Source organism: Oenanthe melanoleuca, chromosome 6 (genome assembly GCF_029582105.1).
Source record: "Oenanthe melanoleuca isolate GR-GAL-2019-014 chromosome 6, OMel1.0, whole genome shotgun sequence".
In the NCBI taxonomy this organism is placed as follows: Eukaryota; Metazoa; Chordata; class Aves; order Passeriformes; family Muscicapidae; genus Oenanthe; species Oenanthe melanoleuca.
The window spans coordinates 16,655,378-16,707,600 of NC_079340.1; the positions used below are offsets into that span (position 1 = coordinate 16,655,378).

A 52,223-nucleotide genomic window follows, 5' to 3' on the forward strand; every position below is an offset into this window, starting at 1 on the left:
TACTGGTTTTCATCATGGGGAAAGCATAATGGGTTGGGCAGATATGGCTCAGAAATCCTAAAAAATGGCGTTTGTAATGTAGGCAAATTTTTTCTTAAAGCAGGAGAGATGAAAGGGAAGAAGGCCTGGGTCCTTCTGCATATTTTTTCCTGGAAATTAAAATACTTTTAGAAAAATGCATTCATTTCCCTTCTGCACGCCCTCAGGATGCATTAATTTTGTAGCTAAGGCAAAGTTCTGAGGGGGGTCATGGCAGCCGCAGCTGAACCCGGCTCCTGCAGTGGTGTCCTTGGCCTCCGGCGTGAGCCATCCGGGGGCAACGGACGGAGCCGGTTCAGGGATCTCAGAGGGTGAGGCCGGCCGGGAGCGCGGGGCCGGGCCGGGCCGGGCCGGGCGGCGGAGCAGGGCCGGGTTCCGGGGCCCAGGGCCGGAGCCGGTTCAGCTATCCCAGAGGGTGAGGCTGGCCGGGCGGCGGAGCAGGGCCGGGCTCCGCAGCCGAGGGCCGGAGCCGGTTCAGCTATCCCAGAGGGTGAGGCTGGCCGGGCGGCGGAGCAGGGCCGGGCTCCGCAGCCGAGGGCCGGAGCCGGTTCAGCTATCCCAGAGGGTGAGGCTGGCCGGGCGGCGGAGCAGGGCCGGGCTCCGCAGCCGAGGGCCGGAGCCGGTTCAGCTATCCCAGAGGGTGAGGCTGGCCGGGCGGCGGAGCAGGGCCGGGCTCCGCAGCCGAGGGCCGGAGCCGGTTCAGCTATCCCAGAGGGTGAGGCTGGCCGGGCCGGGCGGCGGGGCGGGGTTCCGGGGCCGGGCCGCGCAGGCGCAGCGCGGCGGGCGGGCGGCGCTCCGGGCTCCCCGCGGCCACCGTCGGAGCGCCGGGCTGCGGGAGCGAGCGGCGCGGGAGGCACGGCAGCCAGCCGGTAAGGGCAGCCCGCCCCCAGACCCGGCCCGGCCCGGCCCCGCCGCGCCCCTCGGACACCGAGCCGGGGCAGGGCCCGGGGCTGGCCCCGCCCTGGCCCCCAGCCCAGCGCTGCGGTGCTGCCCTGCCCGTCTCGCTGTCGGGACTCCGCTCCCAGGTCCCGCGGCCCCGTCCTTGCCCCGGGAGCTGCGGGCCCGCTCTCCCGTCTGTGCTCGGCCGGCGGGCTGGCGGCGGGCGGGGAGCTGCCGGGGGATCTCCGCTGTGTGACCTGGGCCGCGGAGAGGCCTCTGTCGTAGCCCAGAGCCCCGCCTGACACCCGGTGTCCGAGGTCAATGCTTCCCTCCTGGACCCTTGCTCTTTCTCACCATCCCACGGGGTAATGCTGTTGTGCAGACAAGCACACTTGAGACGTGTGTGTGTGTGCACTGCCATCTGAGCAGCGCTGTGCGATGGGCAACAGCTTCTGAAACTGCGCAGAGCACAAGAAGTTTCTTATATACCACTGGAGCTGTCATGGAGGAATGTGCTGAGCCCTGCCCTGCAACAACCCCACCTTGCACACACCAGTGATTAGCCGAGATTAGCTGAGTGTCTCTCTGCCTGCTCTAATCGGGGTTTATAATAAGCACATACGAGAACAGCCTGGCTATGGGGTGTTGGGGAGCTGCGGAAGGAGGGTGTCAGAACAGAGCAAATGGATGGGGCAGCACAGAGATCAACGCTGGGATGTGCAAACTGTAGGGACAGTTTGTGTCTTAACCATTGTGTCATAGCTAGGGGATGTTTTTCAGGTCTTTGGGTGTCTGCTTGTCACCCGGGTGACCTTGGACAAATCTTTTTTGTTCTGCCCAAGTTTCACTTTTAGCTAAGTGTGGGGAGGTCAGCCTGTCAGGTCCTTTGTGTGCAGTGCTGGATGTCCAGTATCAGTAGGAACTGTTCAGAGGGGAATGTTTGGGTATCCAGTTGCAGGAGGAGGACTGAGAAATTCAGTGGGAGGGGATTTCTGATTGACAGTATTTGGGTGGTGCAAGAGAGGGAAGGCCTCACTGGAGTGCTGTCTGGGATAATTATTATGACAGCTTTGAGGGTCAATTAGCTGATACAATAACCATGGTCTTATTATAACATACTGTGAAGCTGTAATTATTAAGGTTAGAAAAGGTGAGGAATTTTTGTCTCTGACAGCATTATTTGCATGGTCTAATGTAATTTGGGAATTTTCACTGTTTAGCTGCATGCTCTCCTCAGTGGTGAGGTGTGCTCTGACCTATCAGGTTTTCCTTTGCAGGCATCATTACCTTTTAAGGTCAGTATAGGAAGCCATGTCTGGGGAGAGCTGTGGGGAATTGATGCTTCTGTCCACTCCCTTTGGGGCTGAGATTCATTAATATATCAGATCTGTAATCGGATGGATGTCTGTAGAAGAAAGGTGAGGAATTGTCATGATTAATTAATTAGAAGTCCTGAGAAAAGCATGAGCTTTCTTTGAAGTCTTGGCTGCTATTTTGAGGGATTGACAGCAGATGGCAACCTCTCCCTAAAAATTCTATTGTGGAAGAGTTCAGTACTTGCAAATTTTTCTAAGGCAGCCAGAAGAGTTTGCTAAACTAGGACTTTTTGCTTTAAGGACTGTGAATCCTCTCCTGGATACAGATATACATAGTGTACAGAAGGATCACTTCTCTAAGGCTGAAATCAGGTTTCTTATTTTTCCCCTTTCAAACTCAGAGCTCACTGCCTTGAGGAGGAGGTGCTGCTGTATCTCTGCAGATCCTTGGCTGCAGTGGAGCTGAACTGCTTGGACATTCTTAAGAGATAGTGTGGTACTGTGATCTTTTAGCTTATGCACCCTCTGTGGCCTTCTCAAGTCGGTTGGGACCACTGCTGGTTTGCCTTTAGGGCCAGGGACACAGTGAACCTGTTCAATGCCTCTACAGCTGTTCTGTTGACATTGAGCCACTCGAAATGGAGTGTTGTTTGCTTTCCTCCATTTGGGTGGGTTACCATGACCAAGACATTTCACATTCTGCCCTGACTTAAGTTTGTGAAAAGAGAACAGTAATGATGCAGTAATTGACTTTCTTATGTAAAATGCTCTATTGACAAGAAAAGACAAACAATTGATCAATACTGTTCCACACAGGTTTTGCAGCTTATCTTTATTTGCGCATTAAATGTAAATTATTTCAGCCATGCAGTCAGTCCAGCACAGAGGTGAGGAGGGGGAGCTTGTACATTTACCCAACTGAGTTTGTGATAGTTGCACTGATTCCTTACCATTTAATTTCCTGTAAGGAAGAGGTCTCTTGGGGCCGTTGTTCACAGGGAAGTTGCCCGCCCAAGAGCCAAGGAGCAGTGAGGCCTGAGTGTACAGCCAGCTCCTACAACTGATAGATTGTAACTGGAGGGGGAAGAGGCAAGAAAAGGACTTGTAAGGAACATACCAGCTGTTCTGCTTCCCACGGTGGTGGAACCCGCTAGAGCATTGTGGAATGGACTGTTGCTAGAAGATTCACCTGACTTCTGGGGAAATTTTCACTCCCCTCTGCCAGTGAAGGGAGAAGACCTGGACAGGGTTTCTGAAGCAGTATGTGAGGCATGAGTAGGTGCTAGAACATCTTGAGAGTGTGTTGGACCCTCAATGGGTACCCCACAAAGTATGTACTGGAAGATTGGAAAGTGAGCTTTAGAGATTTGTTATGGTGATGAGGAGACAACCTTTCCACCTGCATTTGAAGGGGGCATGAAGAAATAGTTGCACTTTTTAAAATTGTACAGGAGTTCTGCTCAGATTCTTTTGGGCCTTAACTAAGTTGTGATAAGCTTAATGTGGGAATAGCAGTTGGCAGTTTGAGCTTCGGGAGATATAGCTGCAGACTAATGCTAAAAAGCATTAAATAGATTCTAGTCAATCAGCATATCCTAATAGTGCATGGGGGAGAGAGAGAGGGGATGGCCTTAACTTCTGACTGCTGAGGCAGAAGAAACCCTAAAAAAGGTGTAGAATTATTAGCTGGGAGGTCCAAGCCCAAGAAGTAATGCTGACCAAACTTTCCCTTGTGTGGACTCAGGAGGCCACAGTTTGTTATAAGCCCTGCATCTGAACAGAGGGCCACATGATGCAGGTTGTGGTTTACACAAACAGTGTCAAGTAACCAGGAGAGGTTAATCACAGCAAACTGACAAGATGCAGAGGGTTTTGCTGTACTGCCTGTGACAGTTTTACTTTATTCAGCATAATATCATCTGAGCATACAGTTCTGTTTAACTAGAGTTAAAAGACTGCAGGGCAGCCAAGCTCGAAAAGTTTAGGCACTGCTCATGAGAGTGACCCCGCTAGCCTATGAATATCCACACAGCATTTATGACGTTTAGAATTCCTGTTTGTGGTCAGGAGTGAGCACTGGGTACTTTCTCCTTAATAAGAACAGCTGCCTACTGTTGATATTTGATTTTCAATCAAACTAATCTCTCTCCAGAGGCATGGCGAAGTTTTGTTCCCATCTTACAGGTGTTACTCGATCTATCCTGAGTAAATAAAGAGTTGCTGTGAGTGCTGAGATTGAAATCCAGTAGTAGTGACTTGTGGATTACTTCTTCTCACCCTCTGCCATTTTCTGGCTCAAAGACAAAGTCAAATGATTTTTTTTTCCTTTCATTTTTCAGAGGAGCAAGAACAAAGTACATTAACTGAATTGGCATACAATAGCATTGCACTTTGTTTTCTGCTGCCACGTCACTTTTCTGCTTGGAATTTAGCCTGCCCTGAGATTCCTTCTGCTCTCTTTTTGCTTATGTATATACTGACATTCGCTTGTTTGCAAAGAGCATCTAGTGCTAGATCAAAATAAGTTCGTTTAAATTAATTTCTATAGCTGATTTAAGCCAGCCTGCAGTGAAGACTTGAGTATGTTAATTTAGATCCCTTTCTTTATTTTTTCTGAAACTCTCCTGTAATTGGGACGTATGAAAAAGAGAGCTATATATGAAAGAAAATGTGGGGTCAGACAGTGGGATTGGGGGGTGGAGTGTTAATGAATTCTTAAATATCCTGATTCATTCTAGTAAAACTGTATTTGCTGCCTCAGGAAGTGGAAATTAACTTCACTCTTTTGAGAGCAATGTGTTCTCATCATGTTTCTGATGTGAATATTTTCAGGTCAACTGTATGTGTCTGTTCTAAACTCTTTGTGAAATTTCTTTCACAGTCTGGAAAATGAAGCTGAAAGAAATTGAGCGAACAGCTGTGCAGGCATGGAGTCCGGCAAACAACCACCCTATTTACCTAGCAACAGGTGAGGTTCTTCATAATTTGTGACTATTTGAGTATGAATCACAGAAAAAATTTATGTAGAGTTGTATGGGTTTTAGTCAACACTTTCCATCTTGGTAGTCTCTGGAAAACTTACAAGCAATATACCAAAACCATTACTTTTATGTTTTTTTAAGGTAACTGGTAGAGAATTACTTCTATGCCCAACTTTGACATTTTAAACGTGAGTGATTTTTCAAAGGTTGAATACAGGATTTTTTTATTTATAATTAGGACTGTATGGACTCCAACACTTCTTGCTATTCTGGATTGCACATTTCCTGTGCCTGTGGGGGAATAAAAGTTAATACAAGTAATGTTCATTTAAGGTCACTTCTACTTGTCTTTTAGTCAAAATCATGTAGCTTGACAATCAAATACTGTAAACCTCTTCTCCCTAAAATTGCCTGTTTTGGTTAACATTCCATTTCCAGTACTTTTGAAAAACTTTAAATTTTATCTTGTTGATTTTATTAATTAATCACTATTCTTATTGTAATTTTATTTTCTGAAGCAAAAAGTGAGCCCATTGACTGAGTTGGCAGCAGGCAAGTTTGTCTGTGTGGAGCTGACAGCTCAGTGGTTTTGTTGGGTTTGCACAGTAAGGCTCTGGTAACTGGTGGCTTCTGTAAGAAGCTGCTAGAAGCTCCCTCTGTGTCCACTGGAGCCAATGCCTGGTGGCTTCCAGGTGGATCAGCACTGTCTGAGGCTGAGCCTGGCAGTGGGAGCACCTCTGGGATAGCACAGTTTATACGAGGGATGAAAAATGCCCTGTGTAACTGAAGCACAAGAGAGGAGTGAGAATATGTGAGAGAAACAATGCTGCAGTCACCAGGGTCCATGCAGAATGATGGGCTGGAGCCGCTTCAGGTGCCAGAGAAGAGCTTTCTCTGCAGCTTAGTGAGGCAGCCTGTCACCCCAACAGCCCATGGAGGTCCATGGTGGAACTGATACCCAGCTACAATCCACCCTGCTGCAGCAGGTGCATGCCAAAGGGTGCTGTGGAAAGCTGGAGCAGGCTCTTGGTAGGGCCTGTGGCCACATGGAGAGAGGACTCCATGCTGGAACAGGTTTGCTGGCAGGACTTGTCACCCTATGGGGGACTGAGGTTGGAGCAATCTGTTCTGAAAGACCACCCCATGGAGGGGACCCACGCTGGATCAGTTTGTGAAGAACTGCAGACTCTGGGAAAGATTTGCATTGGGGAAATTTGCAGTGAACAAGGCCAGAGTTTTGGTTGAACCAAAGGTCTTGGCTTCAGTTTGCTTTACATCAGAAGCTGTGTAGTTTCATAATTTGTACTGCTTTTAATAGTCCTGTGGGCGCTTTCCATGCTGTAAGCATCCCTGTGGTAACTGGGGGACAGTTTGCCTGGCAGTGTCCCACTAGGTAATGTTAAATCAACTTGTAACTTTTCTTCCCTAAGAATAAAGAGAAAGAAGGAAGCTACCAATCTGTGACTGCTAGGTGTCTGTGGGTTGTTGAGGCATGTTTAGTTGGTTACAGTTGAAGAACTTATGCTGTAGAGAAGATTTACAAAGTCTGATTTAGACATGTCATGATTGAGAAGCAGTATGCGGAAGTACTTGATGTCATAATTGTAGCTGGATTTCATGATGTCAGTACATTTGTGATTTAGAGAAGAACTTAATATCAAAAGCCACAGTTGCTTGGAGGAGGGTGCATGAGTTGCACCTATCCCAAGAAAGAAAGTTATCTGTGTAAGAGACTAGAATTTCTTGAAGAACTTTTAATTTCTTTCAAAGTCTTTGTTGTAATTGTTGATTCCTTTCTCTGAGGTGTTCAGATGTCCTCTTTTGAACTGTTACAACACCAAGGTTGTGTTGACTATGAAGAATAGGTTTTCAGTGCCTTACTCATTTTGCATCTTGTGCTTTTGATAAAAATGCCCACTTGTGTCGCCCTTGTACTTCTGCTAGGAACATCTGCCCAACAACTGGATGCATCCTTCAGTACAAATGCCAACTTGGAAATATTTGAGGTTGACTTCAGGGATCCCTCCCTGGACATGAAGCAGAAAGGAGCACTTCCTGCCTCAAACAGGTACTAGAAGCTCATACTGATGTATCAATCAGTGAAACTGAAAGGGTTTTCTGGTACAAGAAAGGAGAGGAGGAGATAATGTTTACAGCATATAAAGTGATCTTTTGAATCAATTGACCTCTCTTCAAAATTGGAACATTTTTGTTGATACAGATCATATTGGGTACAAAAGTAGAGCAGTCAGACTATTAGAGAAATCTGAAACAACTTGTATGGTAGTCAGTCAGTAGAGACATTTTGTATAATGCTGGGGCTAACAATTTGCACTGAAGTGACCATATAGAGTGTGAAACTTAATTTTCAGCTTGTTTTAAAACCAGGTGATTTCTTAGGCTCATCAGTGTGGGTGACATCTGTATCCAGTGTAAAACACAGCCTGGATTTCTAACTAGTGGATTTTAAAGAGTGTGAACATATTTTTCAGATAACAGCTGTGAAAATGAAGGCATGTAGATCTCTTAATTAATTTTCAATAAAGTGTAGGCTAGAGGATTTCACCCAAAAAATCCCATGTGAGGTCCTTAAAGTTTTAAACAAACAACAAAACAGCCCAAAAAATAGAGACAAGCTCTTCCTTTTTAAATTCCCTTGAAAAGTCATGGGAAGGAAGCTTATTTCTTTTTTTGCATGCAAGAGCCACAGTCCTCTTAAAAATGATTGTTTAAAGTGCAGATTGATGGATCTGTTTGATAGGTTGAAAAGTGGATGTGAGTTTTGGTAATAAAGGGTGTCTTGATTTCCACCAAACATCATGGCCTATGTCAGCCTTATTTTCTTTTTTCAGGTTTCATAAGCTGATCTGGGGGAGCTTTGGAAATGGGTCTGCAGAGCCCTCTGGAGTGCTGATTGGTGGGGGGGATAATGGAGTGCTGACAATGTACAGTGTGCAGCGCATCTTGGCTTCCAAGGGTGACCCTGTCATTGCCCAGACTGAGAAGCATTCAGGTCCTGTTCGAGCCCTTGACTTCAACCCTTTTCAGGTGTGTAACATTAACATACCAAAGGAAAGATAATCTTCCTTTGTGTTTAGATTTATACAGTGAAGGGACAAATTTTAACTTAAGAGGTGCAGTAGTTGTGACACAAGGCTAGTTTGAGACTCATATTTGGGTTCTCTTACAGGTGACCTTGGTCAAATCACTTACCTCTCTATAAAAACATGTCTTAATATAAAAACATGTAATATTGTTACCATGTCAAACTACTGTCCTTTCGAAATTAGAACTACTTTTTTTTTTTTATTTGTTCAGTTGGTGTTTAATTCAGTGGGGCTCTAATCACATTTGAAAGGACTGCAACATAAATGAGGAGTAAACAGAATATGGTTCTTGTGGTAGCACAAAGGCAAATGGAAAATTGTCTGCAGTCAGTTGTGAGAAACTTGCATCCTCTTGGAAGAAATGTCCTTGGCACCAGGATGCAGGGCAAAGGCTCAGCTGGCCAGAGATGGTGGCATCCAGGCCTGTGGCAGAATTTCATTATGATTAACAGCAACCACCTGCCAAAAACAGACAAATTTTAAATGTATCTGTACTATGCCACAGTGGATGGCATGCAGGCCAGAGATGTGGCTGGTTTATAATTCAGTCAGTATCTTTATGGATGCCAGTGGCTATGAAATACAGCTCTCACCTCACTTTATTTTTGGGGTTTTTGTTTCCAGTTATTTTTAAGAAATCTGTAAGCAGGAATCTCAGCTGAGCTTTTCCTCTTTTTTTTTTTTTTTTTTTTTTTTTTTTTTTTTTTTTTTTTTTTCCTCTCTACAGAATAATCTCTTGGCTTCAGGAGCCAATGATTCTGAAATTTTCATCTGGGACTTGAATAATTTCAGTGTGCCTATGACTCCAGGGACTAAATCACAGGTAAATGAGTTTTCCTGTGGGCAATAATCCTGCAGTTTTGTATCTCAGTAGGCAAGACAAAAAGATGTGTGTGGAGACATCCTAGCCTAGTCAGTCTGTGAAAGGGGAATGACTTTGAAGTCTGTCAGGAGAGAGATGAATCAGAAGAGACTGATTTGTTTCATTCTTGGAGGTGGAAGAAGTGTTGTAAAGGGAGGGGAGATAGACTGGCAGGCTCTGGAAGGATGCACTTTGCATGGATTGGTAAGCTCTTTGTGGATTTGAATCAAGTAACTGACCAGTTTATCTTGTGATCCAGCTGGGGCATGTGTGATGGATTAAGAAGGTTTATTGGACCTTCTCTGAGGAATGAATTTATTTCAGGCTTCAGCTGAGGCTTTTCATATCTCATGAAAGTCATATCCCTAGCAGAGCCAGTGATCCATTAAATGCATCTTGGCTATTGCTCCCAGATAATGTTTCCCAAGTTTTAAGAGGAAGAAGTTTCTGATCTTCTGATGCTTATTATATTATTCAGGGCAATCAACTCCTGGAAGTAGAGAATTCATAGTAAACTTCAGTAAAAGCAGGCCAGGTTTTTCCTGCAGTAAGTCTCCTGTTTGTTTCCTTGCCTATATCCTGCATTGCAGCAGATACAATAACAGCAATTAGCCATGAATACTTAATTGTTTTCCATCTCACTGCACTCCTGAAATGTTGCACAAGGTCATCTTTCCATTTAAGTTCATCTGAGAATTTGGAGGAGAAACATATATATGTGCTCAGCTGCAGTTCTCTCTGGAGTGATTTATAACACATTTGGCCAATCTAGAATCTAGTGCCTGCTCCTCAAATGCAAAAATACTTTTCCGGGTGACATTCCTCCATAAAATTTTACTGTCTGCTGTACTCTGAGTAAAGGGCTTTCCCTAGTCTTTCTGTTAGTGCTACTGGTATTTCTACTTAGTTGATCAGCAGTTGAAGAGAGGATGTATCATCAAATCCCTAATCCCTCAGTTAAACTATTGACAGACTCCTGTGGTTTGTGTTCCCTCAGCTTGGTAATAATGGATGTGTGGCCTTTCCTGTCTTGGCAGCCTCATGAAGACATCAGTGTGGTGTCCTGGAATCGGCAGGTGCAGCACATCCTGTCCTCTGCTCACCCCAGTGGCAAGGCTGTGGTTTGGGACCTCAGGAAGAACGAGCCCATCATCAAAGTCAGTGACCACAGCAACAGAGTGAGTGGAGAAAAGGCTGTGTTTCTAAGTAGCTTTCAGCATGCCACATTTGACTACAGAGCAGTGGCACAGACTCTTGGGACAAGTGGTTTTATTCTAGGAGCTGTTGGAATTAATTCTCTTGGGGGCGTAGCATCAAAGCACCTCTTTTTATTCTTTCCTGAATGAAATGGGGAAACAGGACCCCTTACTATTCTTACAATTCATGCACCCTTGCATTCAGTTTCTGTGTTCACAACTCATTTATGAGAAGTCTCCCAACTTCCTTCCTAGGTCAGCTTTGAACTTGGACTTCTATATGGTTAGTGGGTTTTTTTTTTTTGCTGTGAAGAGAAATACTTGCTGCCTGGAGTAAGACATTACTAGACTTGGTTTATGTCAAGCGTTCTAGGCGAGTTCAGTGCAGAATGACATGGCTTTGGCCCATTTGTGCTACTGCCAGCTTGCTTTGCTGAATTTTCAGCCTGTGCTATTTTTGTCCCTAGATGCATTGCTCTGGAATGGCCTGGCATCCAGAAGTTGCAACCCAGCTAGTCCTTTCCTCTGAGGATGATCGTTTGCCAGTGATCCAAATATGGGACTTACGCTTTGCTACCTCTCCTCTTAGCCAGCTGGAAGGGCACACGAGGTGAGGACTTGCATGTTGTGTTGCATCTTTTCAAGGCAGACACCTGGGAGACTGGACTTTGGGGAGCTATGATTTTCTCCTGGGTCTGCTTTCTTTCCTAGATGAATCTGGTTGAAGATGAGAACTAGCATTTCTGAGCCAAGGTGCTGGTGCATGGTGCTTTCTTAGTGACTGGGTGGCAGAATGGACTGTACAGCAAATATGACTGATTTCTTTCTGATGTATTTTAGGGGAGTTCTTGCTGTTTCTTGGTGCCAGGCTGACCCTGAGCTGCTGTTGAGTAGTGCCAAAGACAACCGGATCTTGTGCTGGAACCCAAGTATGGGGGAGGTATGTAACCACAACTATCAGTACCCATGGTCTGCTTTACATTGTGTGCTTTGCTCTGTCTGTGTCTTTCCCTGTATGCTTGTGGAGTGTCAATGTAATTCCCTCAAGCATGGACCAAAGAATATTTGTAAGAGAGGGTCACTGAGAAGGGAACAATGTAGTTAAACAATGTGTGTAAACTTTATTTATATTAAAATGGATTCACATGTATGTGCTTATCTAATCATGTATTTCAGAATTACCATATTTGGTATGTTATGTTATCACCTAAATTAAAGTGGGGCTGTTTAAATTTTTTTATGCACACCCATTCATTCAATGCTGAGGTCCTGGATAAAACTGAACTTTGGACAATGAAGTTGATCTTGATGATAGCATGGGGAAAGTGCTCTGACAATACTGACCAAAGTCCAGATAGGAGCCCCAGGCTAGATTAATTTCGTGGGACAATATCACTCAGCTGACCACTTTTGCCTTTTAGGCAAGGAAAAAAATGAATCAGGTTTCCTAAAATGTGTGAAATGCTGCTTTTGTAGTTTGAAGGGATTTGATGTTCATTTTGTCTAGCTCTCTAGTGGTTAGAAGACAATCAGACTCTGAAACATTCCAATGTCTAATTTTTACAAAAATATTTTCACTGTCTTTTAGTGGAAAGCTTAGAAAAAATTAGTATGGCTGACTTATCTTTATGCATGCTGCTGTAGATTTGCAGAGTCCACGTTTAAACTAAATTGACTTAAATTTAAATTCAATTGCAAATTTAAGTTGACTTGGTACCAATGAACAGTGAACTTTCAGGTGAAAAAGTTAGCAAGCTTTTCAGTATTAAGGATTAATACAGCTATACAGAATGGCTGATCTTGTTGGGGGATGTTTGATTTCTTGAGATTTGCTTGTTAGTTTTTCTATTTGGCAATCTTAATATAATTTTAATTATATTTTAATAATTTTAATTATTAATTTTATTTAATTTTCATTATTATAATTTTAATATAAGCAAATTATATAAATTTGCTTCTACCTGGAACAGAAAATACAGATCATGTTCCCACAGAAAAGGAAGCTGTGGTTGTCTGTGCATTGTTCCTGTAAACCATAAAGGAAATATATTCATTTTACGAATGGGAGGTTTAAAGTCAAGGCTGTGTTAGTGAGTTGCCCAACATCAGGCAGGAAATCTGTGACTGGGCCATGAATTGAACTTTGGCTTTTTGAGTGCTGAACCATAAACTTGTTGGCTGCAATATCCTTCATAGTTCATGTGCAGCTATTACATTCCTCTCTTGTTCTATTTTTTTTTCTTTAGGCTCTTTATTTTCCTTGTCACATGTGTTACTCCACCCTATTCTTTCTGTTTATGTGATCTTGCTTATAAAACACTCTTGCCTCTTGACTTTTGGTTTTAGTGTGTTGTTTTCTGGTGTCCCTCCCTTGGTTAACAGCAAATGTGACAATGCTATAGTACTCTGATACTATAGTACTTAGTACAGTAGAAAGCAGAGCAAAAGTAACTGATCACTTTAGGATTTTGTTCTACAGTCAGAATCAGTGTAATATGAGCTTTCTGTGATTTTCAGCTGTTTTGACTCAAGGTGCTATAAGTTGGTTGCAAATGCATGCTTCAAGAAGAAAAAATAAGAGATTTGTATGCAATGGTGACATGTAAATAAAATGACATGTTTGCTGTGGGTGAGTAATTTGGGGCAAGCAGGAGGTTGTTTGTGTTGTGCTTCTGCCCTCTCTCTTTCTGTGACAGGTGGTGTATGAGTTGCCCATTCGGAGTCAGTGGTGCTTTGATGTCCAGTGGTGTCCTAGGAATCCTTCAGTCTTCTCTGCTGCTACTTTTGATGGGTGGATCAACATTTATTCTGTTATGGGTGGGAACTTAGAAGCTCAGCAGAAGACACAGGCTGACAAGGTAAAGTTGTGTGACCATGTTAGACCGAGACAGACCAGCCATTTCTCTCGTGACTACTCAGAGAGGTGGAAGCACACCTGTGTAACAGGGTCCCTTTTAAGCAATGCAATCTGTCCCACACACCAGGACCTAAGGCTCTATGGTGTGGGAACCAGAATCTACCTGTGTGGGGGCTTAATAATCCCATGAGATCCCAAAGGGAGACCACATTGCCTCTGACAAGGTGTGTAAAGAGAACCAAGAGCAAGTGCAGTTGTGATGTTAAGATACGTTTTATTGTTATTACTGTTAGACTAAAAGTAGCACACAAGCTTTTCTTGTCATTAGGTTAACATTAAATACATTAATACTAATTAATAGGATATGTTATTCTTCATTAGTTTAGAATGTAATTTTATAAAGTGGCTTATAAACCACTATTAGCAATTTTCTTCAAGTCTTTTGACTACAACTTGGAGCACGTTAATATTTTTGATACTGAAAATACTGAGCAAACTCTGAACAGATTAAATGTCACTACTGTCTAAAATTTTCGTTTTAATCTGGTGTCTAGTCTTCTAATTCCCTCCCTCTGTCCCAGCCAACAAATGCCTTACAATACAGGTTTTAAGAGAATACGTATGAGCTGGCTTAAGTGTTATTTATATAGTCATTTACAGCTGACTGAGTTCAGTTTCATAGGATTTGAAAGAGACAGAAAATACTTCATCTAGCAACAGCTGCGGGAGATTAAGGATTTATTTAACCTATGGAGAATTTTCTTCTTCTGCATTCTTCATGTGCATGCACCACTGTTCAAAACTGGGGAACAGTAGTGTTGAAAAATTCCTGAATAAATTGAATAACAAGCAAGAACACAAGCAGGAGATAATGACAGTTATGGTGGCAGGGAGTTTGTGACCGAGAGGTGTCTCTCTGACTAATTCAGTAGTCTCAGGGCAGAAACTCTGTTGCAGACCAGGCTGTGTATATTTATTTCTTTAAGTTTTAGGGTATTTGATATAAGCTGTTCCTCAAGAAATATTCCTTCTTTGGAATTGGTTTGCACTGAAGAAAGACAAAACATTGCCTATGATTCTAAGATTTGGCAACCTTAGCTTGATCAGCCTGATGTTGCTTCCTTTTGGGTATGCTGGTTAGCTGAACTTTAAAGCTATTCCCTATGGTCCAGTCAAACTTGAACAGGATTATCTTTAGCAAACAACAAATCTATGTGAGCAATGTTAAAAATGAAAAGTGCTTGTGAACAGCATTGTATGTATGTTCACTGATTCCCTAAATGTCAGAAATCTGGCTCAGGGGCCACTTTTTACACTCTTGTCTAGACAAGAAAGTTTTATTTCATCAGTCTCATCTAAGCCAAAAAAGCTTGAGACAGTCCTTGAAACTAACCCATTTGAAAGACTCCAGCAACAAAAAGGGAGTCAGAATTCCTTCATGAGGAAAACAAGAAATAAGTCGGTCAACTTTTGACCATATGTTGTCATTATCTTGCATAAAACAAGTAATTTTGCAACTCCCATGTTTGAGCTGGGTGCTAGGCCTAGCAGGTTTTTTTTAGGAAATTTACATCTTGCTAAGAATGCAAAACTACTTGAAAATCTCTTAGGGTAAAACTTCCTTGAGAAACAATTGCTGGAACTGTTTTGAAATGCCATTTCTCTTGCATATGGCCTCAGTGGTGTTCCATAAAAAGGTGCTGTACTAGTTTCATTCTTCATCAGCGTGGAAAGTAACTAGTTCCTAAGCAACAGTTTTTTGTGCTTGCTCCATACAGAGAGGAATTGAATTATATTTTCTCCCTATTTCCTTCTGATTCTAGATCTCTTCCTCCTTTAACAACCTGGATCCCTTTGGCACAGGACAGAGCCTTCCTCCTCTGCAGGTGCCAGAGCAAGTAACTCAGACCACCTTGATTCCACCATTAAAAAAGCCTCCCAAGTGGATTCGCAGACCTGTGGGGGTTTCATTTGCAGTAAGTGAATGGAGCATCCTTGGCTGAAAATGGAATAGATGTGTTGTCTTGTGGCACGATCCTTTTTCACTGGAGAAACCTGTATCTTCCTGTTGCTAGTTGCTTTAATGCCTGCTTAAGGTGCATTGTGGTGTCTCATGAAGTGAAGTTTGTTTATTCTCAACATTCAGATATATTTCCAACAAGAAAGAGTCCTGTAGCAGAGAATGGGAAATTATAAGTAGGAGTTAACAAAATCTAAGAAAAACTTGTAAAAGCTGTCCTTGCAGGCTGGCATGCATTCCCATTCCCTGTCTGTCTCTTTCCTGTCCAGGCATTTAATTTTCTTCACATCTTTGCTCCTATATTGAACAGCTGAATTATCCTTCTGGACTGTTGCATGACTTGTTCTTTGTCTAGTCCCTGCTCTTCACCTGATATTTTTTATCATTGCAGTGTGCCTCTCCATGTAACAAAACAACTAACAATTCTTTTCAATGGCACTTTTTCCTCTGTGCCTCTCTGACACTTGCAATTGGCCAGGCCTGATCAGATATGCACAAGTGTCAAGTTTATCAGTGTTCAGTTCAGCTGAAGGGCTTGTAATGAGAACTCCCCAGTGCTCCTATCATCCATCCATATACACGAAACTCTTGGGTTCCTTGTGATCACTGCTGGAGCTTGGGTCTGCCTTGCTAAAAGAAGAACTAAGTGAGTAGCTTTTGCCTTTGTTTATAAGAATACTTACTGTGTCTCTCTCTGTCATTCTCAGTTTGGAGGAAAACTGATTACCTTTGGTCATACCAAAGCTCCTGCACAGCAAATGCAGCAGACTTATCCACACCAAGTATTTATCAGTCAAGTCACTACTGAAACTGAATTCCTGCTCCGATCCAAAGAACTGCAGATGGCCTTGCAGTCAGGAAACCTCCTGGATTACTGCCAGGGCAAGATCCAGACAGCCAAGTTGCCATTTGAGGAGAACCTTTGGAACTTCTTGAAGGTAGGATGGCTGTGGTGAAATACAGAGGTCAGTTCTTCTATGGTCCTGGGGTGGAATATGGTCCTCTCTAGCCCTTTATATTCTTGTTCTTTGAAATATAAAATGGAATTGAATGAACATACTCATTACGTTTTTAAAGAAAGTTGAGGTATTGGAAGTTTCTTGGTTTTTATTAGGAATGGTCTTTTCAGTGGACTTGATTTGGCTTCCTGAAACAGGAGTTTTCATCTCAACACACTGCCAAGCTGTATCTGCCTGCTACCTGTGGAGCTGTACATTATTATATTTGAAGGTGAAATCCAAATGGACAGTGAGATACCCTAGAACAAGGGAGAGAGCTGTGGTGGCATGAGGACTGACTAGCCTTCATGGGCAATTTGGTAGCATGAGAGTTTGGTAAAAGGTCTTCCTTCTGAAAAGGCAGAGCTTAGTCTTGGCAGTGGTTTGGAGGGCAGAATCTTGGCATCTTTGCCATAGTATTATATTTGCATGGGGAACCTTGAATAGGATGGCCGGCTGTAAATCTAGGTGGTGACAGTGGTCTCCATTGCAACAGTTTCTTCTGTTGAATTAAATGAGAGACATCAAACTGTCATTTTTAGTCATTTTTTATAATCCATGTGGTCTGTGGTCCTGAAAGACCACTCCAGTACATAAAGGATCTATTACAATAGATTGTCTTAAACTACAAACTAGACTTCTGTACAAGTTTGGAACAATGGTCCTGGAGCATCATTCCTGCTTCTGCAGGAACAGTTTCAGAAATAGACTGTTTACAAGTATCTTATCCATGTACAGTTTGATCATTTGTGTAGAAAGAGCAGCATGGGACTTAGCTGAGACAGATTCTCCTGGCAGAATGTTAATCATGCATTAAACCATATAAATAGTGCCTATCAATTAGGCTGTGTGCAGCCTGCGGGAATTTTTGGGAGTGTCTGAAATCCTCATCCAGGGAGCTTCTGTAATTAATTCTTAACTAATTCTTATGAAGCCAACTAGCAATTCAGGCAACCGCCTTGTCTCAGTTTCATGCAGACTCAAATCAGTCAATTCTCTCTATGAAGAGGTTAGTTTGGCAATTCCTAGACTATCCAGGGAATTAATGACCAAGTACACTAGGTATGTGTACAGTCACAGTCTTGATACACAGTTGTACCTCAGTTGTAACTGCAAACTTGAATTTGGTCCTTTTATCATGACTGTAAATGAAATTCCACATCTTTACATAGTAGTTATTAGGTGGACTTCACATAGTTGAATTATTTATCTATAAACTGAGCTCTAAACTTTGCTGCTGCCAGAAGCAGCTAACTGTTTTCAGTATGTAGATGTCTATGATTTTACATATTTTTTTGTCTTTTTGATATCCATTGGGACTCAGGTGAATTTGGAGCAGGAGTCCAGGACTAAACTTCTCAAGCTGCTGGGCTACAGTAAAGAGGATCTGCAAAAAAAGGTAAGGATTATTTCCAATAGATAAAAACTTTTACAGGACTAAAGTTGCTGCAGGAGAGTTGTAAGGTCCTATTGGAACTGAGCAAGTGATCTCATAGCACACAAAAGACCAAACTGTGTGAAATTTCAGCTGGGAGTCACGTGAAGTATACCACACTAAAAAGCAAATGCAAGCACTTGGAAGGGTGTAACTGTAGCTGTACTGAATCAAGCCTAAGAGGTCTTGAGCCCAGTTTTCTTGCTTTCAATTGTTGGTGCACTGGGAAGTGTTTAACAACAGTGCAGTTGTGAGAGCTTCTTTTAGCATTCAGCTCTCTGCATCTCAGGGGATTCTTCAACCAGGGGGAAGGTGGAGACAGTTCAGCATAGTAATGATGGATAATGCTCTGAAAAGGATAAATAGTCACTGATAGGCAGCCAGCCCAGGAATAGGGTGAAGTAGAAGTTTTCAAACAGGTGATGGAGTTGGAATTGTATCTGGGACTTGCCAGTCTCTTGGTAGTTTTGCTGTGCAGGTGCTTGCTTTGGTAGGGACTTTACTCTGTGTGTCTGTTACTTTTCTAGATCGCCTCATGTTTGAGTAACGGGATCCCAGATAAACAGCCCCTTCCTGAGGCAGGCGATAAAAACGCTGCACCAGATCAGGTATGTCCTGTACATCTTGCCAGCTTGGGAGAGCACAGCAGGGCAGAATGAACTGGAAGGTCTAATTCCAACCACAACTTGCTGGGCTCAATGCTGGCATTGCAGAGGGCAGTTTACAGGCCTGTCAGACCCTCACAGGGTCAGACTAAATGATAATAACTTTCCCTTCTGGCTTTAAAACTAATCAGTGAGCAATGAAGGACTCCTGGCTGTTATTCCTGCAAGAAGGTTTGCTTCACCTGTGTTGCTGTCTTCAGTGGTAGACTTACCCTCACCCCAGCTTAACTTGAGGCTACTGTTCTGGATTTCCTCTGTGAAGTTTTCTGCTGTGGTATTTCTTTCATTTTCACCTCTATCCTCTGAAATGTATTTTCACATTATTTTGAGATGTCCATCTTCAGATGCCTTCCAAGGCATGGTTCACTGTAAATTTTTCTCCTCTGAGGTATCTAAAACTTATATCCTCTCATTAGTAATCATCTTCACAAGCCTCCAGCACTGGCTGAGATATTCTAGGAGTAGCAATTGTGTCCTGCATTCCAATAAAGCACCACGCATGGCTGTGATCCAACCTGTTATTTACGGATTTTACTTGTTGGTCTTGTCTCTGTTCCATCCAAAATAGTTCACCTTGCTCAAGGACTGACAGTTGAGTTGATGAATGCTGCCCAGCAGTGCTGTTGGCATTGCATGTCTTGCACCATCAATCTCCTAAGCTTTGTCAATTGCAGCATTGCTCCTGTTGCTTCCCTCGTGAAACTGTGCAGATTGATTGCGCAGTGACAGGAGTTTCCAAATTGAAATTAAATTTATATGAGCATGCACAGCCAAATGGAGAGCAGCCCCATCCCACCCTATAGTCCACTAAACTGTTTTGGTAGGGTATGTGTCTGCAGTGAATTAAATAAGCTCTTGCACTTTTTGCACAGCTTTTGATGAATTCCAGCGATGATATAGCTGCTGTTTCTTCCTCTTCAGCCTTTTTTGATAACCTCATCCCACAGAATATGAGCACATTGGAGATTCCTGTCACAGAAGGTATGCTGTATAAAGAGTGTTTCTGCACTCTTAGGAAAAGGGGAGAGGAGGGAAAACCAGAAAACTGAGAGACCAGGAAGAATCTAGTTCACTCCAGCAGACAGATAATTTTAAAACATATGACCACTTCAAGTATCATGCAGCATATCTCATTGAGCATAGAAATACTTTTCCCAGATGAGAGACCCATTAAAAATACAGAAGAATCTTCTAGATGATGGAAGAGTTAGAGTCAGTAGGTTTTTTTGAGTTTCCAAATTGTCTTTTAGCTAGGTTTTTAGCTGTTACTGCTTTTTACTGCCTGCTCATTAAAACAAGCATCATCAATGAATCTGAGTGATGACTGTTTGGTTTGACTCTGCTTCTCACCTCTGTAGATACAGATGGGCTCATCAGCCAAGCCCTTTTGTTGGGGAATTTTGAGGGTGCAGTGGAGCTATGCATGCGAGCAGAGCGCTTTGCTGATGCCATCATCTTAGCTATAGCTGGTGGGGATAACCTCCTAAAGGAAACGCAGAAGCGCTACTTTGCCAAGCAGAAAACAAATCTCTCCGTGGTAAGTGATGGTTTTGTGTACACACTGAGCAGGGGAAGGTGTGCACTGTGCTGCCAAATGTTTCTCTCAATATATGGGGAAATGATTATTCTTCAATGAAGGAAGTAGAATGTCAGCAGAATCTGTACATCTCCTACTGATGTAACATTTACTCTAATGTCTTGGTAGTTCTATGACAATTTTATGTTGTCGACATAGTATGTATGTGTTCTCTTCCTTTTTTTTGTAATGGTTATAACCTGTGATGCATACTGCCCCTTTACACAGCTCAACTAAGAAGTTCCTAGCTTACTGATTTACAAATGGGGAAGTGTAACAGAGGTTGGGATATCTTAACACTGTGTTCCTGGTTATTGATAATAGCTGCCCTGAAAAAAGATATGTGTTAGATCTTCAGTCTTGTTTAGTGTGGCTGTTTCCATATTCTTTCAAGTGCTTTGTTGGACCTTTTTACTTTCCTTAGAGGCATCAGGTTCCAATTACTTTTAACATAGGGATGTTGAGATTGTTGGACCTTAATGTACAGTGAGGTAATTGCTGCATGGTGGAAAGCATATTTGAAAGTGAGCTATTGCTTTGACTGTAAGCTTATCTTTGTCTTCAGTGACTGACAGGCCTTCTGCTTCCCTTACAGCTGCTTTCCTCCATTGTGCAGCAGAACTGGCAAGATATTGTTTGCACATGTGATCTACAGAGCTGGAAGGAGGCACTGGCCATCTTGTTAACATACTCAAAGCATGAAGACTACACACAGCTCTGTGGTATGTAGTGTACTGTGTTTTGATACAATTTCCTTTGCAGGGGAATCTCTGGACTGCTTCTAGAAAGAAATGGATAGACTTAAGAAAAGAAAGCACTTCTTACTCATTACAGCTACCTTCTAGGTAGCTGGTACATAAGTGTGGACTGTTGAGTTAGGAAGAATGATAGGTGCACACTGTAGTTGATAATCATGGTGTAAAGTTGTATATGTGGATATTTCCAGTGACCTCTAGAAGTAGCATGGGAAAAAAAAAACCAGGATAGATGCTATCCCTAGGCTGAGACATGAAGAGGGTGATTTTTATTCTGTAGAGAAAGGTATTTCATTTACAATAAGAGGTCCAGTGGGCTTCATCCCATCTGAAACAGGTTTCAGCACCCTACTATTGCCTGGAGATTCCCACAACTCTTTTGGAAATTAAAAAAGAAAAGTGTTGGATTTTTTTACTGAATTCATCTCTCATTTCTTTCTTTTATGTGTTTGAGCAGACATATACAAATTGGCAGATGTAGAAAAAGTTTTTTTTTTAGTTTCAACCAGGTTGGCTTTGGGTTTCCTTCCCACTTCTCTATTATCCAACAGTTAAGCAATGGAACTGGTGAAGGGTCTAAATCCCAAGTCTTGTGAGGAGCAGCTGAGGGAGCTGGTTTTGTTTAGCATGGAGAAAAGGAGGTTTGGAGTGGCCTTACTGCTCTCTACAACTACCCAATAGGAGGTTGTACTTCTCCAAAATAACAAGTGATAGGAGAAGACGAAACAGCCTCAAGTTGCACCTGGGGAAATTTAAATTGGGCATTAGGAAAACCATGTAAACTCAATGGGTTCTCAAGCATTGGAACAGGCTGCCCAGGGAAGTGGTGGAGTCACCATCCCTGGAGTTATTTAAAAAACAAGTGTATGTGGCACTTACAGCTTTGGTGTAGTGGGACTTGGAAGTGCTAGGATTTTAGTTAGACTCCATCTTAATGTTCTTTCCTGATCTAAATGATTCTATCATTCTAATTAGGTGCAGATTCAAAGCATTTGGGTTAATGAGCTCTTCCAAAGGGGAGTGTGTTAAATATTGGCAGCATCTCTTTCTCTCTAGACATGCTGGGTGCCCGCCTGGAGTCAGAGGGAGATGCAGCCCTGTCCAATGATGCCTGCCTCTGCTATATCTCATCAGGCAATGTGGAGAGGCTGGTGGAATGCTGGGTAAAAAACCATGAGACTTCGTCACCGCTTGCCCTACAGGTACAGGCACTGTGATGTTGGTTTGACTCCTCTTTAGGCCAGTCTGCTAGCCCTGAACTGTTCACATTTTCCCATCAGGGTATCTGGCTTCCAGCAGACAATGGATATCTGTTTGTACTCACCCAGGTATCTCCTTCTAGCCTGGATTATGGGCCTACTTTGAAAGGAGGCTTGCACTCTTAATCATTCAGGGTTTGTCTGTTTACATTGCATGTAAATCCAGCCTTGGACAGGAGTTACAGCCTACCTGCCTCTCTTACATACTGATGTCATCTCTGAGCTTTCTTTAAGTCAGGGAAATTTGAGCTATACTTTTTTTTTTTTTTTTAAACTGGTAGTAGCCTGGGATACATTTGCTGCTGTACTTGTCGTGTAACTTAATGCTGCAGTGATCTGGCTGTACCTTCAGAGCAGACTTAGCAAAATAAAATGAAGTCTGGATCATGATATCATCATATTCCTGCTGCAAATAGAGTGATCACATATGGGAAGTCACATCTTGCAGATAAATCAGGACTTCTGAGTCAATGTTGTTACCTACCTCTCTTCGTTCCTATCGATTATTTCACAGAATCACAGAATAATCTGAGTTGAAAGGGACCCACAAGGATCGAGTCCAACTCTTAAATGAATGGCCCATATGGGGATTGAGCCCACAATCTTGGTATTACCAGCACCATGCTCTGATCAACTGAGTTAATCTTAGTAATCTTTAGACTTAAACCAGTCCTGACTAAGTCACTAAGCCCTGTTGTGTCTCTCACCTGCTAGAATGAGCTAGACAAGTCATCCACTTGGATATCTGCAGATAATGCCCTCTGCTACAGAGTGCCCTGGTTTTGTAATCCCACTACTGAATAAAAGCAACAAAAAGGCATCTTCAGCACTCCTGGTTGTTTTTGAAACTGGCCTCCTCCCTGTTGCCAGATATCAGCATGTATCATTCTCCAGATGTAAACACTACTTTCATTTCTGGGAGTTGAAGAAGTTTTATTAACTAAAAACCTTCTGGTCCTCTTGCCAGCAGTAGTAGTTTTTTCTAGTGAATTTCTCTTGGTATGGTGTTAAGTCTTCCTCTTCCAAGTTGATTGGCTGTAACATGATTGTAATGATCTTGGGGCTTCTGATTTTCTTTTTTTCTCTTACTATTAAAGTAGCAATGTCAGGGTTTGCTTCCTGGTTCCTATTTTTCTTCAAGTGCTCCAGAGGAAATGGTCATCAGTGGCAGTATTTGGTGCAGAGGGGAGTAACTTCTGTCCACATTGGCCCTGATGTCAGCTGAGTGTGGAGAGCCATCTGGTATTGTCTCAGAATGAGATGGACTAGTAAAGCTAGTCACATTCTGAGTAGTATTATTTCTTCCTTCTCCCTGGATTATTCAGGATCTTATAGAGAAGGTGATGGTGCTGAGCAGATCCATTGAGATTCTCCGAGGCACAGCAGGACCAGCACCAGGCCCTGTCTTGGCAGAACGAATCACCCAATATGCCAATCTCCTGGCATCACAAGGATGCTTGGCAGCTGCAATGAATTACCTACCCAGCAGCTCTAAAGAGGTGAGTGAGTAGCAAGCTGTTGTGGGAAAGAGTACTAGAGGGGAGAAAATGGTATGTTGTATGAGAGAAAGCTAGAGTTTTGACATGCTTCAGGACTGAAAGTTTCACCTTAGTTATGCTAACTTGAGAATAGAAGGGGAGGAGGGAAGGAGTTCCAGGATAGGGGGTTTGTCTTCATTTGCATTTTCTTTGTAGTGCCTTTGGTTCAAGGAAAAGGAAAGGAGCTGTAGAACTGTAAAATGGTTGGTGGAGAACAACACTGGGAAGCAGTTCTCCAGGGAAGCTGCTCTCTTCTTGAAATTAGCTAGTAGAGGATGGGAATGGGGAAGTCACCTGGCAGTTTGAAATAAATCCATCTAGTGCCTAAATGTGGGTAGGGGCTGGGGAGGGAATACTCCTAAGACTGGGGGAAGGATCAATGAGACTTCATCTGCCTGGGAGTATGACAGGTGATGTCCCAGATTGTCATTTACCATTTGTTGAGTTTTTTTCCTGGTGGCTGTTGGGGGCATGGTTAGCTGTGCAGTTTGATTCATAGTCAGCTTTAGGTCAAGGTCTACTTTACATGCCTCCCCAGCATTTTTCATCTGGGGGTCTCAAAGTGCTTCTTCTAAGACATAGTTTGTTTCAGCTCCTGATTGAACAGCTCCGAGACCGGCTCTTTCATGCTCAAGGAGAGAATGTGGGTGATCAGCAGCCACCCCCTTTCCCCTACACTCGTGTCAATGTAGGAGTCATTAAACCCACAGCAGCCAAGGGTGGTCCCAGCCTTGAAGGAGCAGCTCACAAAGCAGGTCCCAGACATCCAGAGAAGGTAGGTCCTAAACTGAAATGTTCATGGCTTGGGAAGAGGGAGGAAGGCTACTGGGTTGTGGAAGGCATGTGAAGTAATATGAGATGACATAAACTGCAGACACTGAGGAATTCCTGGGTGATGTCCTTCACTGGAGCAAATGCAAGCTCTGTGACAATCCAAAAGTAAGCTGTCTGGCATCTTTTCACAAAGCCCTGTCCTACCTGCAGTCCCTGGAGGAGACTGTTACTAGTGATCCACTGAGATCTCAAATCTTAGGGTGAAAGGGGCTGTGGTCATTTTCCTATGCCCATCTTACACTGATATCTTAGTAAAGTTAGTGTAGTATGGCTTCATGGCTCCATCTTGAAGTTTTGCTTACAACCTCTATTATTCCCTTACTGTTCCTTTGTTATTTCCTCTGATTGTGCTTCCTGGAAGTCATTATATGGGAACTTGCTCCTGAGGATTAATCCTTTTGAGAGCTGGAGAATACTCTGAAGAGTGTGGTGCTCATCTTGTTGAGCAAGCTACGTGGAAAAGGCCTTTGATCAAGTGCATCCAGGACATCAACAGCAGCAGCAGCTTCTGTTGCCTGAGAAGTGACAGGGATAGAAATTGCATCTGCTAGTATGTGTATATGACTTTGTCATCCATTTGCAAGTTCTTTGTTTTTTAATTGCAGCCCAACTATCAGTCGTTTGCCCCTTCAGCACCATCTCAGCCTTCAGTGCCTTCCCTCTTCACACCTCAGCCAGTGCCAGCGATGTCTGTGTCACCTCAGCACATTGTCCCTCCCCAGGCCAGCACAGGTCCACCAGCAAGTGTCTATTCCAGAGGGCACCCATATCCACAGTACAACATGGGCTTGAACCCAGCAACTGTCTCAGGGCCAGGTAAGCATTGTCTGATAGTTGTGTCCCTTTCCAGATTTTCTGAGACTAAATCCTTCAACATGAGTGACTGCTCTAGTTTTTTCCTTACAGGCCTATTATACTGACAAAGAAGAAGTCAGCTAAGAAGCTTCTCAGTGCTTCTGACATATCTAGTTGTAGTAACTGTTGCTGCATGTGTGCTGATACTAAGCATATATGGGGTGGAAAAGCCACAGCTGGCTTGGTGGCAGTTTGAGTGATGTAGCCTGGGCTAGGAGCGACACAGATATTAGAGGGTATGGCTTGAAGAAGGGAAGGCTTACTACCTAGAAGGATAGTGTCATAGTTGGCACATGAAAAAAGTGATGCTGATACACTCTCTCTGTTGTCTGTAGCTGTGTCACAGTCTCAGCCATTTGGACCAGTGGGAGTCAGACCTGTTGGTCCTGCTCCCTTCTCCAGCCAGCCCTCTCTGCCAGGACAGTCCATGCCCATGACATCTCCTGGTGTTCCACCACCCAGACCTGCTCTCTTCGCTCCAGCCTCAGTCCCATCATCTCAGCTCCCTGCAGCTTGTCCTCTCCCTGTGGCAAACCAGTCTCCTTTAGACTTCTCTTCAGCACCTTTCAACTGCCCCATGAACATGGGTTATCCTCAGGGAGGTCCTGGAGCTCCATCTACTAAACCACTGCCAGCAACCATTCCTCCTCCTCCCACAGGTAAGTACTGCTTGTGTGTCCAGGACAAGGCCAGGTGGGGTTTGCAGCACAAATGGACACGGGTCTTCTGAGGTCCAGTTTGTCTCCATAAAGGCTGGATGTAGTGCTGAGGCAAACCTTACAGGCACAGAGTGCTGAATCTTGCTGTGGTGGTGAAACTCAACAATGGTGACAGTTTCATTCAGCCTGTTCAGCTGTTCTTTTTCCCAGTTTGTGGTTGCAAGATGATGTCTCTTCAGGTCTTCAGTGCACCCTGAACAGTCATCTACTCCAAAGGCATCTGCTCTGATGGAAAGGGTGGTGGTTCCAATGGAACACCTGGTGGAAGGTTTGCTTATCTCACCCTTGCTTATGCAACTTACATGAGAAGTGCATTTGAAATGGTGGGAGAGCTTCCCTGTCTGAGATACCCCTTACTTAGCTTCAGGATTAAATTCCTCTGTTTTCTGTGCTCTAGTGCTCCCATTTTCTTCCTGTTGTCATAAAGGGCTTGTCTGGGAATCACTTCTGGATTCTTCTCTGCAGTGTTTTAGACCCCTCTGGGTCTATAGTTTGAATCCAGTCTATCGTGTGAAGGCCTTGCTGGCATGATGAACAGAAAGTGTTGTTGGACCTAGTTTCCCATGGATGGGCATTTATTCTATTTCCCAGAATATCTGGTGTTTGTTATTCTCTCCTGTCCCAAGGGACAGGCTTAGCCAGGCTGTGGAGATCCCTAACAACAAGGCTGACAATCCATAGATTTTTGAGCAGATGTTTCTCCAAGCCATACATATGCTGAGTGTGAAGGAACAGAAGCTATGATGTTTGCCTTCACCTGAAATCCTTTGCTGACCTGTGTTTAACCAAGGATAGCAAATGGTGTGAAATCTGTGGGGACTACACACCAAAGGGTCTAAGCTACAGCTGGACAAATTCCTTCCTGAAAAGCTTTTTGGCATGGTAGTCCAGTGAAGTTACTCACTGAGTGAAAGCTGTTGGTGATCATGCCTTTTCCACCCTGCCTTGATTTTCAGGTTTCTTCCCTTGGCTAGATCCCCACACGGATCATGCAGGTAGTACCCAGAGAAACTTCCAGACCTGTGGGTCAGGCAGTGTTGCTGCTTCCAGTGAAATGCATGTTTTGATGTGTGTGCATGTGTGCATGCTCACTGCTGTTTGTGGTTTTCTTGCATGCCTGGGGAGCTGTACATGTGGAGTAGGGAACTTACCTGTCCTGAGGACTAGTAAGTGACAGCTAGTGATACTGGAAGGAAAATAAAAGTACTATGCTATTACTCATGAGTTTGGGTATAGAAAACAAGGTCTCCCACTTCTTCCTTCTCTATTTTCCTCCAGTTCTGGAGGTACTAGGCCATTTTCAGTCTGTCATTTCAGGCAGTTGCTGGGCCAGCAGGACAGGGAAGCAGACAGTTTTCCTGTCTTGGCTCTCTAGGCAAGGAACAGGCCAGTGGTTGTGACTTTGCTCTCTCTGTTACTCTCCCAGCCTTTTTCATAGTTTTGCTTGTGCTTTCCCCCTGTGGTTTGGAAGAGGTGGAGTCCCAGCAGAAGCAGTAGTGGAGTAGAGCTTCCCAAGCAGAATCTGGGGGCTCTCTTGCAAAGGGAACTGGAAATCCCTTTTGGCTTTAGTTAAAGGGTGAGGTTTGGCTTTGAATCTTAGTTGACTGTTGGGGAAAATTTGGACCCAAGGGGTTTTCTGACTGATACTTTCTCTCCTTCGGATTCATTGGTGTTGGAATGAAGTAATTTTTTAATCTACATTGTCAGTGGGGTAAGCTCAATGTTTTTGAGGTCTGTCACTGCAGTGATTGCTGCTCTTTGGTGGGACCATCCACCAGGCAAAAATCTCACAGCTTTATTTAGGAAATCCAAGTACTTATAGGCACTTACACCCCCAAGCAGTCTGGCTGTGTGGAGTGGGACTCCAGAGAGGGTGTTATCCTTCAGCAGAGAAACAAAATACCTCAATTATCCCTGTTAAGGGAAGATGATTCCATGGCAAGGATTTCAAGCACTTCCTTAGGCTGAAGATGCCCTTCAGGAATTCACTACTAAGAAATTCCCTTCTCCTTGGCAGCATTTACCCCAGTTTTAATGGCAATGTATGGCATGCTTGGTTCAGCAGTGCAAACTGTCTTCCTTGACAGTGCTTTTTTGCCTGCTATTATTGTTGTGGTTTTGATTTGTATTTTTCTTAATCTGAAAAGGGACTGTAAAATCACTCAATCTGACTGGCCAAAATTGCTTGCTTTGGAAATTCCTGAATATAGTATCTACAGCTCATAAACATTACTACTAACACAATGAATAGACACTTCCACTTATAGAAATCCCAGGTTCCTGAGACTGTCAGGGATGGGGTGAAGGACAGCAACATATTGGCTCATCTCCTTTCTGGCCAGGATAATCCCTGATTCCAGCCTCTGATCTTGTTTTTTGTGGGACAGGTATTGCTGGAGACTGCTGCCATGGGGCACTCCTTTCAGGGATGGTGAGAAATCCTATTTCACAAGTAGCATAGGGAAGATAGCATTTCACCACAGCAAAATGCACCAGGGCCTGTTGTCTCTCATGTCTGATGATTAAGTGCCTGGCTTAAGGAGTGTAATTTAAATAGCTGTTTCCAGTGAGGATACAGAGTGCCACTGGGTTGGAATAGGGCCAAGGACTGCTAGGCCACAGACTCAGTGGGGGCCAGCAGAGTTCTAGGGCACAGAATCCCCAAGCTAGAAATAGGTGCCAACTTAATTAAACTTCTGATCCAAACTCATCAGAGAGCGAGTCTTGAAATCATGGGAAAAGGGAGGGCAAAAAGAGGCTGCCAGAATTTTAATAATAAAGGTAATTAAAGTAATGAAGCACCTTTTGCATCTTTCCCGTGATTTTTAAAGCTCAGTTCCCCTGTGATTTTTAAAGGATCAGTAGCTCATTAAGTGTAGCTCTGAGCTCCAGCAATTCTGATATTGCTCCCTTAGAATTATTCTGTTTTCTCCCAGATCATTCCTGTCTCATGGGCTTGAGGTTATTAATACTGGGGTTTTGTCTGAATGTGCAGGTATCTTTACAGGACAGCAGCAGACAAGATAGTTACAATTTGACCTTTTCAGAATGAAGAGTGGACGCAAGTCTTTTGGTGTCATGTTGTCTGATGAATTTTAAATTACCTTGAGTGAGGTTAGAGTACCACAGAAGCATCTGCTGAGACACCTCTCTGCTCCCAAAGCATTTACTTAAGTCTATTCCCTTCTATTTGGCAGTCAGCAAATTTGCTAAACTTTGGTTCTGATCATGATTTTGGGAGGGAGCCCACCCCTAAATCTTTCTGCCCTTATCAGAACAGCCTGTATTGCTTTGGACTGCCACCATGAGCATTCCTGTGAGTGCTGGTGAGAAGCCCTCTCACCTGTAGCATAGTTCTTGCTGTGCTACCACAGTGCCAGATTATCTGGGGAACCACAAGAACTTCCTGAAACCTGAGGTGCACACTTATGCAGGTCCCCACCAAGGTTCAGGCCTGACTCTGAGGCTGACTTCTGCAGTTTATAAATCATCCAGAAAGCTTCAGGTAGTTAAAAAAAAGTTTCCTGTGTGGGAGTGGGTGTGTGCCAGTTCAGTCTGATCAGATACCACCTCATAAAAGCTGTGCACACAGTTGGATACCAAGAATGAAATTAAGAAAGGGAAGTTGGAAGCAAGAGCATCTCATGGGTCTGTGAGCTAGGTTTGAAATTCCTCAGCTGAAACGGTTCTAAAGGTGCAATGACAAGGGAATTGGAGCCAAAGAGCCTTCTCCTGAAGGAAGTTCTAAACCATGCAAGCAACCATGAATTGTTGCTGCAGCCAGCTTCTCACAGTCTGAGGTTTGTGTCTTGTTCTCTGTCCTGGCAGCTCAGGAATCCTGGAGTGATCCCTCTACTGGAAGAGGAGGGCTTCAAAAGAAAAAGGTAAGTTTTCAGCTACAATATGTGTTGGTTGTCTTTTAGCCAGGGAGTTCCATGTAACAGGTACATTCCTATAAATGCTTGCTGTCAAACTCTGCAGGTCTCTATCCCCGTTGCTCTCTCTGTCTGCACTGCATGCATGGCTAGGACTGGAGTCTAAGTAATCTTGACTCTTTGCCATCCGAAGTCACACACTGTTCTGCAGGATGGCTGTTGTGTAACATGGTTATCAGCTCTAATGTTGCATCCTCTGTCAGTACTTCCCAGGCTGCCTACAGTAATTTGTTGTTAAAAATACAGATTTAATCTTTTGCCCTTGCCTACACAGTTTTTTTGATAGTGGCTGAGGAGGTCACATTCTCTTCACGCCTGACAGCTAGGGGCAGCATTTTCCCTCAGCACAGTGGAACCAACAGTGATTTTCCTCAGATGCTGATACCAAGTGATAAGGCACTTGTGCTGAGAGAAACTGGAACAGGTGTAGCTGTGAGCTGCCTGCTGTGTTGGTCCTGCAGCTCTCTGCCTGGTCGTGGTTGCACTGGAGGGCCAGCGAGCTGAGCTCTTCTGCAACAAATGCTCTCAGTACCCCATTTCTGTCACTGCTGCCTGCTGGCAGGTGTGACGAGAAGCTTCTTTGGCATCCTTCCCACCCCCCACTCCTCTTCTTTAGCTTGGAACAGACTTCTCGCCCTTTTTTCTGGCAGCATAGCTGGGAACCTGCTTCAGGCTGTGCTCACTACAACAGGATTAGCCTCTTGTTAAAGCCATCTCCTTTTGATCTAGCCCTGTTGGAGAGAATCTGTCATGACTCTCTGGCTTAGCAGGGGCACGATGAAGTGTTTGCAAGAGGAATCTCCCCCCATGTCGTGGGATTTTCCCCAATACTTGCTCAGTTGGACACTTTACTGCTGCTAATCTCTACATTCAGGACTCGTGCCGTTGCAGAGACCAAGCGGCTTTCTGAGGAGCAATGCTCTCAGGGGTAACGGATCTGTTTGACTGAACAATTCCAGAGGGGTTTGCTTGCTGTCGCTCTGACTGTTCATCTAGCATGGAAGAGGAAGGGCCCCATTCTCTGAGTCAGGGGGCTGAAAGAGCAGGGATGTGTTTTTTCCTCATGTTAAGAACTGGTGATTCTTCAAGTTAGAAAGGATGTTGAATTTTTCTGTGGAGAAGCAACCAACCCTTCTTCATTGGACTTGGTTTTCTTGATTGTTTTTTTATTTCCTTTCTTTGCTGACAGTTGCCTGAGAAATTTACTCCTCTGGCCCCCATCACAGCTCCAGTAATGGGCCTGCCTGCTGAACCCCAAGGGATCCATCCTCAGCTATCCAGGTTGCAAGAATCTGGCCAGTCACCCCCAGGAGCACCCAAGGAAGGCTGCCTACAGGTACCAGGAAAAGTTGGGCTTTCCCCAGCCACCAGCATCTTGTCAAGTAGAAAAACAACTCAGCTTTTAAGGTTCTTACTGCTTGGCAGCTACAGAGGGTTTATGCTGCTCCCTAGCCCCTACAAGGTGTCTCTGCCTGAGCATTAGAGGAGTTGCCAGGTTGGAAAATTGACACCTGGGTATGGCTGGGAGAGAGTGAAGGAGAGCAGACAGGCTGTCAGCCTGCTGGGAGTTGAGAATCCACGGAGGCCTGGAGCTTTATCACAATCTGAAGATGATAACCCAACTCTGTGCTTCCAGATATTCTCTGGGTTTGTGAAGGGGTGAAATTCCTTCTGTTCTCTAGTTTGAAGACGGGAATCTACCTGTCCAGCCTTTCATGCTCCTGTTGCATTCATTCAGCTGCTTTTTTTTTTCTGTCAGTATCACCAGCTACCTGGGGAAAGCAGTGAGAGGAAGGAGCTGCCCCCTGAGCACCAGGCTTTGAAGGCTACATTTGAAGGGTTGGTGCAACGCTGCTCAGCTGTTGCCACTGATCCAGTAAGTCCTTCCTTCTCTAATCTTTGACTTTTTTTCCCTTATATATGTTTGACTGATGCTTGCTTATTTTGGTTAATAGAGGAAAAGTCTTGTCCCTATAATCAAGTTAATCTCCATTTGCCTCCTTCCTTTAGGCTGCAGGCTTCTTCATTTTTGGGAACTGAGATGCATTCTCTAACTTTTATGCACTGTTTCTCATTGCCTTCTTGGAGTAATGATTCTCTCCTTCTGGCTTTCTTTTAAGGAAAGTAGAAGAATTTACTCAGCTAATTCAGCTTCACTGGCTTGATCTGCAGAGAGTTCCTGCAGAGCTGGTATTACGAGCTATCTTTAGAGCTTAGAGGGAAGGGCTGAGATATCCCAGGTGGAAGAGAAAGCCAAACAATCTTTGTGTCCAAGTAACTGCAGTTTCTCCACCCTGGTTCATGAAAGGCTATTGGCACATGTCACATTAGGTGAATGTGTCAGGCCAGACTGCCTGGAAGCAGAAAAGCAGTGTTTGCACATTGTTTTAGGTTGCTAAGTCTTCCCAGAGCTTAGGGCCACTAAGAAGCCTTCCAGAATACCTCTGTTTGATAGGTGTTAGGATGAACACTGAGATCAGACTGCTATCCAGAGTCTGGCAAGTAGGGCACCATCTTCAGCCTGTTTGCTCTGTGCTCTCTGAGAGTGCAGCATAGCAATTTCTGGGGGATAATCTAAAGCTTCCCTCTATGGACAGAAAGGCCTGTTGGTTTGGGCTTAAGCACTATGGTGGTGGTTGAATAAGCTGGCTCTGTACAGCAGTGCAAGGCACTTGAGCTCCTGTGGCTTCCAGGCCTATTCCAGCAGTGCCCAGAGCCAGGCATTTGTGTTCATGGAATAAGTTACCTGTGAGTGGATTGTTCAGGATTGGGTTAATGAGGTCAGTCTCATCAGAGCTGCAGTCACTTTCCTTGGTGGTTACCTAGACTGGGAAGGATATTCCCTCTTTTTCCTAAGGAGACCAAGAAGCAGCTCTTTCTTGGGTCAGTCAGGGTGAGGCTGTCTGAACACCCCATGGGTGAACTCTCACACTTTGGAAGTACTCACTCTATCCTGTGGTCTGCAAGTACTGGCAGAAGTGGGGAATGCCTAGGCTGGGATATGGGGACAGGGGCAATAAGTCTTTCTGTGTTGGGGAGAGAATGTGTAGATATGTACATGTATGTACATGTGCAGAGTGAGGGAATGGCTGGCTTATATCACAGACCCTGGCTGTCAGAGGCTGAGATGCAGTTGAATTGTAAGGTGCTGTGGAAAGACAAAGGAAGGGAGGGACTGACAGAGAGCACTTTGGCTCTGGAGAGGTGGCTTTGAAGGCAGACAAGTAATACCTGTTTTGCTTCAGAAAACACGAAGGAAGCTGGAGGACGCGTTGCAGCGGCTGGAGTGTTTGTACGAGAAGCTCCGAGAGCAGGCAGTAAGTAGATGCCACCATTCCTTGTCATCCAGCTGGGTCCCTGAGCCCACCTTGGCACTGGGTTGTGGGTCTTGGTGTCTGTACCAGTGTAACCAGCACATATTCTCTTGGAAGACAAGGGGAGTGCCAAACCTTGTAATGACCACGAATCCAGCCAGCCTTGTATCTTCTTTCTTAACAGTGGCCCAGACAAAGTGTAAGGAAATGTACCAGAGGAGATATCTGCAAGGTGCTTTTACCCTTCAAGAAGTACACTGGCACATAGACAGATCCCAGATGGAAAGGGGCAGTTGGGAGTGGTTAAGTGTGAACATAGTGTAACTAGCTTAGAAAACTCCAAAGATGATGCCAATTGCTGATGCCAACTGGCAGTTGTAGTCTGCCAAGGGAAAGCAAGGGAAGAAGCATCTATCCCTCCTGCCAGTGCTTGACTGTGTAGGTGCTGTTTGGTGAAGTGGAGAACAGTAAGGAAGGGTGTGGATGGAGAGAGACCTGAGTTATATTGCTGATCATACTGATTCATTTCTTCTCCCTCTCTACAGCTTTCTCCAGCCATCCTCATGGGTCTCCATGAAATTGCCCGATGCATTGAGGCTAAGAACTACCCACAAGGTCTCCTGGTTCACACCCAAGTTGTGAGCAGCAGCAGTTTCAGTGAGGTGTCTGGTTTCATGCCCATCCTGAAAGTCCTCATGACCATAGCAGGCAAGCTGAATGTGTAAAGTGTGGAGCAGCTGGAACAGTGCACACCAAGAGCTGATGGACCGCCTCACCTGTTGTTGTGCTGCAGGTTGTGGATTCTCCTTCTGACTGTGGAGAAATAGGTCTGTGCCAGTGCCTGGAACTGTGCTAGGCCAGTATGCCTGGCCCCATCCACTTTCCAGACAGCCCACTGGTGCCTGCAGCTCCTGGAGACTGTTCTTTCTCTCTTTTTTCTTACTAGTCTGAGGCCACTTTTCAGCCCGGGGATCTCAATTTCAGGCTGTCCAGGTTGCACAGAAGTCCTTCTTCTTCCCTATATCCCCAGCACAAAGGGGAAACTTCTTCCCTTCTAGGCTGACATTGCTTTTTATTTTTCAGGAAATGAACAGGGCTGGTACCTGCAGCAGCACCACAGATGAGCCTCAGGCTCTATTCCCTGCTGCAGAGTAAACTTCCTGAGTGGTAGCTGGGCTGCCTTGGGAATCTAGGCTGGTGTGTCCTCATTCTGCAGGGCTGCAGCAAGGATATCTCCTGGCTCCTTTCTCTTCATTCTCATCTGTGACTCACCCTTTTACACCTCTGCATCCATATCCTGCTACAGCTAGGGCTAGCTACTAGTCTATTCCAGGCCAGCTTTAGTTCTCTTTCTTCTTCACCAAGCTCTCTGTTTTTAAAAAAGTCTCCAGTTCACCCTCTATCCACCTTCTTTTATATCTTTTGTCCCATCAGCTGCAGGCTCAAGCCCATAATAGTTCAGGTTCAGGGATGATTTCCCTTTCTATTTCTGGGACTCTTCCATTCAGGAATGTTGGCAGGTTGTGCTCTGTGCACTTCTCTCCAGAGCCAGTCACATCCTGTCTTGGAGTTAAAAGCTGCCCTTTCTGGCTCCTGACTTTTTTCACTTTTATTTTAGCACAGCTGGACTTTTACCCACTGGTGTTATTTAAAGGCTTCCTACTTCAGGTTTTTCAGATGGCCTAGGGGCTAAGAGCAGCAGGGATTGTTTAAGTCCCATAAAGATTTCCCTTGAACTACCCTGACCAGCCCAGACTTGAGTAGGGAGAGACACCTCATTGCTACAGGTATGGTGCATTCATATACTGCCTACAGTTGCAGATACATGTAAAGGTGGTTCTCAGAGGCCCCTTGGCACTATGGTGGTAGGACTATGCTGCAGGAGGTGATGCTGTCAGGACTTGAAGATATGGATTGTGCTGAGACTTGTCATCACTGTGGCAATTCCTCTGGGAGTAGATGAATGAAGCATATCTGTTCTGAGGAAGAGGTCTGGGAAAGCAGATGGGATTTTAGGGTACATTTTTTTGTGTGTATATTTCCCTCTCTTCCTCCCTCCTTGCCTTCTCTCTCAACATCCTTCTTACTAACCAGGCAGCATAATCATTGATCCATAGCTGAGAGCAAGGCTTATTCCCAAGATTTGGATGCAGCCAGCCCCTACTTGCTCTGCTTGCTTCTTGAGTGATAATGCTATCATGGGCCTGCGGTTCAGTGACGTACACAAATCAACCTAGTCTACCATGAGACTTAGGAGGGAGGAGAATCAGAGAAGGGAGGAAGAGGACATGTCTCATTCTCTCCTTTCCAGGTCAAAGTGCCTCCTTGTTGCTGCTGTGTTGTTTCTATTGCTGCGGTTTGATGCACTGAGAAATTACAGAACAGTGAAATAAAAACTGTGTTTTGTGATCCTTTTCATAGGCAGGTCACCTCTGGCTGCACGGGACTTCCTCAGTCTGCATGGCCACCCACTGAGGGGGCAGTTGAGAACTGTGGGGCAAACCAGATTTTGGGCTCTGCTGCTATGGGTGGCATCCATCCTGGTGTGGTGAGACCTCAGGTCTTACCCACTCTCTAAGGGTAAGAGGGTCAGAGCACTGATCTTCCCCAGATCACCTGCATCAGTTGTGACTGTTCATCTGCATCAGACACAAGGCCCCCAGACACAGGTTCTCTTGGGGAATCTCAGCAGTGTTGGGGATTTTGCACTTGACATCAAGAGCTGGAAGTATGTCAGTAAGAAAGCAGAGAGCTCTTGATGACATCGTCTGCCATTGGAAATAAATGTTACACCACTGAAGCCATGCAGCTTGAACTAGGATAAGGATTGGACCTGTGTGGAAATTTATACCCTTGAATTGGCAGTTCTTATAATTAGTCAATAACTTAGGAATCTGTTGGCTAATTTCATTTAATCTTTTAAGGAGTTAAGAAGGGCTGAATTGAAACATAATACTGAGATAAAGGTGGGGGAATCAAACTTCCTTCTTATAAAAGAAAGAAATTCTGATATAATCTAACTAGCTAGTATGTATGTACAAGCCTGCCAGTCAGCACACATGAAACTCTGAAATATGAAGGACTGTATTATATGGCCTAAGGTTGGAGGACTTGGGAAGAAGCAAAGATTTGGAAAGATTGTTAGGGTGGTGAAAATTTGAAGGGCTGTTGCTGGGAAGGGCCCAGGATTTATGAGAATTTTGGATGTTAGGGACATACCACATGCATTCAAGGAAAACAAACCTTTTGTAGTTCTGCTGCTGGCAGAGGCAAACACCTAGTGTGAAGGAGTCTTGAAGAGCTTTTGGTCTGGAGCAGTTAAACAGCCTGGCCTAACAGCTGTCCCCCAGAAGGGACAAGCAAAGCTGATTTTCAAAGGTTTCAAAGATTTCCTGCAGCATCAGAATGGGGTTACAACACAGGTAGCCCAGGTAGCATACATCTGCTTAATGAGTTTATAAGGAAGTCCCAGCTCTCTGAGATCACTTAACAAGCCTGGCATTTCTTAGACTCTGCCTTTTGAGGTTCAGTTGTAGTACCCTGTGCAGTCCAGCCTTTGCTCTCTTTAACTCAGGCCACTTTTACCACTGAGAAATAAGCACAGATTTACCACATATTTCGCAGATATGTACGACATTAGTTCCTTCCAGCACACATAGCTACTGCTACCCAGTACTTGTTCAGAGAGTGGCTATTTATCCTGCCTTTGATGTGAGTCCTTCCCACCTGCCCCTCTGTTCTCTGCTTTGCTTCATATTTGCCCCTGTAAGCACTATCCCTGAAGCTCTTTATAGCGAAAGCAAGCAGAGGGGGGAAGTGAGGTGACTCACTTGAAAGCCTTGAAGAGGCTTGTGGCAGAAGCCCTGTCTCTGCAGCCCCGGTGTGGTGTATTACCCTTCAAGCCCCGCTGGAAAGTGCTCCTCCATTTACAGCACCATCTCTGCTGGCTGGCAGTATCTCAGCCTAGGGGCAGTGAGCAGTGCCCCCTCCCATGGGGGCACACGGCTTCACAGCACCCGGGCACCACAGAAAGCATTTTCACTTGGGTGAGAAGCCTTTGGGTTGACAAAGAATGTGGGGGGGAAGGGGCAGCAGGAAAGGATCCCTGGGCACAGAGAACAGAGCTCTAATCCTGTGGCAGATAACATCATGTCTGCAGGCTAGGCTTGTGTGTGTTTGGGGGAGCTGGAGGGGCAGAGATTGTTAGGCAGTATTTGTTTGTAAAGCCACTTGCTCTGAAGATAATGCTTGCACTAACTTCTATTGAGGGAGCAGTGTGAGTCCCCACAAAGTCCTTTCCCAAAGTGTCTTTGAAGCCAAGAACCCATTGAAAGGAAGAAAGGGCAAGAGAGGGGATTAGTTTGTTCAGCAGCTGTGAATTTCAGTGGGAGGCTGATGAACTCCAAAGTCTTTGTTGAGATGTTTTTTGTAAGGAGCCCTGCTGGAGGGAGAGACCCACACCGGGGCCGCGGCCTTAGACAAGAAGGAATCTGAAGCGGCGGGGAGCTGTAAACGGGCCACAAGGACTTTTCCCAAACACTTTTCGGAAAAGGTGTTGTAAAGAGATCGGAGGGGGATTAGCATGTGAAATGACACTTTCCATTGACTCCACTGAGGGGAGGGGAAAAGGGCTGGCTGGCTGATTTATTAGCATTTTGTTCCCTTCTCTATTCTGCTCCCCCAGCCGCCCCCCCTGCGCTGTCTCCCCTCCTCCCGAGCCCTCTAAAGAGCCTTGCATTGGAAAGGGGAGCGGGGGGCTGCCTGTTTGTGTGTCATCTGGGCGAAGGTGACCACCTGGGAAGCTGAATGTAAATATTTCTCCTCTGAGGAATGCGCCTTCATTAAACCGAAATGAATACATGGAAGCATCCAATCCTGCCCACAATGGCAGCGGGGCCTTCGCCGCTGCGGGCTGGGTGCGCCGGGAGGGGCCCCGCTGCTGAGGTCAGCACATTCTGCAGCTGCCGCGCCGCCGTTTCCCCGGCGGAAGCAGCGTGTGGGCCGCTCGGCGCGGCCCTGCGCGGCAGCGGGGCAGGAGCAGCGAGACGGCGCCTGCAGCTCTTCCAGCTCACTCTGCAGCGGACAGCCGTGTCCCATCGCGTCCCGTGAGGGAGCTTTCCCTGGTGGTCGAGAGGCCCTTGCTTCCTCTTTGCTGGCCAGCCACAGGGATATGGAGGAACTGCTGCTGGGGGTGCAACAGAGACCTTCGGCAAGGTCACTGTGCTAGTAAAAACCTCTGTGCGAACAGTGGTGGTTTGTGTCTGAAGTGTTTCAGTTTTCCCTGAGAATGGGCCAAGATTTCATGCAATTTTTGAAAGGCCACATTCTTGCTTGGCAGGAATGCTCTTGCTCTGGTGAGACCCTAGGTCCCAATTCCTGCTCCCTGTGAGGTAGCCCTAGAGTCAAGGGACTAGTTGATAATAAAGACACAAATACAGGCTGCTGAGTGTTTTTAATATATCAGCTGTGTAATGGGCAACTGGGCCCTGCCTGCCCCCCTCCCACCCCATTTCCTCCTGGCTGTTGCATTGCAGTTGGATGCATCCTCAAGCAAGCTCAGGAGACAGAGCATCCTTTCCCTTTGTGGTAGGGGCTGAGTTGTGAGGGGTTGTGTTGTCTGGAACTGGTAAGGTCTTCCTGGGCTCAGATGGGTAAGCAGTGTGTTTTAATCTCCAGGACTCTTAAAATTATGCATACACACATGAAATAAGATGAAAGAATACCCAGCCACTTAGACACAACAGCATTTTGCAAGCACTTGGCTACTGATTTATTGCATTGACTATTGGTTTACAAATATTAGCTACAAGATGGGTCTAATGGCCAGTAACAGCTCTGCTGGCTTCTCGTCTGGCTAAAGGACATTTCAAACAGCAAAGCAGATTATATTATTGCAGGACAGGGGAAGATTGCTGTGATGGTGCAGTGAGCTTCCCCAAGTCCTGCAGCTGGGAGCTTCTTACCTCCCTCCCTTATCCTCAGCTGCATCAACCAAATCTTCCTGCTGCTTGCTTAGCCTATAGAATATATACAAGAAGTGGTAGAGGAAAAACTGTTATGTATACATCACAGTAACTGTGCAATAAATTAAACTTCAAAGTGCTTCACTTTCCTATTTACACCACCATTAAATAGTAACTGGCATTATTTTCTCAGACTAGGAAGAAGTATTTAGTTAGTTAGCTGACAGGGTAAGAGTGCTTGGCAAGTACACCAGGACATGGGGAGTAGGCTCAGCTTGGCAGCTCCACTCTGGGAGAGATCTGGGAGGAAGGAGGTACTGGAGAAGTGTAAGGGCATCTTTATGGCATCAGTCAGGGGCTTTGATAGGAATGCTGGCCTGAAAAGGGAGGCCAGACCTGGAGGCCTGGAATACACAGAGAAAGCATGTAAAAAACAAGTGATGGGACCTCGTTTTTGGAGAGCTGTGTAATGGGTGGGTCAAGCAGCAGTTTTGATCTTGCTGTTGCCATTTCAAATGCAAAGTAAAGCACTGGAGAATTTAGCAAAGCTGTCAAAGGGTGGAAAGCGAAGCTGTGGGTTCCTGGAGGCTGGCTTGCTGAGAAAGGAATTACATGCCTTTTCTATTTCCTGATAATGTAGGCCTGAGGCAGTAACTGTTTTAGTACCTCTATTTTTAAAAGCCTCTTCTCATTTATGGATTACTGATCTGAGTTGCTCGATTGTTGGTGCCATCTCAGTTTCCTTGTACCTTTTATCTCACTTACTCAAAAGCCCAGAGCAGCTGCTTGTTTTGAGCACAAGCTCAAAACCACAGGAGCCACCAAGACCTCCTGTGTTTTCAGAGATAATGCTACAGTCACTGGATAGAGTGACACTGAGTTAAGGGATCGAATCTCACCTTGTTTTGTCAACACTTGAAGGTCTCCCCAGAAGACATTACCCACTGCACTAATGCCCAGTAGGAGCAAGGCCTGAGTGCTGATACGAGGTTCTTTTGCCTTGCCCAAGCCCCAGCGAGGCAGCAGTGGGAATGAGACAAAGCTATGCCAAACAGAAGTGGTGCCAGGAGCTGATGGGAAGGACAGGAGAGGAGAGGGGCAGACAGCACTGTGGAGGAGCAGAAGCAAGTTAGAGCTTTCTCTTGAGCTTGCGACTGGCTCTGCCGCCTCCGCTCCGCTCGCGCTTGTCCTTGCGGACACAGAAGTACTTGGTGACCCGTTTGCGGCACTGCTCGCAGCGCACGGCGCAGCACCAGTGGAACTTGCAGTTACAGCTGGACACCATCTCGGCTCGCCTCTCCTCCACCGCCAGCCCGCAGTCCCCGCACAGCCGCCGGCAGCTCCGCTTCTCCCACTTGCTGAGCGCCTTGCCCCTCTTCAGGCACTCCCTGCCCTCCGTGCCCAGCAGCCCCAGGGTCTTGTTCTCCAGACAGTAGTCAGGAGAGTCTTCCAAATGGACCAGTTCCTTCTTGGAGATGGAGCTGAAGGTCTCAGCAATGGCACCCCGGCTGGCAGCGCTGTTCCCTGCTCCCTGCAGCAAGTCCACCTTCAGGGCTTTGTGGTACCTCTCCTTGAGGTAAGTGCCCACCTCCCGAAACTCGGGTAACTGCAGCCAGCAGGTCTGAGTGGTGCAGCTCCCCGATACACCATGGCATTTGCAAGTCCTCTTCATGGTCCCTTTCACTGCCTACAGGGTGGGCAGAGAGAGGGGTTCAAGAAAAAAACCCCGGAGGGGCTGTTTCTGTACTGCAGTGCATGCAGAAACATGGCTCCAGGCCTGTGGAGGAATTTGGCATCAATTCTTCCTGCACAGTCCTGAAGCTCACAGATTTGCTTTTCTACAGTGCTCCCCTCCTTGAACTGGGAGAAGGAGGACTGCAGAAAGTCATTAACACTGTAACAGAGAAGTTTTTCTACCTTAGAGCAAACACCATTGTACTGCTGCCATCCCCCCAAGAAGTTGTTTCTTTTGGACATGTGTTTTTAGCCACATCAAATTGTGACTCTCCACAGTGAATGCTCAGAAACAATTTGGTATGCACTGTCAGCTCTGGAGGGAGAGAGGAGCTCACCTTTCTACCTGCCTCGTTGTTATGCAGGTTCATAGCAGCTCTGGCATCTTGTCCAGTCTCCAGGGCATCCACAAACTGCTTGGAAATAGCTTCCCCAAAGCCCACGTTATCACTGCAGCCTCCCCACAGCCAGCCTTGTCCCCCTAAGAAAGGAGATGAGATGTGTGCTGTCAAAGAACCAGAAGAGGTTTCAGAAGCGATGGGAGGGAGTGGAGGCTGTGGGGCAAATCCAGCCTTTTACCACACAGTACTCCCTGATTCCCTCCTGTTGAGTTTGTGACATTTCTCCTGAGGTCTGGATAGTAAGTGGCTCAGGCAGGCAGCCAAGGGGTATATCCTGTACAATAAATGCAGGGCTTTCCAGACTTTCTATAGAGCAGGATTTACAAGCTGTCAGTTATCATGCATTAGCAGACATGCAGATAAGCCTTTGGGTCTCTAATCACCTCTCAAACCCTGACTTCAGCTGGTTCAGTGTGAGTTGCAGGGACAGCATCTTGCTAACTTGGATTAACAAACTGGTGGAGGCATCCTGGTTAGGGGCAGCAGATTCCCCTCTGTCTGGAGCAGCCCAATCCTGGCACATGTGCATCTAGGAGGCCCTGGATTTTGGCATACCCAGAATTCTCAGATGAGATTTGGCATCTTAGAAGGGTCTGATTTTCTACTTGCCATCAAGAAACAAGGGAGTCAGTTCAGAACTGTAAAATTACACAAAAATATGTGGAAAGTACTTTTCATAACTGAGTGGGAGCTGAGTGGGACTAGGAAAACATCATGCAGTTTTTTTCCTCCTAGAGAAAGATGCCAAATTATTAATGAAGGTTGAAATCTGGAACATTCTGACCCTTACATGCCACATTGGTACCTCTTGGGAGTTGTGGTTTAATGGCCTTGTGCCTCTCTGGAAAGGCCTGGCCCTCATCTGGATGCCCCCAGGGCATCATGATCCCCTCTCCCAGGGAAAGACAGGAGTGTTTCGTGGGAGGTGGGTAATTGCAGTGGATGATGCTGTCCAAATCAAGAACTGGGACTGAAGGAAGAAGGAAAACCTTTCACTAGCTTGGATTCAGTTCAATAGCTGAATTGAATCATGCTGGTTTTGTCAAGCCCAAAAGTTTCCTGTGCCTTACAAAGTTTTAAGTCCACAATGGAAAGTTTTATATTAAAAACAGATATATTTGGGGGAAAAGAAATGTAGCATGCCTAACTTGGTTTTCCAGAGAAGATCAAATTTGACGTGTTGTTGCCCAAAAGTCTTGCTCTGCTACAGACAGGTATTCCCAAACTTTAAACACCTAAGCAGTAGTGGCTGCTTTCAAAACTCTCAGCTAGTAAAGTAAATTACTAAATACTGGACACTCCATAGGAGTTCATCATAAAGTGACACATACTGACTGCCTGATGTGGCTGGGCAGGGCATAGCTTTTAAAAGATTTTGATCATTTGAAATTTGACCTCTTTCTATTAAAAACAAAACCCCTAAATGTCAGTGTTTTCTGTGAAAGCTGAGTGGAGAGCTGGAGTGGTGCAGCCTGGAGTTCCCCACAGGGGTGCTTGGTGGCTGAGGGCCTGGATACCACTGTCATGTGGAGGGTGTGATGGCTGTGTGCTGCCACACTGATTGTCCTGGTTGTGCTCTTGTGTGCCTACCATGCTGACAGCTGCTAGAGAAGTTTGTGAATGCCACCCTGCTTTTCCTCATGGTCATTCTGCTGTGGGGCCAACCTGGTCCTGCGGACCTTGGGAACCCTGGGATCCCTGACTTGTGCTGCTATACCAAGATCATTTAGGTGCATGGCAACAGATCCACTCCTCTGCCTGTATGATATAGTCATTCTCTCCAGCAGCTTAGAGTTCTTGATTTGAACCAGAGAGACTGCTACCCCTTCTACTTTCCTGCTCATTTAGAAAATAATGGGAAGTGTCTAGAGCTTGGCTGGTGTAGTGGCTCCATTAGCTTCCACAGAGTTACTTTGGTTTGAACTAGGGAAAACTCTGCTCTGGGCTTATTCCTGGCTCTGGGAGGTGTTTCTGCAGGCCTCAGTGGAGGAGAGAAGAGCTTCTCCTGGCACCTGGGACGAGGGGCAGCAGCTCATCTCTCCTTACCCAGCTGTCCATTGCGGGAGTCGTCACAGCCACAGTTGTCAAAATCCCCCAGGCTGCAGTTCCGGGTCAGCGTGTACATGACGCCCGCAGAGCTGATGGCATGGACAAAGGCTGTTTCTCGGTTTGCTGTCAAGGGGGAATACAAAGAGAGCAGATGTGCAAAAGATTTCGTGGCAAGGGCAGTGTTAGAAATTGTTCCTACCATGCAGGAGCCTGCACAGGACATCTGCAGTGGGGAAGACTTTGTGGGGTGGAAGAGAGGCCCTACATGCCAGATTAGCTTAGTGTGAACTGCATGAAGATGAAGCTCCCAAATATGATCCAGACTGACTCATGACTCATTTGAAAGGTTGTGGACGAGATAGCAACCTGGCTGCCCTTGTGGGGGCTCAACAGTGGTGATACAGCACAGGCAGCCAATGTCCCCCACTTCTCACTAACACACCCCAACAGGAAGGGGTCCTCTCCAGGTATCAAAGAACTCCTTCCCCACAGTCCCCTCAAGCCTTACCTTCTGCTGAAAGGGCTCTGAGCAGTGACCATACCTACCCACCAGGATCAGTCTGGGGATCATCAGCTGGCTTCACTGAGCCTTTGGCTTTCATTTAATACAAGCAAGGTGTGGATCTGAGCAGATAACCTTGACAGGAATGATTCAGGGACCTGCTTCTGGTCTCAGAGCGGGCCTTGTGCTGCAATTGTCTCCTCAAGGCCTCGCTTTGACACCTTTGCCCACCTCTGCCTGGGACTCTGGTCTCTTGTCTGCTGCCAGTCCCACCAGAGGCCTGAGGCTCTCCTCCATCCCCAGCTCCTGCTTTTACAGAGCAGGTATGAGCCCAACCCAGCATCAAACATAGGTCTAGAGGGCCAGATGCACTGAAATATTTCCTGGGACCTGCAAATAGGTAAGGAATAGGATACAGTGACAATGACCACAGCCCCATGCCCTACAGTGGCCCAGGTCAGGGATGATGGATTTTCGCCTAGGGTGATTCTGACATCTGGAAGAGGTAGGAAGATTTTTCTCATGCTTCTTGGCCAGAGCATAGCCATTGATGAGCTCTTTGCTGCTTCCTTTAGCCTTATCCTCTCTGCTTGCTACCCAGCCAGCCTGTGCTGGTTCTCAGCCTCCCTGGGATACCCCGGGATACCATCTAGGCATGGTGTGTCCAGCAGGCCATGTGCAGGTCAGGGGGTGCATCCTTGTGGGCAGGCAGTTATGTGAGGCTTGATCCTGTGCCAGCTGAGGTTCAGCAGGTCCATGGGTAAGGCTGGCATTGCAAGGAGGCCTTGGAGCTAGATCCCAGAATATCTGGGAGCTGATGGGTGAAGGGGTCTCCTGGAGAGATCCCTCTGGGGGTTTCCTTGGAGAGACACTTCCCAGGTGGGAATGGGGAAGAAAAGGAGGCTCTTGGGAAGAGAGGAGGGGGCCATGGGCTCTAACCTGTCGCAAGGGGGTCCCAGTAGTGGTATCCAATGCTTTCCTTACCGCTGCGCAGCCCGCCGTGGCTGGAGAGCTGCAGTGCCCTCTCGGGGCAGTTCCAGCGGTCCCAGGCGAACTGGAACTTGCACTCCTCGATGCCGCTCTGCGCCCCAGCCGCCACACTGCTGGAGTAGATGAGATAGGCCTAGGAGCAGAGCTGGGGGTCAGCACGGGCGCCATGCCTGTTGTCAGTAACCTGCCTGCCGTCTTACAGAGACAGCTCAGAAGGTCTCTCAGGCTTGGCTTCCCTGGGAAGATCAACATCAGCAGCAGCAAACCCATTTCTGCTGTGCTGGGTCACAGCCTGAGCCTCCTAGGGGAGAAAGCTGAGCTCCTGGCTTTTAGCCACATTAGGAAATGTGCCAGCCAGCCTCTGCTGTGAGGAACCCCTTATCTCTCCACCATGAGAGGAGATAGAGCTTTCTGCTCACATCAGGGAGCTCCAGGCCAGCACATGCCTCAGCCTGCCGCCTTCTTCACCACAGCCCATGGGGAAGACCTAGTGCTTTGGGGCAAGGTTGCTCCACCAGTGTATTGGGAGCTAGATGGTCCTGGAGGTGTTCCTGGGAAATAGCCAGAACAAAATCTGGGTAAATTTTACACCTTGTCCTGGCTAAGAAGAAAAGCCTCTGAAAGAGGAACACAAGGATGTGAGGGGTCAAAAAGTACAGAACAAAGTCCTGGCAATTCTACTTGTGCTCCTTGAGGAAGTATGTTGTACAGGGCCTACAGAAAATACTCTCTGGCTGGATCAGTGTGGACCCTGATGCCAACCTGATCCTCAGGGAGCAATAGATGTCAGGTGAGAGCCTTGGCTGATGTCAGTAGACAAATCTCCAGAATCTGGCCTCAACCAGCTTAAAAGAACCCCAGGTCAGCATTGCTCATGGCTCAAGTAGCCCAAGGAGCTCACAAGTTGCAGCTCACAGCAAATCTTTCCTGGCTTTCTCTGGCTTATTGCTGGAAACCTGGGGGTGAGGGGAGCTCTGGCCAAGGCTGAGCGGAGAAGATTGGGAAGGAGGAGCCCCACTCTCTCTCTCCTTCCCTCCCTGGGTTTAGTGGAATCAGGGACAGAGATCAAAGAGATTTCTCTTACCTTGGGGCCCGTCATCAGGAAATTATTCACTGACCTGGAAGATAGAGACAGTGTCAGCAGGGAGGGGGTGATGGCGGAGGGGCCTGGGGAATGCCAGGCATCCCAGGGCTCTCCTCTCACTCCCCCACAGTCTGCCTGTCTCCTGGCTGCAGGCACCTCTGGTCTCTCCCCCATGTCCTCTTGCTGCTCCCTTCGGGACAGGACAGTGCCGTTGCCTTCCCCCCTCCCTGCTCCCTCAGTCAGGCTGTACAGAGCTGCAGTTCCTTCACTGCTCCCTCCTTCTGCTTTCCTCTGCTCAGCTACCCTTTGTACCAATCCACCCAGTATTTAGCTTTCCTGTTCCCCTAGCCTTGCTTTTTATGTCACTTTACTAAGGGTAGCATTTCCCCCAGCCCCAGGAGTGAGACCATGCTGAGGAAAGGAGGGCATCACACTGCTGCTCCTTTGCAATATATATCCAGATGCATCTCTCCACATCACAATCCCTTCTTTTCCTCTGGTGCCATGTCTGACTGCACCTGCAGAATCTGGAGAATGGCTGGGCAAATCCTGTTTAGCTGCATCATGGCAAAAAGGACTGACACTTTGAAAAAGCTCAAGAGCCAACTCCAAATGTCCCGTCAGAAATCACGTAAGAAAAGCGAGAGTCTCTTAAAAATACCTAATTCCATTCTTTCCAGGTTTGTAAAATAACACTCATCACTGTTTCTGGTGAGTCTGTGGAGCATTTTCTCTACTGGAACCCAGCACTTCAGAGAAATGGGTGAGTGCTTTTACCACCCAGAGAGGACACTGAGGCCAGAGAGGTGGAATGAATGGATTGAGACCTTGCAGTGAGTGATTGGGAAAATGACAGAGCATCCACTGAGAAAAACTTGGCTCTTCAGCTTCTTCTCCAGATTATATTCTGCTTCAAATGAGCCACAACTATTCCCTTATAAGGGAGAGAAAGATACTGTCTTTTTGTGTTACATATCCAGCACAGACACTGTGGGGGCATCCCAGGGTGGGCTCAAGCACAGGCAGAAGCAGCACTGCTGTCCAAAGCTGAGGGTCAAAGTGCAGCCCTGCCATAGACACAGGGACAGACAGGTGCCCAGACATCAGACGTGAGAGATTGAAAGAGGATGCTGTCCTGCCCTAGAAAACCACATGTGCAGATAGGGAGCCCATTTCACCTCCACTGGAACTGCACCCACAGAGATCCTTTCCAAAGTACACCACAAAAGGAGGTCTCATTACTTTAGCTTGGTCAAAATCACAAGAAACTCGATCTTTGTTGCTACAATTTAGAAAGAGCTAGGAGAATGAATTTGCAACATTTCATTCTGGCAAGTCTATCTTTCTTTTGTTTTGGTTTGGGTTTTGTGGGTTTTTTGGTGAAAATGTGTTTATATTGATGAAGCTTGCTTTGGGAAAGATTCCCCTGGGTCAAAACAGGAATGGGCTGTGCCAGGGCACTGCGAGAACAGGAGATTCTTTGCCTTTGTTCTAGGCTTTGGATTCAGACCCGGCTGTGCTCCAGCCCCTGTGGGTGCTTTAGCACGAAGTCGATAGCTGTTTTTCAGAGGAATTTTCCTTTGGAAGCTGCTTCTGCATTGTACAGCTAATTAAATATTTCCTGGGACTTGGAGAGACAGCATCTGTAGCCGAGTGATTAGAGCATCGGGTGACCTGAATCACACAGGGCCATGAACCTGGGGCTAATCAGACTGTGTAAGCTCCATGGGTCCCCGTCCTAACGCAACTGGGTAGCAGCATGAACAAGTCATTTTTCCATCTGGTTTCCCTTCTGTCCATTGCCTTGACCTTAAGTGCTTTGCTATGGGGACCACACTCAGGATGGTGTCAGTGTGAATCTGAGCCCCTGGTAGCAGCTGTGAGAAAACTCTGGTAAAATGCTACTGCATAGGCAAGAGCTAAAATATTGCAAGTCCTCTCTTATCTTGCTTTTGTCCCCAAAACAAGAGATATATCCCATCTGCATTGCTTCCCATGTGGGTAGGAAAAACCAAATTCACAGTGTATAAGGGGGATTTGCCTCAAACCCTTGGATTAGGAACGAGAAGTTGCAAGGATGGCTTTAGGAGGAGGATGGTAATCCACAACATCAGAGTTTACAGCAAACCAGCCTGTTAGCAGGAGTCAATTGACATGACTGCATTGAAGCAGAGGATCTGTTCCTTCCAGGATAAACTTCAAGGTTCACAAAAAGGCCAAGTTCACAATATGCCAATTCTCCTTCTGCAGCTGAGCAAATGATACAGTAGCAATTTCCCAGCAGGGTATTCTAAACAGTTTATGAAGTTAGAGAGACAGAAGGCATTTTCCTTGAGCTCTCAGATCAACAGGCAGGCACGCTGCTGGCTGCGTTTGTAGGGCTCAGACAAGTGAAGGATTCACAAAGTTTCAAGTGTTTGGTGCACTTGACACCCCAGCATTTAACTCTTGCAAGTTAAGGTGGGTTCAGGAGAAGGGGAGATGAGACTCATATGGCTGGAGGCTGAAATTTTTCTTACTTGTGTTGAGGGGGAGGGAAAGATAACGAAGACAGAATCTGTGTGCTTTGTCTTTGCTCTTATAATATAGCTAGAAAAAATGCATCTCCATTCTGTATATAGTCTCCAGTAAGAGAGCCACTACTTACACAGATGTAGTACAATAGTGACAGTGTCTCTAGAATCATCTCTGTGCTGCAAATAAGAATCACTACCAAAGAAATTATGTCTTTCTACTAAATTTTCATTCCATTGTAAAGGAAAGCAGAATGTAATACTAAACTAACTAAGTATTACTAACTAATTGCATTCATAGCTGGTGTTAACCAGCCCAATTTCTATGACTTTGGTGATTTTTTGTACCGCACACTTGGAAAGAGACACTTGAAGTCATTTCGCTTCTCTGGGAAGGCTCAGGGGGTTTCTAGCTGTGTAAACCCCTTTCCCTCCATGTTCAAACTCCAGGGCAGCTTTACAGGGACTGAAGCAGAGCAGGCTCACAGCTAAGCAGGTAGAGGGGAGACCCCCGAGTTCCTCTGCCCCCTCCCCAGGCTGTGCAGGGCCCTGGCCAGGGCACGCTGCTTCCCTCAGCACCACTCTATGTCTCCAGGTAAAAAGCAAGTCTAGGGCAAGAGATTTTAATTGGATCCAATATTAGAAAATTATCTCAAAGGTAGTGAATATCTTCAGCAGGAGTTTTCTATCATAGTTTTATTTATTTATTAATCTGAAAGCAAGGAACCCTGCCAAGCAGCTGTCCCATTATATTTTACTCATATCAAATACTAATAAGCCTCTGATAATTCTGTCTCAGTTACAACTTTAACCAATAACATCACACTCCTCAGTTTAGCAGCACACTCCTCAGTTTAATATGCTCTAAGAGCCTTATCTAATCTCTCATTACGATATTTGTCTGATGCCTTACCACTCACTCAGGCTACTGTGCTGCTGGTTCTGCTCTTTAGAAAATGATAAAGCTGGATTTACATCTTCACTGTCATTATTGTAAATAGAGAAAATGGACAGAATTTCCCTTTGGATCTGAGTCTTGTTCTCAATATGAGCTTCCCGAAGTTATTAGAAAATCAGGGAGGCTGGAAACCAAAGGCAGTCCCACAGCTGAAGTGTTAAACATACATTTAGAAGCAAACTACTGAGTTAGAGATCTTTATATTATTCCCACAGGAGAGGAGAACTGAGCGGCCACTCAATAACATTTGGAACTTTACTTTTTTTTCTTCATTTTCCTCTATTTTGTTATATGTATTTTGAAGATTTTGTTCCTAAATGCAACCCTGACATTTTGATCACCTAGAAATAATACACTGGCTGAATGGTCAACACTCAAAGAAGAGAAGTGACCACACATATATATAAAAACATTTTTTGTTGCTCTATATTGCTCCCCCACCATGCTCCCACTCCCAATTCTTGTGATTAAATAACAGGGGAAAAAATAACATGTTGTGTTTTAAGCTGTTGGATTAGATAGAGAAAATCTGCACAAATTTCAAGCAGAATTATTTTATGATTCCCACAGATTTGTCTTTTCTGTCCTCAAGAGTTAAGGGAGAGTGTCTGCAAAATGATAATTTCAAATAAAGGTTGCAATTTTCCTTTCTCTATGGAACTCATGACCTATGAGCAACATGCAGAGAGAAGCGGGGTTGTCTTGATCTGTAAACTTTTCTCCTAGATAAAAACTGCTGAGAGACAGAGAATTTAAACATCCAACTTTGGACTGAAAATATCTTGGACTTCCTTATTTAGCTCTACTTTGTGCATTGAAATTTCTCTCCTTTTCTCTCCTTTGAACTATTTCTTTAAAGTGATAGGTTTTTTTTCTTTTAACATATTTTAAACCTGTTTTTATTGAGGAAAGCAAGATATGTACACAGGAAGACTAGAAAAATAACAATAAAATCAGCATGAGCTCTTGCCTAGCCTTTCTGTAGAACATACATATTCCCCTTGTTCCAGAAGGGAGGTTTAACTTGAGTTTGCTGCTTTATAGTATTTAGACATATACAAATTGTTGCATGTTCTTTTAATGAAGGGAGTAGAAAATCTCTGAAAGAAAGTAAATTTCACTTCCAGACTAACACGAATGAGTTCCCATTTACTCTTCAGTTTCTCTTTTTGTAATTTTGATGTCTCCATCCATGGTAATAAGCCTGGAGATCTGCTATGGGGAAGGCAGGGGATTTTAGTAATTGAATGGTAAAAGACTTTCCTTGCCGTTAGAGATAAGTCTGTAACCTGCTGAGCAGATTCCCTAGAGCTTCACAGCAATTGAGGAAAACATTCGGATACTTAGCAAAAATCACATAGAAAAAATACCTGCAGAGACCATTTCCCTTTGGGAATTGGACTAATATATCCAACAAGGAATGATACGAGATTTGATGCAAGCATAATCTCTCTCTGTTTACCATTAAAGAACTTTTTGGGAAATAAATATAACACCACCCTCAGGACAGAGCAAGAGGTCCACAGGAGATGGCCACAGATTTGTGCTCAGCAGAACTGATCTGATGGGACTCAGGTGGTTGGAAACCAAGCTGTAGCAATCACCGTAGCAAAAGCTTCTCCCCAGGAAATCCTCATACATGAATTTCAGATGTGTAATTCTGAGCCTGTGTGTGCCAAGGAGCTTGGCTCTCAGGCTGCTCATCCAGAGGGACACTCCTGTGGATCTAACTCACCCCTGTGGGCTCTGAGCTCTTAATCACGGACTGTCCTCCTTGGGGAGCATGAGAGAAGCCCCACTTGATTTAATTAAGATAAGAGACAAGCTGACAGGGATCCTTTAGAAAAACAGAAGTCTTTGGCTCTTCCATTGGGGTATCTTTCCAGTTGAAAGTGAGAGGCTAGGTCTCAGCATCCACTACCCTCTATTTTACCCCAGCTTACAATGTGGCTCCTAGTAAATTTTGGGAGGCACAGGGAAAAAGGGGGACTTTCATAGATCTAACCTCTCTGCCAATGAGTGTGTAGAGACTTGGTTAAATATCTGATTCCATTAAAGACAGAACTAAGCTTAGTGAGAAAGAGGAGACATTTAGGAAGGTGAAGAGGAATTTCCTTAGGGTATCTGGGAAGAACACCTGCCTGTGACACAGACTGAGATGCTCTAGATACTCACCAGGCATAGCAGGACTGGAAGAATGGAGTGAGGAAGAAGATGCCCAAATAAGGGTCCATGTGAAATATAAAATCCAAATAAAGAGGGATAAAGGAGCTCCTAAAAAAAAAAACCCAAACTTGGGTACCACCACTACCAGAGAAAAGGAAAAAAAAAAAAAAAAAAAAAAAAAGAAGCAAAGAAGCACAACTAATTTAGAGAAGGGATGGAGTTATTTTCCACCCGGCAGTCCTGGTGTGATGAAGAAGCGGATGCCTCCGAATCCCACCTTCTGCAAAGGATAACCAATCCTAAAGTAAGAGCTGAAGGGGGCTGGTGAAATGGAGCCGCAGAACTTCCTAAGAAGAGATTATCTACTTAATTAAAGATTTTTTTTTTCCTCTAAGTCCTTCAGCCAATCAGGACTCAAGTGCCAGAGAGAGATTGAACTGATGAAAAGAACACCCCAGGTTCCTCGAAGACAAATGCACCACGAAAGGGATAAGAGGGAGGGAAAAGGGGGGGAAAAGAAAAAAAGAAAGGAAAAAAAAAGAGAGAGAGGGATAAAGAAAGAGACAGCAAATCCCTTAAAGTAATCACTAGATTCAATCTCCACCAGCACTGCCCTGGCTCTTCATTCCCAGGAAAGGCAACTGGAAGGGCTGCTTTTGAAGAGTCCTTTCCTCCTGCCTTGGAGATACTGCTGAGCTGGGGTGCACTGGGTGCTCTGGGGTG

General features: G+C 45.4%; 2 protein-coding genes across 3 annotated transcripts; one reads left to right on the top strand and one right to left on the bottom strand.

Moving 5' to 3' along the window:
• The first annotated feature begins 826 nt into the window (after positions 1–826).
• Positions 827–35,551, top strand: SEC31B (SEC31 homolog B, COPII coat complex component). Of its 2 annotated transcripts, none has more exons than XM_056494838.1 (26): positions 827–908; positions 5,114–5,202; positions 7,160–7,283; positions 8,068–8,263; positions 9,050–9,145; positions 10,222–10,362; positions 10,848–10,990; positions 11,221–11,320; positions 13,077–13,238; positions 15,061–15,213; positions 15,965–16,195; positions 17,580–17,654; positions 18,218–18,298; positions 19,228–19,336; positions 19,714–19,892; positions 20,527–20,653; positions 21,743–21,888; positions 23,271–23,444; positions 24,076–24,258; positions 24,923–25,133; positions 25,508–25,831; positions 29,720–29,775; positions 31,016–31,162; positions 31,586–31,702; positions 33,072–33,143; positions 33,686–35,551. In XM_056494838.1, the coding sequence occupies exons 2-26, from the start codon at positions 5,124–5,126 to the stop codon at positions 33,863–33,865; spliced, it is 3,606 nt and encodes a 1,201-aa protein (XP_056350813.1). In that variant the 5' UTR covers positions 827–908; positions 5,114–5,123; the 3' UTR covers positions 33,866–35,551. The 2 variants fall into 2 exon arrangements, with proteins under 2 accessions (XP_056350813.1, XP_056350812.1); XM_056494837.1 differs by lacking the exon at positions 827–908 and adding an exon at positions 4,683–4,814.
• Positions 35,552–40,102: 4,551 nt separating this feature from the next.
• WNT8B (Wnt family member 8B) lies at positions 40,103–51,568 on the bottom strand. Its single transcript, XM_056494906.1, has 6 exons — positions 51,510–51,568; positions 45,864–45,897; positions 44,774–44,912; positions 43,285–43,410; positions 41,176–41,318; positions 40,103–40,790 (listed from the first exon to the last, which is right to left on the bottom strand). The coding sequence occupies exons 1-6, from the start codon at positions 51,566–51,568 to the stop codon at positions 40,233–40,235; spliced, it is 1,059 nt and encodes a 352-aa protein (XP_056350881.1). The 3' UTR covers positions 40,103–40,232.
• Positions 51,569–52,223: the final 655 nt, after the last annotated feature.

Bases quoted from the DNA above. Each gene is read 5' to 3' on its own strand.
- SEC31B (XM_056494838.1), top strand. From the start codon at position 5,124: ATGAAGCTGAAAGAAATTGAGCGAACAGCTGTGCAGGCATGGAGTCCG. The intron at 10,363-10,847 runs GTGAGTGGAGAA...TTTTGTCCCTAG, and splicing joins TCAGTGACCACAGCAACAGA to ATGCATTGCTCTGGAATGGC. The intron at 31,703-33,071 runs GTAAGTCCTTCC...GTTTTGCTTCAG, and splicing joins CAGCTGTTGCCACTGATCCA to AAAACACGAAGGAAGCTGGA.
- WNT8B (XM_056494906.1), bottom strand. From the start codon at position 51,568: ATGGACCCTTATTTGGGCATCTTCTTCCTCACTCCATTCTTCCAGTCC. The intron at 44,913-45,863 runs GTAAGAGAAATC...CTCTGCTCCTAG, and splicing joins TCCTGATGACGGGCCCCAAG to GCCTATCTCATCTACTCCAG. The intron at 43,411-44,773 runs GTAAGGAAAGCA...CCCCCTTGACAG, and splicing joins CCACGGCGGGCTGCGCAGCG to CAAACCGAGAAACAGCCTTT.